Source organism: Bubalus kerabau, chromosome 5 (genome assembly GCF_029407905.1).
Source record: "Bubalus kerabau isolate K-KA32 ecotype Philippines breed swamp buffalo chromosome 5, PCC_UOA_SB_1v2, whole genome shotgun sequence".
NCBI classification, from domain to species: domain Eukaryota; kingdom Metazoa; phylum Chordata; class Mammalia; order Artiodactyla; family Bovidae; genus Bubalus; species Bubalus kerabau.
Window position 1 is genome coordinate 26,610,120 of NC_073628.1, and position 71,831 is coordinate 26,681,950.

At 41.2% G+C, this 71,831-nt stretch overlaps 2 protein-coding genes across 4 annotated transcripts in view; one reads left to right on the plus strand and one right to left on the minus strand.

The window, feature by feature from the left end:
- Positions 1 to 7,558: 7,558 nt before the first annotated feature.
- ZDHHC13 (zinc finger DHHC-type palmitoyltransferase 13) lies at positions 7,559 to 60,258 on the plus strand. Of its 2 annotated transcripts, XM_055581331.1 has the most exons (17): positions 7,559 to 7,710; positions 23,571 to 23,716; positions 25,923 to 26,045; positions 28,258 to 28,335; positions 29,509 to 29,653; positions 31,063 to 31,127; positions 32,471 to 32,633; positions 33,034 to 33,159; positions 36,283 to 36,416; positions 39,533 to 39,633; positions 45,581 to 45,705; positions 46,774 to 46,836; positions 47,544 to 47,637; positions 49,385 to 49,468; positions 53,931 to 54,088; positions 57,275 to 57,372; positions 59,650 to 60,258. In XM_055581331.1, the coding sequence occupies exons 1-17, from the start codon at positions 7,684 to 7,686 to the stop codon at positions 59,786 to 59,788; spliced, it is 1,869 nt and encodes a 622-aa protein (XP_055437306.1). In that variant the 5' UTR covers positions 7,559 to 7,683; the 3' UTR covers positions 59,789 to 60,258. The 2 variants fall into 2 exon arrangements, with proteins under 2 accessions (XP_055437306.1, XP_055437307.1); XM_055581332.1 differs by lacking the exons at positions 36,283 to 36,416; positions 39,533 to 39,633; positions 45,581 to 45,705.
- Positions 60,259 to 69,065: 8,807 nt separating this feature from the next.
- The window catches only part of CSRP3 (cysteine and glycine rich protein 3), a 21,023-nt gene continuing 18,257 nt past the window's right edge, over positions 69,066 to 71,831 (minus strand). For both annotated transcript variants that reach the window (XM_055581334.1, XM_055581333.1), the window contains 2 exons: positions 70,971 to 71,064; positions 69,066 to 69,415 (listed from right to left, as the gene is read on the minus strand). In XM_055581334.1, coding sequence (XP_055437309.1) covers positions 69,339 to 69,415; positions 70,971 to 71,064 — 171 coding nt within the window. In that variant the 3' untranslated portion in view covers positions 69,066 to 69,338. The remainder of the gene's footprint in view (positions 69,416 to 70,970; positions 71,065 to 71,831) is intronic.

Here is a 71,831-nt window from a genome sequence, read left to right on the forward strand (position 1 = left end):
CCCGGGTCACACAGTGTTATTCTCTCTGCCCTCTGACTGATAAGGATAAGAGGCTTATGGAAGCTTCCTGATGGAAGAGACTGACTGTGGGGGAAACTGGGTCTTGTTCTGATGGGTGGGGCCATGCTCAGTAAATCTTTAATCCAATTTTCTGTTGATGATGGGCAGGGCTGTGTTCCTTTCCTGTTGTTTGACTGGAGAGCAAACTATGGTGGAGGTAATGAAGGTAATGACAACCTCCTTCAAAAGGTCCCGTGCACACACTGCCGCACTCAGTTCTCCCGAGCCTGAGGCAGACCAGAGCTGACCCATGCCTCTGCTGGAGCCTCCTGGACACTCACAGGCAAGCCTGGGTCAGTCTCTGTGGGGTCACTGCACCTTTCTCCTGGGTCCTGGTGCCCACAAGGTTTTGTTTGTGCCCTCCAAGTCTGTTTCCCCAGTCCTGTGCAAGTTCTGTAATCAAATCCCACTGGCCTCCAAAGTCAAATTCCCTGGGGGTTCTCTGTCCCTTTGCCAGTTCCCCAGGTTGGGAAATCTGTTGTGGGTCCTAGAACTTTCTTAACAGTGCGAGAATTTGCTTGGTATAATTGTTTTGCAGTTTCTGCGTCATCTGCTCTGCGGCTCTATGGTGGGGTTAATGGCGACCTCCTCCAAGAGGGTTTATGCCACACCCAGGACTGCTGCACCCAGAGCCCCTGCCCCTGCAGCAGGCAACTGCTGACCTGTACCTCCACAGGAGACACTCAAACTCTCAAAGGCAGGTCTAGTTCAGTCTCTGTGAAGTCTCCTGGTGCACACAAGGTTTTGTTTGAGTCCTCTGAGCATCTCTGGCAGGTACGGGGTTTGATTCTAAATCCGATTTTGCCCCTCCTACCATCTTGCTGGGGCTTCTCCTTTGTCCTTGGATGTGGGGTATCTTTTTTTGGTGGGATCCAACATTCTCCTGTCGATGGTTGTTCAGCAGTGAGTTGTAATTTTGGAGTTCTTGCAGAAGAACTTGTCTTGTCTAATTCAATGAACCTATGAGCCATGCTGTGTAGGGTCACCCAAGATGGACGGGTCATGGTGGATAGTTCTGACAAAAGGGTGGTCCACTGGAGAAGGCACTGGAAAACCATTTCAGTATTCTTGCCTTGAGAACCCCATGAACAGTATGAAAAGGCAAAAAGATATGACACTGAAAGCTGAACTCCACAGATTGGTGGGTGCCCAATATGCTACCAGAGAAGAGTGGAGAAATAATACCAGAAAGAATGAAGAGATGGAGCCAAAGTGTAAACAATGCCCAGCTGTGGATGTGACTGGTGATGGAAGTAAAGTCCGATGCTGTAAAGAACAATATTGCATAGGAACCTGGAATGTTAGGTCCACGAATCAAGGTAAATTGGAAGTGGTCATACAGGAGATGGGAAGGGTGAACATCAACATTTTAGGAATCATCGAACTAAAATGGACTGGAATGGATGAATTTAACTCAGATGACCATTATATCTACTACTGTGGGTAAGTATCCTTTAGAAGAAATGAAATAGCCATCATAGTCAACAAAAGAGTCCAAAATGCAGTACTTGGATGCAATCTCAAAAACGACAGAATGATCTCTGTTCATTTCCAAGGCAAACCATTCAATATCACAGTGATTCCAAGTCTATGCCCCAACCAGTAATGCTGAAGAAGCTGAGGTTGAATGGTTCTCTGAAGACCTACAAGACTTTCTAGAACTAACGCCCAAAAAAGATGTCCTTTTCATGGACATGCAAAAGTAGGAAGTCAAGAGATACCTGGAGTAACAGGCAAATTTGGCCTTGGAGTACAAAATGAAGCAGGGTAAAGGCTAACAGAGTTTTGCCAAGAGAATGCACTGGTCATAGTAAACACCCTCTTCCAACAAAACAAGAGACGACTCTACACATGGACATCACCAGATGGTCAATACTTAAATCAGATTGATTATATTCTTTGATTAGATCCCCTGGAGATGAGAAAGGATTACCCACTCCATTATTCTGTCCTGGAGAATTCCATGGACTGTAGAGTCCATGTGGTCACAAAGAGTTGGATACAACTGAGTTAATTTCACAACATATTCTTTGCAGCCAAAGATGGAGAAGGTCTATACAGTCAGCAAAAACAAGACCAGGAGCTGACTGTGGCTCAGATCATGAACTCCTTATTGCCAAATTCAGACTTAAATTGAAGAAAGTAGGGAAAACCACTAGCCCATTCAGGTATGACCTAAATCAAATCCCTTATAATTATACAGTGGAAGTGACAAATAGATTCAAAGGATTAGATCTGATAGAGTGCCTGAAGAACTATGGACAGAGGTTCTGACATTGTACAGGAGGCAGTGATCAAGACCACCCCAAAGAAAAAGAAATACAAAAAGGCAAAATGGTTGTCTGAGGAGGCCTTACAAATAGCTGAGAAAAGAAGAGAAGTTAAAGGCAGAGGAGAAAAGAAAAGATATATCCATTTGAATGCAGAGTTCCAAAGAATAACAAGGAGAGATAAGAAAGCCTTCCTTGGGGATCAATGAAAGAAATAGAGGAACATGATAGAATGGGAAAGACTAGATATCTCTTCAAGAAAATTAGTGCTATCAAGGGAATATTTCATGCAAGGATGGGCACAATAAAGGACATAAATGGTGTGGACCTAACAGAAGCAGAAGATATTAAGAAGAGGTGGCAAGAATACACAGAAGAGCAATACAAAAAATATCTTCAGGACCCAGATAACCAGGATGGTGTGATCACTCACCTAAAGCCAGGCATCCTGGCATGCGAAGTCAAGTGGGCCTTAGGAAGCATCACTACGAACAAAGCTAGTAGAGGTGATGGAATTCCAGTTGAGCTATTTCAAATCCTAAAAGATGATGCTGTGAAAGTACTGCACTCAATATGCCAGCAAATTTGGAAAACTCAACATCATCCGGTCCCATCAATCATGGCAAATCGATGGGGAAACAATGGAAACAGTGACAGACTTTATATTTTGGGGCTCCAAAATCACTGCAGATGGTGACTGCAGCCATGAAATTAAAAGACGCTTGTTCCTTGGAAGAAAATCTATGACCAACCTGGACAGCATAGTAAAAAATCAGAGACATTACTTTGCCAACAAAGGTCTATCTAGTCAAAGCTATGGTTTTTCCAGTAGTCATGTATGGATGTGATAGTTGGACTATAAAGAAAGCTGAGCAATGAAGAATTGATGCTTTTGAACTGTGGTGTTGGAGAAAACTCTTGAGAGTTCCTTGGACTGCAAGGAGATCAAACCAGTCCATCATAAAGGAGATGAGTCCTGAGTATTCACTGGAAGGACTGATGCTGAAGCTGAAACTCCAATACTTTGGCCATCTGATGCGAAGAACTGACTCATTGGAAAAGACCCTGATGCTGGGAAAGACTGAAGGCAGAAAGAGAAGGGGACAACAGAGGATGAGATGATTGGATGGCATCACCGACTCAATGGACATGAGTTTGAGCAAGCTCTGGGAGTTGGTGATGGACAGGCAGGTCTGGCGTGCTGCAGTCCAAGGAGTCACAAAGAGTTGGACACGACTGAGGAACTGAACTGAAAAGAACTTAACTGAACTGAACACAGTGTTATGGGCTGCATTTTGCCCCTCCCCCCAATTCATATATTGGAGTCTTAACTCCTAGTACCTTAGAATGTCACTGAATTTGGAAGTAGGGTCTTTAAAGAGAGAAGTTCAAATGAGGTCATTTTAGGGCCCTAATCCATTATGACTAGTGTCCTTATAAGAAGAGGAGATAGGGTGCAGATAACACGCACAGAGGGAATGCGAAGACAGAGGGAATGTGAAGACACAGGAAGAAGATAGCCATCTGAATCCAAGGAGAGAGGCCTTAGAAGAAACAACCCTACTGACACCATAATCTTGGATTCTGGCCTCTAGAATTGTGAGAAAAATAAATTTCTGCTGTTTAAACCAGCCAGCCTGTGGTACTTTGTTATGGCAGCTCTAAGACAACTAATATACATGGCAAATAATGGCAAAGTTTGGACTAGAAGCCAGGTCTGCTGAGTGTGTGTCTTCAGCCCTTTACATGGCCACCTCCAGCTGGTCCATTTGGTACTCTCTCCACCACCCACTGCTGAGGAGGACGACTACAATGCCAATAGCAGCTAACCCATATACAGTGCCTATTAGGTTCCATGCACTCCTCTAAGTACTCGATGTACAATGGCTCATGTAATTCTCCCAACAGCCCTGTGAAGTAAGTACTATCATTTCCCCATTTTTATATTTTACAGATTAGGAAACGGAAACACAAAGAGATTGAGCAACTTGCCCAAGACCATATGACAACTCAGTGCTGGCACTGGGATTCAGGCCCAAATGGTCTGCTCCAGGAACATGCCCCCTACTACTGGGCTATTCTCCAGTGCTATGTCAACACGCTAAGCCAGAGGCATTTTCAAAGATGAGAGGTAAGGATGGCATTTCAAGGCCTCACTGGGCTTGCTTTCCTTCACCCACCAGCTACGGATATACCCATCCCAATCTGAAGTAGCTCAATAGAGGCATTAAAAAAAAAAAAAAAAAGGGCGGACTTGAAAGTGAAACAACCAAACCACTTCTGCCTAAGCACTTTGCGGTAAGAGACATGGGTTAGAATCCTTTCTCCACCACTTACCAGCTGAATGATTTGGGGTTTATGGAATCAGTCTGAAACATAGTTTCTCCTTCTGGAAACATAGTAAGTGATCAATAAACAGAGCTCTTGTTAAGCGAAATGACAACGCCCAAAGGCTCTCTCCTCTGTGAAACCTTGCCCAATGTCTCATCCTGGGGTGTTCAAATTGATTGCTTGCTCCACTGGCTCTCAAGGGACGTTGCTTGCACTTCTATTTGCCACTTAATTTGTCCTACCTTGTATCATAGAAGTTGATGACACACCTATCCATCCACCCATCCACTCAGTAAAATTGTACCAAGCATTTTTCATGTACCAATGCAGTGCCAGGCACCAGGAGTTCACAGGTGGATACAATAAGGCCCTAGCCTTGAAGACCTTGGGCTTTTGGGGCAACTCAGGACTGCTGCTGCTGCTGCTAAGTTGCTTCAGTCGTGTCCGACTCTGTGCGACCCCATAGACAGCAGCCCACCAGGCTCCTCCGTCCATGGGATTTTCCAGGCAAGAGTACTGGAGTGGAGTGCCATTGCCTTCTCCAAACTCAGGACTGGATGTTCCCAATAGGTAGCAGCACTATAATAATAATAATGATAACAGTCAAGCTTTACAATTATACTGTATTACAGTATTTAACACAGGAAAACCCAGCACGTTGTTTCCTTTCTAGACATTTATTTTATGGTTTAGAACTATTATAGTAGAATAGAGGAGACATCATTCTTTCAATCTTTTTCCAGTTTAACTTCCAAAGGTTTGGTTTGGCAACAGATACATTAAGGAACAATTGCAAAGACTGTATTAAGTCCTGGGCTAGAAGAAGCCCTAGTGTTTTCTGGAGGCCGAGGCAGGAGAGCCCCATTTCCCCAGTGGACTCCCAAGGGCAGAAGCTAAGTCTTCACCTAGCTTCATATCTGTCCTTCAGGCTGGATAGAGGTTAGGTGTCAGCTACTTCAGTGCAGTTCACAAAAGGGCATGGGGAGTGCAGATGGCGGCTCTTCCCAATCCACCTGAGCGATGGAACTCATATATTTTTTTCTTTTGATGAGGAAACAGAGCCCCAGAGGTGAAAGAGACTTGCCCAAGATCACAGGAACAGAGTGGCAAATGTTTTAATAGTTAACATTTATTGGTTCCTTCTTATGTCAAACACTGGCTAAGGGGCTTTACATGCTTAATCTCATTTAACCCTTCTGACAATTCTGTGAAATAAGTACCCCCATTTTATTCATTTCACAGATGTGAAAATTGAGGTAAAGTTAAGAGATGGCTTTCATTCCAATCCCAAAGAAAGGCAATGCCAAAGAATGCTCAAACTACCGCACAATTGCACTCATCTCACACGCTAGTAAAGGAATGCTCAAAATTCTCCAAGCCAGGCTTCAGCAATATGTGAACTGTGAACTTCCTGATGTTCAAGCTGGTTTTAGAAAAGGCAGAGGAACCAGAGATCAAATTGCCAACATCTGCTGGATCATAGAAAAAGCAAGAGAGTTCCAGAAAAACATCTATCTCTGCTTTATTGACTATGCCAAAGCCTTTGACTGTGTGGATCACAATAAACTGTGGAAAATTCTGAAAGAGATGGCAATACCAGACCACCTGACCTGCCTCTTGAGAAATCTGTATGCAGGTCAGGAAGCAACAGTTAGAACTGGACATGGAACAACACACTGGTTCCAAATAGGAAAAGGAGTACGTCAAGGCTGTATATTGTCACCCTGTTTATTTAACTTCTATGCAGAGTACATCATGAGAAACGCTGGACTGGAAGAAACACAAGCTGGAATCAAGATTGCCAGGAGAAATATCAATCACCTCAGATATGCAGATGACACCACCCTTATGGCAGAAAGTGAAGAGGAACTAAAAAGCCTCTTGATGAAAGTGAAAGTGGAGAGTGAAAACGAAGATCATGGCATCCAGTCCCACCACTTCATGGGAAATAGATGGGGAAACAGTGGAAACAGTGTCAGACTTTATTTTTCTGGGCTCCAAAATCACTGCAGATGGTGACTGCAGCCATGAAATTAAAAGACGCTTACTCCTTGGAAGGAAAGTTATGACCAACCTAGATAGCATGTTCAAAAGCAGAGACATTACTTTGCCAACAAAGGTCCGTCTAGTCAAGGCTATGGTTTTTCCTGTGGTCATATATGGATGTGAGAGTTGGACTGTGAAGAAGGCTGAGCGCCGAAGAATTGATGCTTTTGAACTGTGGTGCTGGAGAAGACTCTTGAGAGTCCCTTGGACTGCAAGGAGATCCAACCAGTCCATTCTGAAGGAGATCAGCGCTGGGATTTCTTTGGAAGGAATGATGCTACAGCTGAAACTCCAGTACTTTGGCCAGCTCATGCGAAGAGTTGACTCATTGGAAAAGACTCTGATGCTGGGAGGGATTGGGGGCAGGAGGAGAAGGGGACGACGATGAGATAGCTGGATGGCATCACTGACTCGATGGACGTGAGTCTGAGTGAACTCCGGGAGTTGGTGATGGACAGGGAGGCCTGGCGTGCTGCGATTCATGGGGTCGCAAAGAGTTGGACACGACTGAGCGACTGATCTGATCTGATCTAAGAGACGGTTTCACAAGGCCATCTAGCTATTAAACAGCCAAGTCCCGATTTGCACTCTGCAGATGGTGGCTGACGTTGGAATAACCGCCAGATACTGGACCTACACCAGCGGCAGAATGAGGCATGGGGACAGGTGGACACCTACCTGGGCAAGCAGTGCGCAGCCTTGGCCAGCGGCTCTTAGCACCCTGCGTGGGCGGGGCGTGGGCGGGGCCTCCGACTCGCAGTTCTCCACTAGCCTCCCTGGCGGCGCGAGAGTCCCGCCCCCAGCCGAGAGGAGGCCATGGATTGGCTCTTTCGAGGCCGATTGACGGCGCAGCGCTCGAGCCAGGGACGCGGTGGAGGCGGAGTCACAGGAGGAAGTGGGAGTAGAAACGGCTCGAGGCGGGCTGGCCAGCGGGCCGCCGCCGCCACTTTGTCGAGTCGCTGCCGCCACTGGGGAGATGGAGGGGCCGGGACTGGGCTCGCAGGTGAGTGCGGATGGGCGCAGGCGTCTCAGGGGCCCGGCGGGTGCCCGAGGCGATGAAGAGACGGAGAGCTTGGGTGTGAGGTAGCTCCCAGAGGGGCCTCAGGGAGCGGAGGGGCAGGGTCCAGGGAGGGGGAAACCTGGAAACGCCGAGAATGATGCAGGGAATTCTCTCCGAGGCGACCGGGAAGAAAAGGCGAAGACATAGGGTGAGTGCCATACCGGCTCTCCCGCATTCACCGTAGGGCCGGGACCGCTGTGGGGCCTGGGAGGGGAGGGAAGCCGTTCCTGGGAGAGGTGTCAGCTGACACACCTGAGTTGGACCAGCCCTTCGTGACCTTGGCCTGAAGTCGGTGAGGTTCTATTCATTTCTTTTCCGGCCGAGGCGCCTGGGAACCTGCCTTCGCCCCACCCAGCCCCATTCTAGCTCCCTGTTGCCATATCCTTGCTTACTCCTTGAAAGATCTGAGGCTGTTTGTTTAGGCCAGAGAAAGCGGGGTGGAGGGTGCGCGATGGCTATCTGCAAAATCCCAAAGGACTCTGTGGGGCGGAGGTCGTGCTGGAAGCCAGATGTAGTTTCAGAAAACAGAAGGGGCCAATGGCGAGTGACAGGAGGTACATGTTAGCTCCAGGAGAACTAGATTTTTGTCCTTTTTGTTTATGGTCCTGACTGGCATATTATAGCTGTTTACTTAGTATTTGTTGAATATATGAAAAATACTCAGGTTCAGCCAGGGTCTAGTGAGTTCTTAGCATATATATGCCAAATGCTTTTGTGTGCATTATTTAGTTACAGAGTTGAAGCATCCTTAAGAAGGTAATAGAATCCCCATTTACAGATGAGAAAACTGAAGCTGTCTCCAGCTGGAGTGAGTTGGGTAGTAGATTTTTTTCTGTCCCTAAGTGGGATTCAGGCAGTTTGAGATTGATTGGCTTAGCTGGCCTCTCTAAGAAACGTCTTTGCCATCTTGAGAATGTTCCTCATTTTCCCCTTTTCCCTCCATTCTTTCAGCAAGCTGATGTAAGATTACGTGAGGAACAAAACAGGAGGGAAGTTGTCAAATGTTCTTGCGTTTTGATAGAATAAAAAAGGTTTGCAAGCACACCAGATATTACAAAAGAGTGTGGAACCTTCACGTGGAAACTGTCTCCTTTGTTTGTTTTCTTCCCCCTTAGAGTTTCAAGGAAAAGTTAGTAGGAATAATTATCATATCTTAATTACTACCACTCATTTACAGAAGCCTTTAAGTGCTTAAACTTCATTACCTGGTGCTTCAGGAAAGAGTGCCCTGCTTGAATTCCCTGCCACATGGAGGGAGAGCATGATTCAGAGTTTGGGATTAAATGGGACAAGGTAGAAATCGTTGTTGTTGTTAATAATAATTGCTATTAACTTTTTCAATAATAATGTAAAGATCTTACCTATATATGATGCTCTGCAGCTTGCAAAATACTTCTGTATTCTTAACCCTCACTGTGACTCTGAGGTGGGGAGGGATTGTTGCTACAGTTTTAAAGATTAGAATTGAGGCTCAAAAAGTTGGGAGTTATGGAATTTCCCTGGAGGTCCAGTGGTTAGGACTCAGTGCTTTCACTGCCATGGCTCAGGTTCATTCCCTGGTTGGGGAACTGAGGATCCTGCAAGCTTTGTGGTGAGGCGCGCCCCCCCACCCCCCAAAAAAAGAGGAGTCATTTGTTAAAAGTCAAATAGCTGTTAAGTGACAGCCAAGACCTCATTCGTTCTACCAGGGGTTAACCATTGTTACAGGTGCTGGAGATTAATTGGTGAACAAAACAGACAAGAACATTCCTGCTCTGGTTGAATTTGGTTCCTCTGATTCCAGCTGAAAGGTTTTTATTAGAATTTGCCTTTATTCTCTGGCCCCCAGTTTCCTCTGTGACCTCATTTTTTATTAATACTGCTTTCTTGCTCAATCAACCAAAGCCACACTGGCCCCAAGGCCTTTGTACTTACTATTTGCTCTATCTGGAAAACTCTTTTCTCATGTATTCACATGGCTTACTCCCTCCACTTTTGTAAGGTCTGGACACAAATGTCATGGCAATGTTGGCAGGCCCTCCCCATCATAACCACTATCTGCAACATTCCCTAACCCCCTTCCTTCCTTTATGTTTCTTCTCGGCATTTAATGTCATTAATATACTTTGTAAATAATTGCCCAGTGAATAAACTTGGATACTTAACTCTGTTAATACAGAGTACTTGTTAATGCCATGAGAAATTTTAATGGTTATCTGTCCAATCTCTTTTTCTGTCTTTGTTTTATTTGATAATCGTCAGGATTTTGAGCCTCATGAGAGTTTAAATACGGTTTTCTAGATCTTGGTTTTCTCTCTAGTTAATTAACTTTAATGGTACTTATATACTATTTAGAAAAAGTAATTGGATTCAAGATATCTGTATGTGAGAAATACCTCTTATATCTTAACTGTGTTCCAATCATCTACTACTGCTGCTAAGTCACATCAGTCATGTCCGACTCTGTGACCCCATAGACGGCAGCCCACCAGGCTCACCCATCCCTGGGATTCTCCAGGCAAGAACACTGGAGTGGGTTGCCATTTCCTTCTCTAATGCGTGAAAGTGAAGTCGCTCAGTCGTGTCCGACTCTTAGCGATCCCATGGACTGCAGCCTACTAGGCTCCTCCGTCCATGGGAGTTTCCAGGCAAGAGTACTGGAGTGGGTCGCCAGTGCCTTCTCCGAATCATCTACTACTGTGTAACAAATCATCCCAAATCATAGCAGTCAGGATTTTGGCCAGGGCAAAGCAGGGATGCTTTGTTTCTGTTCCATCATGTCCAGAGCCTCTGCTGGAAAGACTTGTCCCCTGGGATGACTCAGGCTGGTATCATTTGGTGGTACCCTCAGTCACATGTCATGATGATTTTGAGCAAGGACACTTGTCCGTGCCCTGGGCCTCTGGACAGCATGGCGGCTGGGCTCCAAGAGTGAACATTTCAAGAGACAGAAATAGGAAGCTGCCAGTTTCTGAGGCCTGAGCCTGCTGAGTATCACTGACCGAGTGTCACTCCTGTGGTATTTTATTACTGAAGTAGTCAGAGAGCTCAGATTTGAGAGGGAGAAACATAGATTCTTTCCTCTTGATGGAGAAGTATCAAAGAACTTGGGGACTTTGTTATAATAATCACCACAGATGTATTCATAGCTGTCTTATAGAATTTTATATCTTGTTCTGCTTTTTCTGCTCCTTGTGGAGGAGGGTATTCAGCTAGCTACAAGCCTTTTTTTTTTTGGTATCCTTGCCCCTCCTTTTGGAGAAGGCAATGGCAACCCACTCCAGTACTCTTGCCTGGAAAATCTCATGAACGGAGGAGCCTGGTAGGCTGCAGTCCATGGGGTTGCGAAGAGTCAGACACGACTGAGCAACTTTACTTTCACTTTTCACTTTCATGCATTGGAGAAGGAAATGGCAACCCATTCCAGTGTTCTTGCCTGGAGAATCCCAGGGACGGGGGAGCCTGGTGGGCTGCCATCTATGGGGCTGCACAGAGTCAGACACGACTGAAGTGACTTAGCAGTAGCAGCAGCCCCTCCTTTTCTTTTTCTGATTTTGGACTGTGTCTTTTGTGTTCAGGGCCGTATCAAGGTGTTTCTCGAACAGTGACTGACACATTGAGTAGGCATTCAAGAAACACCTGGTGAATGAACGAATGGATTGTAGCAAGAATTTTGTCTTATTCATTCTTTATCCCTAAGTACCTAATACCCTGATTGGTATATAGTAGGTGTTCTTTCGGAGAAGGCGATGGCACCCCACTTCAGTACTCTTGCCTGGAGAATCCCATGGACGGAGGAGCCTGGTGGGCTGCAGTCCATGGGGTTGCGAAGAGTTGGACATGACTGAGCGACTTCACTTTCACTTTTCACTTTCATGCATTGGAGAAGGAAATGGCAACCCACTCCAGTGTTCTTGCCTGGAGAATCCCAGGAATGGGGGAGCCTAGTGGGCTGCCGTCTATGGGGTTGCACAGAATCGGACACGACTGAAGCGACGCAGCAGCAGCAGCAGCAGCAGCAGCAGGTGTTCTTTACATTTCCCTGAGTGAATGATTAATGAAAACTCTTATGACTTTGCTGGTGTCTATTGCTCAGTCTATTCTGTTACCTTAATATTGTAGGTAGCCATATTATCAGTTAGGCTTCCACTGCCACGAAGGGTGTTTGTTTATGCAGTGATGCCTTTACCAGGACACATGTCAAGAGCTCTTCTTAGAACCGTAAACATGGATTTGGAAGTAACTTTATACCTACATTGATCTCCTTTCATTTTACAAATGTAGAAACTGAAGCCCAAAATCAGGTAGATGATTAGCTACCATCATACAGCCAACCTGAAATCTGAGACTTGGACCTTGTTCTCAAGAAGATTTTTCCTTTCAACATGGTAAAAAGGAAACAACTAGAGAAAACTTAAAAAAACATTTTGTAAGCTAACCAGTAAGTAATTTCTAAGAAGGATGTAGGATCTTGACAAACTTTGCTTTAACCTTTGCGTGGGACTCCATGGTTGTTTTCTGTAAACATTTTATGTGACTGTCCCTGAAGTTAACCTCCCCCCAAAGCAGGTCATTTCCTTTCTCACCTGTAGCTCTTACCGCAGAATTTTGAGAGGGAGTGATATCTAGAGCAAAGAACATAGCTTACAGCTGTGTCCTCTAAGCTTTTTTGATCATGCAGTCCTGTCAGTAAAGCAGTTTTGGGCTTGCACCCCTAGAGTAAACCACCCTGCAATGTGAAAAACAGGAATTAAAGTTTTCATTGTTGTAAAATGACCTGTGTTGTGAGGTTAAGGGAATGATGAGAGGCCCATGCACTGCATGCTGGCTGGCAGCTCAGGCCTCCAGCTGCACAGTCCAGATCATCCACATGTTACTGACCACAGTCTGCTGTCCCTTGTTGGCCCCTGACCAATTAACTTATGTATTAACAGGGACGATCCTGGGGCATGTGGTGAACTGGGATGTGAAAAGTTCAGCTCCCTCTGTTTGATGTACCTGGGGCCTGGGAGAAGGAGCCAGTCTCAAAATCCATATTGTTGTGTTATTACTGATTTGACAGTATGTTTCTAAATTGTACTCATAAGTGAATAGCTCAGTATATACTCATGGTAAGGTTTTGAATTAAAAATAACTAAATATAAGTCTGCTTCAGATCAGCCTTTATCATAATTTGAAAATTTTTTTGGAGGGAGGCTGGCCTTTTGTCAGATCAGATTAGACCATCTCTGTTTCACTTCTTGTGGCCAGTGAAGAGCACCTGTTAGGACAAGTGGCAGCTCGGCCATTTTCTTGTTTGCTCGTACTTGTATCAGTACTACTGTTATTATTTCAGTTCATCGTTTCTTTGGAGTAATCAGTGTAAGCCACTTGCTTATTTTGGGAAGGATAGTTTTAAAATTAGTAGTTAAAATTAGGTAATATACCTTGAGAATTACTTAGCCTGATGAATACCGCAGCATGGTGAAGGTCCCATTGTAACCCCTCTGGGTGTGGACTTTTATGCTGCCCCCGAGTTACCTTGGGAGAAGGCAATGGCAACCCACTCCAGTACTCTTGCCTGGAAAATCCCATGGATGGAGGAGCCTGGTAGGCTGCAGGCCAGGAGGGGCTAAGAGTCAGACATGACTGAGTGACTTCACTTTCACTTTTCACTTTCATGCATTGGAGAAGGAAATGGCAACCCACTCCAGTGTTCTTGCCTGGAGAATCCCAGGGACGGGGGAGCCTGGTGGGCTGCCATCTATGGGGTCATACAGGGTCGAACACGACTGAAGTAACTTAGCAAGTTACCTTGTAAACAGACTGTGAGGAGTGACCTGCTTGATATACAGATCGCATGAGTCTTCCAGGACTAAAAACTCATAAAGATTAAAGAAGACAAATTTATAAACTTTTGTGGCTTTCCCTCCCCCCTTTCTAAAAAATACAGAAGTTATTATAATAGCAGCTTCAACATTTTCTTCTGTTACTGAATGGGTTACTGAGTGCTTGGCCTTGGGTGCGCTTACCTCACTTTGGAGACCGTTGGCTTTGAAACCAGGCTTTGAGTTTATGTAATCATCTTTAGCTTTTACTCTGATTTGCATTTAGGCAAAAATGACATGAACACAAAGGAACCTCCTGTTGTTTACTCTTGGTCACCAATTTTTGCCGTTCCATCACATACTGCTTCAGTTATCACTTGAAGTATCTCTTTGTTTCTGACTTAGCTGCCCCATTAGACTTAAGCTCCTAAAGGATATACACTGATGTCTTAAGTTCCTAGCATAATGCCTTGCAAGTCATAAAAACACAGTAATTAATTGCTGAATAAACTTCATAATAAATAAATGCTCTTTATATTGAAATGTGTAATCCTCCTCAACTTTCTGCATGAAAAATGAAACTGATGTCCTTAAAGCCCTGAGGCATAATGAGAAGTAATACATTTTTATCTATATAATATACATTTATTTGTGATGAAAAATCTGTATATAAAGAAAGGCTTAATCTTAATGTATAAATGGAAAAAAGATACATAATCCACTAGAAGAACAGACTATGAAAAGGCAACCCACAAAAGAGAAAATATGAGACAATAAACAATAAACAATTAGGGGCGTGAGAAATGCAGAGCAAGATGCCATGGGTTTTAGCCATCAGATTGGAAAGATTGTAAAAAGATTGATAATAATCAGTTATGGGGAGGTTTTTGGGGAAAAGAACACTTATACTTGCTGCTGGGAATGTGAATTAGGGAAGATAATTGGTCAGTATCTGTTTATGTTTAAAATACATATATAGTTTTTTGACCCAGCAGTCCTGTGTTGGTGAATCAATGTTAGAGAATGTATACGATGTTAATTATAGGGTTGTTTAGAGAGTGAATGCTGAAATCAGCTTGCATGTCTAATGTCTAATTATGCTAGATCTTTACAATGGAATAAGATTCAACTATTGTTTACTGAGTCCAGAGCTGTACATGATACATTGTTAGGTGAGACAGGCAAGTTGATGAATAATTATATAATCAAATCCCATGTTTGAAGATGTTTTGTTAAATATAAGAAAATCATAAAAACCTGTATATGCTCTATGATGTTATATATATTAAAGTATATACAGATAATGAGGAAAGATATATACCAAACTGTTAATAATAGTATCTCTACAATCTACAAGATTGGGAGGGAAAGAATCCAGAATATCGGCTAAAATGTTCATGTCTGTATTGCTGGAGCTTTAAAATGAGTGTGAATTACTTTATGATTTAAAAATATAAGTTTTATATAAAAAGCAGACTGATTTCTCTGTCATCTACATCTGCTGTTTATTGAGACTGTAGAAATTCTGAGTAGAGTTTAACTCTTGCCTTGGTCCTTTGTCTTCTCTCAGTTGGAGGTAGTTACATGTGATATGGTGAAGACAATCCTGGTGTCCTTTTGATGTTTTAATCTCACTACGTATATGTTTATTTTTATCTGTGTGAGTGTGTGCATGTAAAATAAGAGTTTTATGCAGTGAGGTTGAATTTACCAGAGAAGTCACAATTTGTGTATTCAAAAAAACATTTGTGATTCTAGCTCTGGCTAAGAAGGAGCAAAGAACACTCCACCCTGTCTGTCCCCTTGAATGGACTGGATAGAATAGAATGCTCTTTAAGGATTCTCGAAAGAAAATTGTAGCAGGCAGAGCAGGGGGAAAGACTGGAATTCGAAAAACCACTGAACCAGGAGCTAATTTACCTTTTTCCCATCTGAGTCCCCTCCTCTCCATCCCCCACCCTGGGACTTGAACCCTGGCAGTGAGCATCCCTGCAGACAGGAGTGCTCCTGGAGAAGCCCTCTAGTTCAGGTTCAAGGAACAGGAAAGTGGCCTCCTGGCAGTGCAAGCACCTGAAACCCTGAAGGAGGAGAACTTCCTCTCTGAGCAGAGGAGTTGCGGTCCCAAGGCAGTGGTTGTTAGAAGTGACAGCAGAAGCATGATCCGTGAAAGAAAAAAAAAAATCGCTACATTACACTTTATTAAATTGAAAATATTTGCTGTATGAAAGAGACTTAAGAAATTGGAAGGTAAGCTACAGGTGGGGAAAATATATTTACAAATCACATATCTGACAAAGGACTTAGTTATGTCTAGCATGTGTAGTATGGAGAAGGCAATGGCACCCCAGTCCAGTACTCTTGCCTGGAAAATCCTGTGGCTGGAGGAGCCTGGTAGGCTGCAGTCCATGGGGTCACACAGAATCGGACACGACTGAGCGACTTCCTTTTCACTTTTCACTTTCATGCACTGGAGAAGGAAATGACAACCCACTCCAGTGTTCTTGCCTGGAGAATCCCAGGGACGGGGAAGCTGGGTAGGCTGCCGTCTATGGGGTCGCACAGAGTTGGACACGACTGAAGTGACTTAGCAGCAGCAGCAGCAGCAGCAGCAGCATGTGTAGTATAAGGAACTCTCAAAACTTAGCAGTGAGAAAGTAGCCCAATTAAAAAATGAGTAAAAAGACAGTTCACCCAAGAAGATACACAGATAGCGAATAGCACATGAAATGACACGCAGCCCCTATTAGCCATCAGGGATATGCATCTATTACACTGACGAGAGAGAGTCAGTGCCAGAGGATGCAGAGCAAGTAGAACTCTCATAATTTGCTAATGGCAATGCAAAGTGGTCCAGCCACTCCGGAAAATGATTTGGCAACTCCTTATAAATTTAACATCTACTTACCAGATGGTCAAGCAAATTTCACTGTTAGAGAAGCAAAACATATGTTCACACAAAATGTATGTTTATAGCAGCTCCATTTATAATTGCCAGAAGCTGGAAACAACCCAGGTGGGTTGTTTAAATGGATAAACTGTGATACATTCATGTAGTGGAATACTATATAGCAGGAAAGGAACTATTACTAACATACAGTAACTTTGATGAGTCTCAGCATTATGCTGAGTGCCAGAAGCCAGTCTTAGAAGATTATATTCTGCATTATTCCATTGTTTGACAGTCTGGGAAAGAAAAAAATAAATAATGAAGAACATATCCGTGGTTGCCAGGAGCTGAGGTAGTTGAGCTAGAGATGTGGCTTCAAAGGAATATTCCAAGGGAGTCTTTTGAGGTGTTGGAACTGTTCTGGATCCTGATTTTGGTAGTGGTTACAAGACTCCACATGTGTTAAAATCCACAGAACTGTACACCAAAAGGTCAATTTAACTGTAAGATAACTTAGAACAAAAGTACTGATCCCTTATGAGTAACCCTTTGAGGGATTATGAACTTCTTTCAGTAAACCTATCATTTCTTTAATCTTTTTTGGAACTCCTGGAGAATTGATGTAAGCACATTTCAGTATCTTCAATTTTCTATTCTTGATGTGTATTCATCCTTTCAGAGTTGTTTTTAAACAATGAGAAGTTGTTCAGAGACAGGTCTGGTGAATAAGGTGGATAAAGGTCTGGTAACAACTTTATGGTATCTTTACCATAGATGGGATTAGAAAATAACAAGCCAGTTTGGATTTCTAGGAATGATTTGCTAGATATTTGATGTGAACCTCTCCCTTAAATGCAACTAAACATGCTGGATACAGTAGAAAATCTTTTTAAGTATTTTATATTGTATACTACTGCTGCTGCTGCTGCTGCTAAGTCACTTCAGTCGTGTCCGACTCTGTGCAGCCCCATAGACGGCAGCCCACCAGGCTCCCCTGTCCCTGGGATTCTCCAGACAAGAACGCTGGAGTGGGCTGCCATTTCCTTCTCCAATGCATGAAAGTGGAAAGTGAAAGTGAAGTCGCTCAGTTTTGTCCGACTCCTATTGTAAATTTTAAAAAAGATCCCTTTGGGTTTTCTGTGTATATGATCATGTTGTCTGCAAATACAGGTGAATTTGCTTCTTTTCTAATCTGTATGCATTTTTTCTTTCCTTTACTCTTATTCTGTCCAGGACTTCATTACATTGTTGATTACAAGTGGTGATAGTGGGCATTCTTGTTTTGTCTCAGTCTTTACAGTTAAAGCATTCAGTCTTTTACTGTTAAGTGTGTGGTAGCTATAGATTTTTAAAAAATAATTTATTTATTTTTGGCTGTTCTAGGTCTTTGTTGCTGTGTGTGGGCTTTTCTCTAGTTGTGGAGGGCAGGGAACGACTCTGTTGCAGCGCATGGGCTTCTTGTTACGGTGACTTCTCTTGTGCTTAGGCTTCAGTAGTTGGGGTGCATGGGCTCAGGAGTTGTGGTTCCTGGACTCTAGAGCACAGGTTCAATAGCTGTAGTGCATGGGCTTAGCTGCTGGCAGCATGTGGGATCTTCCCAGACCAGGGATCATACCCGTGTCTCCTGCATTGACATGTGGATTCTTTACCATTGAGCTACCAGGGAAGCCCTGTAGATTTCTTATAAATGCTCTTTATCAGGTTGAGGAAGTCCCCTTCTTTCCCTAGTGTCCAAAGAGTGTCGTGCATGGATGTTGAATTCTGTCAAATGCTTTTGTTCTGCTGAATTGAGTATATTTATTTTGTGAAGACGATGGATTGTACTGATTCCTTTTGAAATGTTTAAGCTTGGTTGTAATGTATCTTATCCTTTTTATATTTGAATCACTGAATACAATTTTGCTGACGTTTCATTAGGATCTTTACATGTGTGTTCATGAAGGGTATTAAGTCTGTAGTTTTTGTTACTGTGAATGGCTGTTGGTTTATTTTTGGGATCATGCTGCCTCCTAAAATGAGCTAGGAAGCAATTCCTCTGTATTCTGAAGGAGTTGGTATCATTTCTTCCCTGAATGTTTTCATAGTGTTTGCCGGTTAAAAGTTATGTGGGCCTGGAGTTGTTTTGCTTTTGTTTAATGGGAAGTTTTTGTTTGTTTAATGTTTTTATTTATTTACTTGACCGCGCCAGGTCTTCACTGTGGGGTGTGAACTCCGGTGTGGGATGTGGGGTCTAGTTCCGTGACCAGGGATCAGACCTGGGCCCCCTGCATTGGGAGCACAGAGTCTTAGCCACTGGACTATAAGGAAGTCCCTATTGGGAAGTTTTAAAATGATGAACTCAATTTCCTTAATAGATAGAGTGCTACTCATTTCTTTTTAATTCCATTTTGATAACTTGTGTGTTCCCAGAAAATTTTTTGCATTTCATCTAGGTCATTGAATTTAATGGCATAAACATGATCACAGAAGTCCCTTATTATCCTTTTAGTGTTTCCAGAATCTTGTAATAGTGTCCTCTTTTTTAAACCTGCTGTATGTCATTGACATCTTTATTTTTGATCAGTCTGGAGGTTTATCAATTTTATTGATTTATTATTTCCAGCTGGTTCTTACCAGCTTTTTTTTTTTTTCTTTCTTACCAGCTTTTTAAAGAAAAACTTTACACTCTGTTTTTGTTTTTTGTTTTTAGTAATTTTTATTTATTTTGGTTGCCCTGAGTCTTCATTGCTTTGGTGGGCTTCTGAATTTCAGCAATCAGGGGCTACTCTTCGTTGCGATGCGTGGGCTTCTCATTGCAGTGGCCCCTCTTGTTGTGGAACGCAGGCTCTAGGCACGGGGGCTTTGGTAGTTGTGGCTCGTGGGCTCTAGAGCGTGGGCTCAGTAGTTGTGTCACACGGGCCCAGCTGCTCTATGGCCCATGTAATCTCGCGACCAGGGATGGAACCACGGGCAGATTTCCATCTGCTGCACTACCAGGGAAGGCCCAAGAACAGCTGTTGGTTTCAGTGATTCTGCATTTTTTTTCTTTTTTATATTTCATGGATTTCCCTATCTTCATTGTTTCATTCATTCTATTTTGGGTTTATTTTCCTTCTCTAGGTTCTTAAGGCAAAAGCTTAGGTCATTTATTTTAGTTCCTTCTTTTTTCCCATTTAGTCACTCAGTCGTGTCCAACTCTTTGCAACCCCATGGACTGTAGCACGCCAGGCCTCCCTGTCCATCACCAACTCCCGGAGTTTACTCGAACTCTTGTCCATAGAGTTGGTGATGCCATCCAACCATCTCATTCTCTGTCGTCCCCTTATCCTCCCGCCTTCAATTTTTCCCAGCATCAGGGTCTTTTCCAATGAGTCAGTCCTTCGCTCAGGTGGCCAGAGTATTGAAGTTTCAGCTTCAGCATCAGTCCTTCCAATAAATATTCAGGACTGATTTCCTTTAGGATGGACTGGTTTGATCTCTTTGCCATCCAAAGGACTCTCAAGAGTCTTTTTCCCGTTATAAGCATTTAAAGCTAAAAATTCACTGTATTTACAACTGTGTTGTTTAGTTTCCAAATATTTGAGAATATTCTACATATCCTTTTGTTATTGATTTTTAATCTAATTCCAGCTGTGGCCAGATAACATACTCTGTATGAATTCAACCCATATAAGTTTGTTGAGACTTGTTTTATGGCCCAGTATATTATCTTTCTTGATGAATATTCCATGTGTACTTGGAATACATATCTATTCTGTTGTTGGGTGGGATTTTATGAAAATGTCAGTTAGATCCAATTGGTGGATAGTGTTAAGTCTTCTTGGTGGCGCAGTGGTAAAGAATTTGCCTGCCAGTGCAGAAGACAGGGTAGACGCGAGTTTGGATGGGGAAGATCCTCTGGAGAAGGAAATGGCAACCCACTCCAGTATTCTTACCTGGAGAATCCCGTGGACAGAGGAGCCTGGCGGGCTACAGTCCATGGGGTCGCAAAGAGTCGGACACGACTGAGCGATTGAGCATGCACACATGCATCTGTTTCTGATTTCTCTCTTTTTCTAGTAGGTGAAAGAAGTATTAAAATACTCAACTATAATAATGAATCTTCCTGTTTTTCTTTTTTGCTGTATGGATTTTGAAGTTCCTTTTGGGTACACGTGTATTTAAGGTTGTTGTATCTTCTTATAAATTGCCTTCTTTAATATTTTGAGATGTCCCTCCTTATCTCTGGTAATATTTCTTGTGTTGATGTCTACTTTGTCTTATATTAATATAACCTTTGAATTCCTTATGCTTATTTTTATTTCATGGTATATCTCTTTCTATTCTTTACTTTTAACCTATGTATATTTTTATATTTAATGTGAGTTTCCTGTAGATAACATGCAGTTTTCTTGGTGTTTGCTTTTTTAAAAACCCAGTCTAACAAACTGTGTTTCATTTGGTTTTCTTTAGACCATTAGTATTTAATGTGATTACAAATATAGTTTGGTATAAAGGTATTACCTTATATGTTTTATTCCTTTTCTGTTCTTTGTTCATTTTCCCTCTACTTTTCCTGTAGTTTGAAAAATACTGAGTATGTTTTAAGTATTTTATTTTATTTCTGCTATTGGCTTATTGCAAGACTTTATTTATTTAGAAGTTGCTCTTGGGTTTACTTATCACTGTTTATCTGCAAATACTCTTTTAAGAATCTCCTGTAACAATATACTTCAGTTTTTTGTCATCAAGAAATTAAAAAACGTGACAAAGTCTGTTATGTTGACCCACATAATTATAATATTAACCATGTAGTTCTGTCACTCTGTTTCTTTGTATGGATTCAGATTTCTATCTGGTATTATTTTCCTTTAGCCTGAAGAACATCCTTTATTATTTCTTGTAAGATAGTGTCTGTTCGCAGTTTTCTTAGCTTTGATTTGTTTGAAAAAAAGTGTTTCTTTCATTCCTATTTTTCAAGAATATTTTTGTTAGTGTTTGCAGGTTAAGTTTTTTCTTTTAGATTTTTAAAGCTGTCTTGCTTTTGTCTTCTGGCTGGTACTTACTGATAAGAAGTCTGAGTTCATTCTTATCTTTGTTTTTTTGAACATAATGTGTCTTTTTCCTTGGACCGCTATCTTTATCATTGGTTTCGAGTAGTTTGACTTTTATATCTTGGTGTAATATGAGCTTGGTGCCGCTTGGGTTTGTTGAGCTTGTAGGAGCTGTGGGTTTATAATTTTCACCAAATTTGGAAGATTTTTGGCTATTTTTTAGTCAAATTATTTAAAAGTATTTCCTCTTCCTCTTCTGGGATTTCATTTATACATTGGGATGTAGCCTTAGGGTGTATTTGCCATGACTTCCTGAAGCAGACGTGACCTTCCTGCTGTCAAGAGCCATGACCCTCGACCTATTACAAGTAACAGAATACTTTGGTGTCTTTTGCAGATGGCCTTTGTTTTATGACAGAAATATTTGGTTGGTGTAAATGTTATTGTGGTTTCAGACCATGAATGTTATATCGTTATAACTAGGTTCAAGCATCTTTATTAATAGGAACTATTACAATCAGCACGTTTTTGCCAACGAGAATAAGTGTATGTATGCCTGTAGTGTAAAAATCTGTGCTTTGCAATTCAACAAACTCTTGAAAAGCATTTTCTGTCTCTTGCTGGCTTTGGAAGGATTTTCCCTGCAAAAAGTTGTTGAGATGCTTGAAGAAGTGATAGTCATTTGGAGAAAGGTCAGGTGACAATGAGGCCTTCCCTGGTGGCTCAGATGGTAAAGAACCTGCCTGCAATGCAGGAGACCCGGGTTCCATCCGTGGTTCGGGAAGATCCCCTGGAGAAGAGAGTGGCTACCCACTCTAGTATCTTGCCTAGAGAATTCCATGGACAGAGGAACCTGGTGGGCTAGAGTCCATGGAGTTGCAAAGAGTCAGACACAACTGAGCAACTGACACTTTCACTTCAGGTGAATATGGTGGATGAGGCAAAACTTTTAGCCCACTTTGTTCAACTTTTGAAGTGTTGGTTGTGTGACGTGTGGTCGGGCATTGTCACGGAGAAGAATTGGGCCCTTCGTGTCGACCAGTGCCAGCTGCAGGGATTGCAGCTTTCTGTTCATCTCATCAATTTGCTGAGCATACTTCTCCGATGTAATGGTTTCACTGGGATTCAGAAAGCTGTAGTGGATCAGACTGGCAGCAGACCACCAGACTGACCATGACCTTTTATTTTGGTGCAAGTTTGGCTTTGGGAAGTGCTTTGGAGCTTTTTTTCAGTCCAACCACTGAGCTGATTGTCACCCGGGGTTGTATGGAATCCACTTTTTGTTGCACATCACAATCACAATCAACAAATGGTTTGTTGTTGTTGTGTAGAATACGAGAAGATGACACCTCAAAACGATATTTTTGGTTTGCAGTTAGCTCATGAAGCACCCACTTACTGAGCTTTTTCAGCTTTCCAGTTTGCTTCAAATGCTGAATGACCATAGAGTGGTTGATGTTGGGTTCTTTGGCACCTTCAGTAGCTGTAAGAGGATCAGCTTGATGATGGCTCTCTGCTGGTCGTTGTCAACTTCTGACGGCTGCCACTGCGCTCTTCATCTTCGAGGCTCTCGTCTCCTTTGCAAAACTTCTTGAAGCACCACTGCACATACTGTTCATTAGCAATTTCTGAGCCAAGTGTGCTGTTGATGTTGCGAGTTGTCTCTGCTGCCTTGTGATCCATTTTGAACTTGAATTAAAAAATCACTGGAATTTACTTTTTGTATAACATCATTTCAACAGTCTAAGATAAATATAAACAGTTGGTAATAAGTCATTAGCAAAAATACATAGTGAGAAGTATGCATTAAAGTGATGTATAAGATAACCACATTTATTTAAGAATGTATTCCAGTGTTGAATGGCAGAGTTCAACAGTGTAAAACCGCAATTACTTTTGCACCAACCTAATACATAGTTTGGACTTTTCTAATCTTAAGCATCTAATCCTAGTGAAAAGAATTAAAATGAAAAATTTCTGTAGAATATACCTCTAAGAATGAAAAAAAAAAATCATTTAATTGATGGATATTGTTGATAGTACCAAATGCTTTATGATGTAGTTGAATGTGACATTGATTCTCTTACTGTGCCTTGTCAAATTACTCTTACTCTTCAGTGCAGGAATCACAGCCATGGCCCCTACCCTCCAGGATTTGGTCGACATGGAGTCTGTGCATACGAAAACAAAGAACTTGCCAAGGCGAGAGAAGCTCTTCCTCTTATAGAGGATTCTAGTAACTGTGACATTGTAAAAGCTACTCAGTAAGTCTTCCTAATGCTTTGTTTTATCCTTCGATAGTGTTGAGTTGTAATAACCTATGTGCAGTCCATGGCACTCCCGTGCACACCTTCCTCCCTGCATACTCCAGTGATGGTATGCTTGTCAGACCAGCATCAGAGCAGCTGATACAGTGCAGCTTAGTTTTTCATTAAGGGTCTCTTCCATTAGATTGTGAACTTCTGAGCAAAACCATGTCTTTTTCATCTTTGTAAGCCCAGTGCTTTTGCACAGTTTGTCTTGTATTAGGTGCTCAGTAAATGTTCATTGAGTGAGCAGATGGTTTTAAATGACACTCATGCTAGACTCTGATCTTGAAACACACAATCTTAGGCTTTTAAAATGTACTACAACCTAAATATGAAGATGAGATAGAAGAATATAACTCACACATTTATGAGTATTTTAAACATTTATTGATTACCTTCTGTATAGCTATTGTCTTGGGTACACTAGAAGAAAGTCAGTAAAATAGAAACAGGTTTTCTGACCACTTGAAACTATAGTCGGTTGTTTTGCTTTCACTGAAAATGAAATATGTTTTGAGTTTCTCCTTAAGATTTCCACCTGTGGGTATTTGCATAAAATAATTTCCAACATTATCACCCTCATGGATCTCACTGATTGTTAACATCTACCACATCGCTTGCCATTGAATATGTTTTGAAATATTTTACCTGTCAGATTATGTTAATTAGTAGGCCACTTTATTAGTAATCAAATTTTAGCCTGCCTGTCAGAGCTTCTAATCTGCATGAAAGAAACTGATGTTACTGCACAAACTTGATATATATCATTTCTGTCAAAAGTGAAGATGTTTGGTGATTAGTTAGCCTGTTTGGCTTTAATGTAGACTAATATATTGCTTATATTTGTTAAAGAGTAATTGACAATTATTTGAATATTCTAATTACTAATTTACATTAACCCTAGAGGCCCTGGGAACCACTACTTTCATTTCAGTTCAGTTCAGTCGCTCAGTCGTGTCCAACTCTTTGCAACCCCATGAATCGCAGCACACCAGGCCTCCCTGTCCATCACCAACTCCCGGAGTTCACTCAGACTCACATCCATCGAGTCAGTGATGCCATCCAGATATCTCATCCTCTGTCGTCCCCTTCTCCTCCTGCCCCCAATCCCTCCCAGCATGGTTTAGTAGGACTTAATAGTTTCTATTGAAAAGAAATAGAGCTAATGAATGATTTTGAAAATTATTTTAGCATTAAAAAGAGATATTTCTCTCCTGCTTTTCATTCTGATAGTTAAATAACTCTCTTAAATATCCCTTCAATCTTTCCCTCCTTTTCCATTGTTTCTGAGGCTCGCTTTGCTGATCACCTGTCTCTAATACAAGAGCCTCTAAACTGGTCTCTCAGTCTTCACCTAAAATTAGCTTCCATACTGCACATATGTGATCTTTCTTACAGCCCAAAGCCTGAGTGCTTTCTTCTTTAAAACCTGCGCTGGCTTCCCCTTGAGCCGTAAAGACTAAATTTCAAAGCATGGCAGAGAAGGATCATGCAGGCTTTGCCTGCCTCTCCTAGCCTCATCTCCTGCCATTGCCTTTCTTATGCTTTATGCTTTTGCGGTGCTAAATTGCTTATTATTTCTCCAGGTATCCGTGTAGTTTCATATCTCTGGTTTTCATACATGCTATTCCCTCTGCCTGAAATGTCTTCCCTTTGTAGCTTGTATATCGTGTTCCATCTACTTCAGGAAGGGCTAATCATTCCTTCCTTTTCTGTACCTACACCGTGTCCATGTTTTATTGTTGAATTTACCCCGTTCCAGTTTGCTTTTAGTCTCGCTCCCTTATTGTGAGATCATTGCTTGGGCTTTGTTTGATTCGGGGATACGATTATTGTCCAGAATCAGCACCATGCATTCCTGGTGCGTAGTGGAAGATCCAGTGAAACTTATTGAAAGAGGGAAACTGTGAATGTTAAAAGTTTATTTCGGAAAATCAGGTAAGTCCAAATAGATTCATCTATCTCATCAGCTAGTAGCCAAGTTTACTTCTGTTGTTTGGCTTTACATTCCATCCACTTTGTGAATACCTTTGCTAATTATTATATTTCTGTGTTGACCAAAAGACACACTGCATAAAGACATGGTAAAAGAAAGAAATTGTGATAGCTGAAATTATTTTAATGGTATCAGTTATGCTTTTTATCTTCCATCTTATTGCAGATATGGAATTTTTGAACGATGTAAAGAGTTGGTAGAAGCAGGATATGATGTCAGGCAACCAGACAAAGAAAATGTGTCTCTTCTTCATTGGGCTGCCATTAATAACAGGCTGGATCTTGTAAAGTAAGATGAGATATATGTGTGTTAATTAAGTGTGTGTTTTATAATTCTAAACCTTTCCTTCATTTGTCTTTTCTCTTTTCAAATGCAAGTATGTATGTTGAGCCATCTCTAATCCTTTATTATAAATGAAAGCTTGAACTTTGTACCATGCACAATGGTTATTATAGTATTGAAAAGGACCTCAGAGATCATTTGGACCAGGACTCTCACTGGCCCAAAAAGAAAAATTAAAAATGAAGTCACAGTTCAGGCAAAGAATTTGAACATTTTTAGACATGGAACAACGGGCTGATTCAAAACTGGGAAAGGAGTGCATCAAAGCTGTATATTGTCACTCTGCTTGTTTAACTTATATGCAGAGTACATCATGCAAAAAGCTGGGCTGGATGAAGCACAAGCTGGAGTCAACATTGCTGGTAGAAATATCAATAACCTCAGGTATGCAGATGATACCACCCTTATGGCAGAAAGCGAAGAGGAACTGAAGAGCCTCTTGATGAAGGTGAAAGAGGAGAGTGAAAAAGCTGACTTAAAACTCAACATTCAAAAAACTAAGATCGTAGCATCTGTTTCCATCACTTCCTGGCAAATAGATGGGGAAACGATGGAAACAGTAACAGACTTTTTTTCCTTAGGCTCCAAAATTACTGCGGATGGTGACTGCAACCTTGAAAGTTTTAAAAGACACTTGCTCCTTGGAAGAAAAGCTATGACAAACCTAGACAGCATATTAAAAAGTAGAGACATTACTTTGCTGACAAAGGTCCGTATAGTCCAAGCTGTGTTTTTTGTAGTAGTCACGTATGCATGTGAGAGTTGGATCATAAAGAAGGCTGAGCGCCCAAGAACTGATGCTTTTGAACTGTGGTGCTGGAGAAGACTCTTGAGAGTCCCTTGGAGTGCAAGGAGATCCAACCAGTCCATTTTTAAGGAAATCAACCCTGAATATTCATTGGAAGGCCTGGTGCTGAAGCTGAAACTCCAATACTTTGGCCACCTGATGTGAAGAACTGTCTCAGTGGAAAAGACCCTGATGCTGGGAAAGATTGAAGGCAGGAGGAGAAGGGGACGACAGAGGATGAGATGGTTGGGTGGTATCACTGACTCAATGGACATGAGTTTGAATAAGCTGCAGGAGATGGTGAAGGACAAGGAAACCTGGCATGCTGCAGTCCATGGGGTCACACAGAGTAGGACATGATTGAGTGACTGAACAATAACAACATGTTTTTCACAATAGAACAGATAGTTTCACCAAGTTTAAAAGAATCACTGAAATTGTTATATTATAATAATGCTAGGAGGAATGGATGGGTAGGGGAATAATTTAACAGCAAAATTAAATATGGAATACATTTTAGATTAGGCATGTATTAGATTGTATAAAATTATTCCCCTACATAAAGCACTACTGTGGGTTTTTTATTTTTATATCTTAGCATGTAAAATGTGTATGTATACATGAATGTGTATATGTTTTGTATTATACACATTTAAAATCCTTGTGGTTTAGGAAAGTAAAAATATACTGAAGGTTAGAATAACGAGATATACTCACAGCCATACTCCTTTTCTGTGGAAATAAACTGGTGTATTGTTTAGATAATGTATATGAAGCACACTTTGAAATAATGAGACTAATTCCTGTAAGCCACAGAAGAAAATAAGTCTCTTTACCTTATAGTTTCACTTTATACAATGTATCCCATCAATGCCTCCAAAATAGAGAGTGAAATGCTCAAAATGTCTAACTTTTCTGGAAGAATTTTGAGTTATTTTTTTGCTACCTACTTTTAGCATCATTATTTCCACATAGTAATTCTAACTTTAAGCTGTTAGTTGTGACATAGTTTCACCTTTCTTCTTGCAAGTTAAGTAGAACATCTGTAGTAGAAACCTTTTAAAGATAAACCATTTCAAGAGTTTTGTAGTTAGAATAAGCAGAGAGTAGTTATTATGTGTTTAGTGTACAGTTGTAAAGGAATACTCATGACAGTAGGAGTAATTACTTACATGATGAGAATATTTCACCAGGGATCTGTTTGATGCTGTTATGTGAATCTTTCCGACTTCTGCAGATCTGAGTGTTTTAGAGAGGGGCATTATTATAATTTCTGTTTTCGAATACTTTTATTACTAAGAAAAATGGAGGTTTTCTTAGTATGAATTTTAAATTTTAAACCTTATTTTCACTTATGTCTGCTCTTAACAGGTTTTATATTTCAAAAGGCGCTGTGGTAGATCAGTTGGGTGGCGATTTAAATTCAACTCCTCTTCACTGGGCCATCAGGTAAAGGTTTCTTTAAATACTAAAATTGCTGTTCAGAATCGAAGCTGACATATGTATTTTCTGAACATTAAAGACCAGCACTTTGCAATAGAATTTTCTGTGAAGATGGAAATGTTTGTGCTGTCCAGTAAAGTAGCGCCACTAGCCACATGTGAAATGTAAAGTGTGGCTAATGCCACTAAGGAATTGAGTTTTTAATTTTAGTTAATTTTAGCTAATTTGCATTTAAATAACTATATATGTCTAGTAGTTCATATTGGAATTGCAGTTACAGACCACTTGAAAGACTTGCTTTTGTTTTTACCCCTTCATTAAAAAAAAACATACAGTTTTTTAAAGAGTTTCCATAGATGATGTTTTTGTGTTTAATTGAGGGCCCAAACTAAATCAAAGTAAATATTTTTAATATTTGATCACCTGGACAAATGTGGTAGTTTAGTGAGTGTAAACTCCATCAGTTCTTTTCCCTGGTATGTACTGGCATCTGAAGCTGAAGTTAGTAAGTGTCTATTTGGATACTTAGCAGCTTCTTCATCTTTCATTTTAACTCCATGCTCTCTGATCGGTGGAATTGATAAGAACCTGAAAGTGAAGTGGATAATTGTTCATTTAAGGCAAGGAGTTGAATCTTTTCTCTGGAGTCGAGAATTTTGAAGAATCTGGGGTTAGCTCATCCCCTTAAGCTACAGTGCTTTACATAGAAATGAGCTGTATTCAAAGAGAAATATGTAGTACCTAAGAACAGTATTATCACCTGTGGTCTGGGAATTGTTACCCTTCATTCAGCATACCTGTTTCATGATTATTTTTTGTTTTTAAAATAACAATGGCAAAGTCCAAGTGATTTTTAATTTCCATTTTTATTGTTAGTTATGTAAAATTATTTATACATGGTAGTAGTCTTACACATAAGATTTAAGGTAGATTGGGAGGTTATTATTAATAAGCTTATTACCTGCACTCAAGAAGAACTGTCCAGATAGTTCTGAGTTTCGAATGTCTACATAAAAGATATTTAGAGAAGCTCCAGTGTTTTAAAAATCTGTGCACTGTTAAGAAATACTCTTTATATCTAACCACAGTCCCTCATGTCTTAGAAATATTAGTTTCTCCCTGAATTCTTCTCTTTTGCACTATAGAGTACAGTATAATTTTTGTTCTCTCTTTTTCCAGACAAGGGCATTTACCCATGGTCATATTATTACTGCAGTATGGTGCAGACCCCGCTCTCATTGATGGAGAGGGATTCTGCGGCATCCACCTGGCAGTGTTATTTCAGCACATGCCCATTATAGCATATCTCATCTCTAAAGGACAGGTATGTTTTGAGACGTATTTTGTATTGCAGCTGTTGTAAATCTGAAAGGACTCAGAGGATCGTTAGTAATAGTCCTCATTTTTAAGGTATAAAAATCATTTTTACAGATACCTGAATGTTCAAATACTACCCTCAGTAAGTCTAACTATTGAATACTGCTTTTCCAGCTTCACTGGAGCAAAAAAGATAGGTCATTTAGCTCAGTAACATGTAATAGTTGTTTCTGAAACTTGTAAGCTTATAATAGTTTTTCTTGTAATCCCAGTAATTTGCAGAGTTTTTCAAAAACATGACTTTAAAGCCTGTATTTTTCTTTTGGTTGAAGGTGGAAATGGTAGTCAGATCACCAAGTTAACCCATCATTTGCTTTCATTATTTGAGTCCAAGTGGAGACCACTTTGAATGTATGTTTCTTATTGTTCCCTGAAGTAATCCCATGAAAAATGACTTGCCTTAAGAGACATTCATTTGTGGCACTGGTTAAATTATGGGTTGTTGGCAGTGGGAGTTTCACTGTCAGTTCTGCTTGCCTGGGATATGCTTTCTGCTAACAACTAGTTTAGATATCGGTAGTTTCGTGTAGCAGGCATGGAGACATGTTTGCACAAATGCTGTTGGAATGACAGTATTGTCTTTAAATAAGCACTTTCTGTTAGACTTAGCAATTCAAGTAGAATAATTATAACCTCTTGGTTCTCATTTTGGAAAACTGTATGAAGAGTCATCTTTTCTACTTCACTTTGGGCTTCTTCCTCCAAGGCCTGTAAGAATATTCAGTCACTGACTTTTTTGGGGGGTTGGGGGCCCTTGGTTGAGGTATTATATACCTCAACTCCAGACCAATTTTTTTTTAAGTGGACCATATCTTCTTGGAGCTATGATTTCCTTTTTATTTCCTGTATTCTCAAAAATAGAAAAGAATTTTTCATGTTTTACTCTTTGAAACATAGTAAATCCAAAAATACAATATACTTTGTATTCTTGCTTCAGAAGGTAGAATTCACTCCTACTGAAAGTGTTTAAGTAGAGACTGGATGATTTTGTCCAAGAGGTGATAGTTTGAATTAATATGTCAGTTAAAGTCTAAACTAGAGAACTTCTAAGGTCTCTACTGTCTCATATTTGATGGTGATTATCAACATTTTTCTGTCCCTTAGTCTTCTTCCACTCACAACATACAACACTTAAAATCATATATTCAGATTTTTCCCTTTAAAAATATTTTGTAGCAATCAGTGGATTTTTACCCTATTGATGTGAAACAGAACACTATTTTATTCAAATGATATTTGAACACTTGTAGACACACTGGTGGTGTTGAATGTATTAAAGAGATACTTCTACTAAGAGAGAAAACAGTAACTTACCTGTGTTTACAGTTAGGCTGATCAACTCTTCTTTTTTAACAGAGTGTGAATACGATAGATGTAAACGGGCAGACACCTCTCATGTTATCAGCTAACAAAGTACTTGGGTAAGTAAGTTTAATTGAATTGCCTTATTCTGACTCTTGATTCCAGCAATTTAACTATCTTATTCTATGTGAGGTGACACAACATTCTGAAAAAAGTAAGGTTTTCTGTCTTGTGACTGTGACATGCACTTTTAATGTAGTTGTAGTTAGAAAAGCAGCATTGAAATAAATTTTCTGTTTTCTGATAGCTTTGGGGAAAAGTTTGAAAGCTACTAATAAGAAAAGAATTTCCTTACAGAACACCTGGAGATTCCAGAGCATATACTTATTAACAGAATTTGCATTTCTTAGTTTACGTTTCTCAAGAATGGCTACAGGTTTAAATGCTCCCATAATTTGAAATCTCGATGATAAATATGCATTTCAAAAAACAATGTTTGAGGGTTCTCTGATATTGTTGACTACTCTGAAAATATTAATTGCAATTGATGAAAATTGCACTTATGAAAATAGCACGTTTATTATGTTCATATCAGTGACTTACATATTTAAGTTTTTGTGTGTTTTATCATTACTGCTTGTGATTATTGGTCACCACATTGTCCAACTTCTGTTATTCTTCTGTTCAAATCCATGCTACACTTGGTCCTTTATCAGTTTTGTTTCCAGTATTGTACTTAGTTTCTGAGTCTGCTTTTACTTAGGATGTTGCTCCTAGGAACTGAGTTAGTTCTGATGCTATTTCCTTTTAGTTCTTAGAGTGATAGGACTCAAATTTGAGGTAGAATTTTGTCAAAAAGCATTTTGTCATCTTTGCTAGTAACTTTCAGGTCATGTATAATGTTTAAAAATCTTGAATGAGTAAAATAGATTATTATTTTATTAAAGGAATCTTTTGAGTAGTCATGAAAGAAGTAAAGGTGTTGAAGATGAAGTAAAAAGTATTTAATTGAATTCTGCTTTCAAGTCCATAACTTTCTATGGTGAATAATTTAGGGCATTTTTATACCACTTTATGTAATAAGTGGTTGGAGGGAGAATGTGAAGTTAGCTTTTGGTTTATCTACATAGCATTTAACGTTGGCCAAAGTTAAAAAAAAAGCCAAAACGTTAACCATTAGATCAGCAGCATGAAAATAAAAATTTGAAAAACAAAAGCAATTATTCCATTGTATTGATGTTAAAATTACATTATGTAGCAGACAATACATTTCTCTTGGGGCAGCAACTTGGGCCTCACCAGTATTAGCACCTAGAATAAAAGTCTGCACAGAGAAGTTCTGCAGTTTTCAGAATACTTACTGATTGGTTCATTGATACATTATCAGACAGGTTCATTATTTACATTTACCCTTCAAATCATTCTAATAAATGATCCTTGGTGTTTTATTGTTTTGAGACAGGCCAGAACCAACTGGATTTCTTTTAAAGTTTAATCCTTCTCTCAATATAGTTGATAAAATACATCAAAACACTCCACTCCACTGGGCGGTTGCAGCAGGAAATGTTAATGCTGTTGATAAGCTCTTGGAAGCTGGTTCTAGCCTGGATGTCCGAAATGTTAAGGTATGGCCAGGTGTTTATCTTTCTTAGTTTATTATGTCTTCAGTTACCACAAGATACATAGAAACAATAATAGTTGGCTACCCTTGGAATAAATACATTGAATCTATGATTCTTGTGAGTTTGTAAAACTTGTTTAGCATTGGGACTTCCCTGGTGACTCAGTGGCTAAGATTCCACGCTCCCAATGCAGGGAGCCTGGGTTCAATCCCTGGTCAGGGAACTAGGCCCCACATACCCCAACTAAGAGTTCGCATTCCACAGCTATAAAAGATTCTGCATGTGCAACTAAAGATCACACGTGCCGCAACCAAGACTCAGCCAAATAAATAAATATTAAAAAAAAAAGTTTAGTACCTGTGCTGTATCAAAAATAAAATTGAACTGTTTCTTTCTTTTTTAGGGAGAAACCCCTCTTGACATGGCCCTGCAGAGCAAAAATCGGCTCATTATTCACATGCTAAAAACGGAGGCCAAAACTCGAGCCAACAAAAATTTCAGACTTTGGAGATGGCTGCAGAAATGCGAGGTATTTTCATACAGGGCCTATCCTGTGGGCTCTAAGAACTGTTTTGTCCATTTGTTTTCGTGTTTAAAGGCATCAGGGAAAACCAAGGAGTTGGCCTACTGCTGCGTTGTATCTGCCAATTGTATCTTTCCCATACATCCTGTAACCCAAAGTTGGAAATTTGGCACTTTACTGGCAATTTATTGTTGGTTCTCAGCTAGATGGCTCAACAGCTCCATGTTACCTTTTGAATACCATAGCATACTTCCACGTTTATTTCATGAGTGAATTGAAACACAAATAGTTTAGATTCTTAGAGACACAAAAGGAAAAATCCTTGTTGCAAAGAATTTTATAGGGAATTATTCTTAAAGAACTTGTTCCTATTAAAATTTTTTTCAAAGGGGAAATAATAACATTCAAAACGTTTTCTTAGAATCAGGAGGAGTTAAACTTAAAAAATGACAATGTTGCAAGCTTCAGGCGTATGATGTCACTTCATAAAATTAAAAGCATCCAGAATTTTGAGAGATGAAACCCAACCTTTATTCTTTTTTTTTAACTGGGCAGTTCTTCTGAGTGGTGGTCTTCTAAAGTTAAAAGTGAACAACAACAACAACAAAAAAGTGAATGGAATGATAAAAAAATTAGAATGGTTAGCTTGCTCTTATGTCCAGAAAAATCTAAGTTGTAATAGAGAATGTATTATTAAAATGGATATTGGATTGATTTTACTGTTTAATGTCTTCACATACGATATGGTTGTCTTCAGAACGTATAGAATACGTTCAGATTCTAGATTAACAGGCATGAGATTTCTATGCAGAGGATCCCCATGAATACTACACCAATTTTGCATTTAAGTATGGGAAGGGAGAAAAAAAGAAATAACAGTTACTCCCTAGTCTCCTTTGCCATCTCTTCTGCTCCCTCCCCTGCTTTATTAGTAGAGTGTCCCAGGGTTTTGTCCTTGGACCTCTTTTCTGTCTAGTCATTCCCTTGGTGGTTTCCCTTCCATGGCTTTAAATGCTGTCTATATGTTGACAACACCCAAATGTATCTCTAGTTCAGACCTATCCAGTTACCTACTTGATTTATCCATTCACCATCCAAAAGGCATCATCAGTATAACATCCAAAACTGAGCTCCTGATCTGTCCTCCCCCCTGCTCCCAACTATTACGTCCAGAGCTTCCCCATCTCAGCAGGTGGCAACTTACTCTCCAGTTATCTTTGCCTCTTTGTCATATCGTGTATCCAGTCCATCAGAAAAACATATTGGCTAGTTCTGCCTTCAGTGTATATCCGGCATCTGACCCTTCTCACCACTTTACCATGACACTGGGGTCCAGCAAAATAAATTCCTGCAGCTCTTGACATTTTCCTGCCTCCACTCACCTCTAGCCTCTTCTCAGCAGAGCAGTCAGATGAATCTTACAATGTAAGTCAAATCCTATCATTTATCTGCTCAGAATTCTGTGATGTTTCCCCCTTTCTCCCAGAATAAAAGCCAAAAACCTTAGAACAGACAAACATACTAAGTGAATTTTAGAATACAGAGAAAGCTTCTTCAATTCACTTAGTACGTTTGTCTGTCTTCCCCTGCTAGAATTTAGGCTCCATGAGAGAAAGACTTTAAATTCATTGATGTGTTCCCAAGTGCCTAGAACAGTGCCTAGCATATGATGTACACTGGAATATTTGTTGAACAAGGAAATACTGTGGCTCATCCATGAGTGTTGTATCTGCAATTAAAATTGTGAGATTCACATTTAATTATTATTTCTGTTCTGAGATTATATTGCATGTAGATTCTAAGTTTACCTTTTAAAAAAACAACCCTAGACTTGCTCATTTTGTGTTATCATGCAAATTAGAATTGGAAGAATATTAAAGACTTCCTATCATTTGAAATTGACTTCCCTGGTATCTCAGAGGTTAAAGCGTCTGCCTGCAATGTGGGAGACCTGGGTTCGATCCCTGGGTCGGGAAGATCCCCTGGAGAAGGAAATGGCAATCCACTCCAGTATTCTTGCCTGGAGAATCCCATGGGCGGAAGAGCCTGGTGGGCTACAGTCCACGGTGTCGCAAAGAATCAGACAATCATTTGAAATTAGCCATCCTCAGAATTTGGTTTAGAGGAGTAAAGATTGTAGAAGATAGAGCAGAATATAAAGGTCATACATACTGGAGTTAAGGGACCACATTGCACAGATGTGGCGTCCGGCTTTAATACAGACAGCCACAGTGTTGCTTCCTTCTTTTAACTTTGTGGAATAAACTCATATTATTAGCATCCTGAGGATGTGTTTCAGACTTTGACCTCCATGTGACATATGACACTGAGAATCTACTCTCTTCTTGAAAGTCCCTTCCCTTGCTTGACTGGAACATTTCTTCTGGTCCTCATCCTGCCTTTCTGGTCATACCGGTCACACTTCCTTACTTACCTTTTGGGACTTAGCTTTTTTCCCCTTGAGGGTTTCTGTTGGCCAAGCTTCTGCCCTATTCACCTGCACACAGTCCTCAGGATGCTTTGCATTCCTGTCTTTCCAGTCGGTGTACTGATTAAAGACTAAGTTTTGACCTGTATGGTAGATCTGCTTTTCTGACTGACCCTGGCTATCTCCTAGATGTCTGTAATTCCACATGCCCTAAATAAAAGTCATCTTTCCTGCAGACTTGTTCCTTCTGACCTTCTTTATTAGGGCATGGCACCATGCAGCGCCCAGATTGGAACTCTTGTACTTTCTTTGTTGAGTCTTGGGTATATTGATTTTTGTGTGATCTTTTTGTCTTGCTTTATGCCTCCTGACATATAATACTGTTTGAAAGAAATTATTTTTTTAAATGTCAGCTATCACTAACATTTTTCTAGAAGATCAACATTTCTTGGAGTGGAATACAGCAAAACTAAACATGTTTAAGCAACATTTTATTAATGTAAGATTTAAAAGATTGCTTTCAAGATTTGTAATTTCTTAAAGTTCAGATTTATCTATCAGCAATTTTGAAGAAAAACTGTGTTGTGCTGTTATATTAACTTGCTATATATTTAGGAAATAGTTTTGCTTTTCAACTAACTATTATTAGGTGCTTAGGAGGTAAAATCCATTAAGTTCTAAAATTCTGAATCTCTTAATAGGTCTTCCTGCTGCTGCTACTTTCTGTGATTACCATGTGGGCTGTTGGATACATATTGGACTTCGATTCAGATTCTTGGCTTTTAAAAGGATTTCTTTTAATAATATTGTTTTTTCTGACGTCTTTGTTTCCAAGGTGTGTATTAGTCTTTGCAAAGCTGGTTATTGCATTTCCAATTTGAGTACTCTTTTTTTACTGTTATTAGCTGGAGCCACAGATTTTTATTGAGCTATGAATGTTACTTATCACATAGAATGATCCTTAAGGTGTGAGGGCAGGGCTTTGGTGGTATATGATTTGACTAAAAGCAAATCGGTCAATCCAGTAATTAAATTACATTGACAATTGGTAGAAAATAAATATCCTAGCTCACTTTTTTTTCCTGGGTCACTTTTTGAATTGTTAATGAATAATGGGAAGATTTTTGTAACTATTTTGCATCTTGAAACATTTTTGCCCATTTTTCAGAAATTGTTTTTTTCTATTCTAAATCTAAATTCATTTTAAGCTAGTTTTTAGCTCATAATGTTTTTTAGGTAAGGAACAACAATGTACGTATATACATTTTATATATTTACATTTATATATATGTATATATACATGTATATATATACACACACACACACACACACACACATATATATGTAGTCGCTAGTTAAGAGTCAGATTGCCCGGGTTCAAGTCACGCTTTACCACATGACAGTCTGACCTTGAGCAAGTTGGTTTACCTCTCTGTGCCTCGATTTCTTCATCTCTAAGATGAGGATGATGTTTATGACAATGCCTGCCTTGTGGTTAGTACAAAAATAATGATTAAAACCATGACTGATGCCCAGTACTCAGTAGTCAGTACCCAGCGCTGCTTTTCGTCTCCCTTTCTCAGCAGAGCGGCATGCAGTTTCTACATGAAGAATGGGTCTCATCCTCGGATTACTGCCCCCGCTGTTCTTCGCTGCTCCTCACCCCCACACCCAGTGCTCTCCCGGGCCCTCCCCGCCCTGTCCCAGTTGGTCTGCTCGCGCCCTCTCCTCTGCTGGCTCCTAAGGCCAGGCCTCCTCACTGATCTCCTGACTCCAGCTCTTACCCTACTGTAGTTCGTCCTCACTCAGCAATCAAGGGTGGGCTTTTTAAAAAGCAAACCAGTTTCTGTCTTCTCTCCCTGCATAAAGCCCTCCCGTGGCTTCTCCTTGTCCTCAGAATGACATCCAGACTCCTTGCCTGTGAGGTGCTATGTAGTCACCCCTTCCCCTCTGGCATTATTGCTTACTTTCACTGCCCTCCAGCCTTCTTTCTGTTTCTAGAACATATCAAGCTCATACCTACCTGGGGCCTTGGCTCTTGCTTGTATGTCTGTCTGAAGGGCTCTGCTCTGTACCGCGTTGTTACGTAGCAGGAGACGTCTCATGGACCTCAGCTCCCAGCATCCCCTCCTCAGCCAAGCCGTGTCTGACTGGCTGTGCTGTATCCTCCCCCATGGCACTTAATTACTGTTTCCTGGAATGTAAGGCCCATACAAGTAGGACACTTGTCTCTCCTGTCGAACGTTTTCAGTCACTGAAGGAAAGGAAAATGTAACAATGATGATCTATAAGAGAGGATCTAAAAGAAAGTGCATGTTGCTGTCTTCAGGGTGTGATTATGAGCGTTCCTATGTCCTTTGTCTGCTTACCAGCATTTTGTGGAATAAGCATGAATTGCTTTTGTTATTTAAAAAAAAAAAAAAGCATTAGCGGAATTTTACCACTTAGTCATTCAAGAGCAGGACAGTAGGCTGGAAATGAATTTAAAAGCTCAAATTTCTGAAAAATAGTAAAATGCCTGAAATTGCCTGCTATGCAGAAAATTTCTAAGTTAGAGATATTCATTCATTTTCCACTAATTGGATTGACTTGGTTTTCAAATAAATTGTAAGCCAAATTGCAGTCACTTTTTTTCTTTTTTCCAGAGAGAAAACAAAGGCTGGCACAATATCTACTCACCTAGGATAGGGGCATTTGAGATTTTGTTTTAATAGAAACTCATGTTATAAAATATTTATATGGAAACTTTATGAGTTGAGGGCTTCATATGCTAGGCTTAGCATATGGACACTGTTCAAATGGGAGACAAATGCATATGGCAGCTTTGTCCGTTCTACTTTTATTTCTTCCACTTTTCAGAGTCCCAGTTTCACTGAGTAAGCAGCTATAAACTTCCACTCTTACTGGCTCCACAGGAGGTTGTTTGTTGATCCAGGCTGCTGTGTGATACCTGTCAGGAGTAGACAGGTCGTAGTAGCAAGCTGTTACAAATAAGATAGTTCACTGCACCACTTAATTAGGTCAAACAAAGTTTGCTGCAGACAAGCCATGCTGTGAAGGATATGTGGGCTCCAGTTGGCCTATTCTGGCAGCATACTGGGGGCCTGAGGTTTGGGATCTTTACTTGTTGCCAAGTGTTATTTTATCATAGTTGTACTTAGGATCTTGATAGCTTTTTAAAAACCCTTTAATATGTGTGTTAAATCATTGTTGTTTTATGATATAAATTTTAAAATAGATCTAGGTAAACTATATTCATGCATACATTTACTGTATTGAGTATTTAATGTAAAAGATTTTCTTTTCTTTTGAAACTATAATAATAAACATTTGAGTAAGTTTTATGTGGACTTCCACGTTGCTTGTGATCCAAGCAAGATGGTTGGGGTTTGATGACACGAGCCACCGATAACCTGTATGTACCTTTTTATGTTATGTGTCTGCTTCGCAAGCTGATTGTAGGATAAAAATGCTCAAGGTTGTGTGCCTCCGTGTGTTTCAAAAATACACTGCTAGCTTCACATTTAGCTTGTTAAATGTGAAGATGAGTCTCCAGGGATTTAAATTTTTGCATTTTGAAACTATAACGTGTATTTGAAAATACAACATGCCAAAAATACAAATATGTATTTCAATAGAAATGAAAAAGATTAATTGAAAATATAATGTTATTGGGAGTGAAATAACGTGTAAGTTAGTTACAGGAACTAGAACATTCACTTTTTGAGAGTCCCAGTGTTTCCGTTTTCTCACACGTAAAATGAAGCGATGATGGTGCGTAGCTCTTACAACGTGGAAAGTGGCACATGGCACTTAGTGAAAGCTGTTGTTATTATCTGAGGTCTTCTTTATTTTCACTGTTATTATTATTTAAGGGAATTTAGAACTAAGATGAATATGATTCATACTTACTTTCACTAATACCTTATGTTTATACTTTTTTTCTTTTAGGTTCTTGCTCGGGTACAAGAGCCTTATATACTTACCAACAGTCTTTCTGCTGAGTTCCATTTTTTGGATGTTTATGACTTGGTTCATCTTATTCTTTCCTGATATCCTTCAAGTTTACATTTGAATGCATATCTCATTTAGCTTTTAAAAATGGCTAAAATTTAGATACTAGATGAGATCCAGGGAATGCAAATCAAATTTATATTAATTTAATGGTCCTGATTGACTGTGTTTAATGTTGGAAATCTACTGAATTCTGGACATGATCTCAGGGTACACTATGGAAGCAGCAAGTGTTTAGTATTAATTACACATAGGAAGGAAACAGTTTAACAATATATTAAAACAGTGAATGAATTATGAATTATTTAGATCCATAAAAATTACTGTATTGCCTTGAGGTTCTCTTTAAGGTCAGGTGGTTCTTTTAACTGGTCAGCAGTTATAGTCATTTAATAAATCTGGATACCAAGATTACCTGTATAGGTGGAATACTGAAGGAAATGTGTCCTCCTCAGCAGTGGTCAGCGCAGTGTTATTATCCAAGGCAGTGATTTTCAGTGCACAGTAAAAATAAATTTGCATTGCCACCCAAAATATATGTGAGACAAAAGCACATCCTAATATGTGCTTTACTCTAATATTTTTGTTTTTTATTCTATTTCCTTTTTAAAAAATGCGAGTCATAGGCCACTTAAATCTTTCATGACCTACTAGTGGATGGCAACTCATAGTTTAAAAAAACAACAACTCATCCAAGGGATTGGTTTATCACTTGAGGAGCAGAGCCCAGGCCAAATCCAGTCACCTGAAAGTGAGGATAGGGGTTGCTGCTGCTGCTGCCAAGTCGCTTCAGTCGTGTCCGACTCTGTGCAACCCCATAGATGGCAGCCCACCAGGCTCTCCCATTCCTGGGATTCTCCAGGCAAGAACACTGGAGTGGTTGCCATTTCTTTCTCCAATGCATGAAAGTGAAAAGTGAAAGTGAAGTCGCTCAGTCGGGTCTGACTCCTAGCGACCCCATGGACTGCAGCCTACCAGGCTCCTCTGTCCATGGGATTTGCCAGGCAAGAGTATTGGAGTGGGTTTCCACTTTCATGCATTGGAGAAGGAAATGGCAACTCACTCCAGTGTTCTTACCTGGAGAATCCCGGGACGGGGGAGCCTGATGGCCTGCTGTCTATGGGGTCGCACAGAGTCGGACACGACTGAAGCGATTTAGCAGCAGCAGGAGCAGCCATTGCCTTGGATAGCGGTTGCTGCTGCTGCTGCTGCTAAGTGGCTTCAGTCGTGTACAACTTAGTTAATAGCTGTTTATAGCTCCCATTAGGAAGGAAGCATTTTCCCCAGTTTTCAGAGTTCCCACCTCTTTCCAAGGCTCCTTTCTCTCCCTCAAAGGGCCCTAGGAAGCCACTAAAAGCCTTGCTTTCCTTACAGGCCAGGAAAAGGGATGTGGTGAAAAGACGTGTACCTTTAAGCATATTCCTTTAACTCTGTTATTTCTCTTTCTGGGAGTGATATACTTGAAAAGAAAGAATACTGCTTATAAGAGAGATGCGTTCACTCAGTTTATTTTTTCATTGGAATAAATGTAAAGTGAGAGAGGCATATGAGTTCTGAGTGCATTTATCACCCTTCATTATAGCATGTTTTTACTTTAGTGATGCTCTTTATTTCTGAGCGTTATCTCTAGTACTTTTCAGATTCCTTTAAATAAATGGCATAGTATACCATGGGGGTCATTTTGACTTTTCAAAAGATCTTATTGCATTAACTTTCATCTCAATTATTGATTTGAGGTCAGCTTTTTTTTTTTTTTTAATTTTATTTTATTTTTATACTTTACAAAATTGTATTAGTTTTGCCAAATATCAAAATGAATCCGCCACAGGTATACATGTGTTCCCCATCCTGAACCCTCCTCCCTCCTCCCTCCCCATACCATCCCTCTGGGTCGTCCCAGTGCACTAGCCCCGAGCATCCAGTATCGTGCATCGAACCTGGACTGGCAACTCGTTTCATACATGATATTTTACATGTTTCAATGCCATTCTCCCAAATCTTCCCACCCTCTCCCTCTCCCACAGAGTCCATAAGACTGTTCTATACATCAGTGTCTCTTTTGCTGTCTTGTACACAGGGTTATTGTTACCATCTTTCTAAATTCCATATATATGCGTTAGTATAGTGTATTGGTGTTTTTCTTTCTGGCTTACTTCACTCTGTATAATAGGCTCCAGTTTCATCCACCTCATTAGAACTGATGCAAATGTATTCTTTTTAATGGCTGTGAGGGCAGCTTTTTAAGCACTGGTCTTATGACCACCATTTAATAAAGGCTTGGGTGATATTATGTGATACAAAAATACTTTATCATTTATAGAAGTCCCAAGGCTAGTAAATGTTTTGGTAATTGATGTGGTACTGAAAGGGCTGACTGATATTTTTATTTACCAATTCATACACAGTGGAGTAAACATAGTTTAAAAATTGTGTTTCTTGATGATTTTTTAAAATGTGGGTAACTCATGCTCTTTCATATTTTGCATCAAAAAAGTGTGGTAGTTTTTACATTGAATTATTTCGAGTTTGTAGTGTCAGTATTAACAAAAATGTTACTCCATCATAGTTTGAAAACCTCAATTACAGAGGTATTTAGTTAGTACTCAGCTGAGTTTACTGCTGTTCAGTATTTGTGAAGATGTCATAACATGAGAAGGACTGATTTGATTTCCATAGCTGGACAGAATCTTAAAAGATGTTGGAGTTGGCAGGAAGGTATTTTACTGACATGTACAGCATGAAGCCAGTTATTCTAATAAGCACCCAGGCTGCTGCTGGTGGGTCCAGGTCAGTCAGTAGGTGGCGCCATCAGATCAGTGTTTTCCAAGCTGAATGCTAAATGCTATCTGAACTGCCTTCAGTGTGCACTGAGGTGCTGCCCTGAAAAGACCCATCTTGAAGGTGTAGACTAGTGTTGCCATGTCTGGATTGCATGGGGCCTCCACTCCCACAGCCGCTTTGCCCATCACGGGAAGAGAGCCTGGGAACATTGTGGAAGGAGTGTGGTCTTTGGAATCAGACAGAATGAATTGGAGTTCTGGCTTTTTTTTTTTTTTTCCTTACTAGTTATTATGTGAAGTGAAGTGAAAGTCATTCAGTTGTGTCTGACTCTTTGGGACGCCATAGACTGTAGCGCACCAGGCTCCTCTCTCCGTGGGATTCTCCAGGCCAGAGTACTGGAGTGTGTTGCCATTCCCTTCTCCAGGGGATCTTCCCAACCCAGGGATTGAACCCAGGTCTCCCACACTGCAGGCTGATTCTTTACCTGCTGAGCCACGGTACCATTGGGCAAATAATTTTATTGAATATCAGTTTTCCTATAAATTAGGGATAACAGTACCAAGTTCATCAGGTGGTTGCATGTATTACTCTGTTAGGATGTCTGTAAAATGCTGACCATAGTCCCCATTCTGTAAATAATAACTATTATTTTATTATTATCAATTACTCTTATGAACAAAATCTATGTGGAAGGTTATATGTTGGAATTTTAAGAGCAGCTCTAGGTTAGCTCTTGAGATGAACAGTTTCTTTTAGTGCCTTTTGAGTGTACAGCAAGTGATATGTGGCTTTTATGAGGTAGGTTTGAGAGAAGGAGAGAAGGTCTTACTGCTCAGTTTGGAGGTTAAGATTAAGATTCAGCAAAGAGATGGTGAACCACTGAACATGACGTTTGGGATTCCAGCTATAGCTGAGTTAAGTTTAAGAGGGATAAATATGTGAAATCCTAATACTGAGTTTCAGACAGTCAGCGTGATACAAGTGCACATCGTGATGAGAATGACACAGCTTCAGATCAAATGAAAAAGAGCCGGGAGCTTTGACTAGCAGCCAGGTATCTGTAGTGATGCGGCTTTCAAGGAAACCAGTGTATCGTCTAGTAGTATTAGGATGTGAGTGTCCAGGCAAAAGCCTTCAGCATCTCACGGTCTACTGCACTGGTCAGGACACACCTGAGATGTGTTTGCTCTGTTTCACATTCTGTTCTTTTGAAAAGAGACAGTGGCGAACAGAGGAACACATGCAGGAAAGCGTGTTGTACAAGCAGTGATATTGCTACTTATCCTGGAGGTGTAAGCTCTGCCTTCCAATTTCAAGTGCCTGAAAGTCTGTCATTTGGAAGCCAGTGCATTGTACAGAATGAGCACTTAATAAAAATGTTGGAAGCAGCTCCTGTAGCATCTGCCTATAGGGCAACTGTAGTGTAGATCTACAGTGTAGATATAAAAGAGCTAAAGAACGAAAACCAGTTAATCCAAGTTATAAAATGGCAGATCTCAGATCCATGTTGAGAAATATTTTAGCTACAAAAGGGTCACAGGCTAACTGGGGAGGTTAAATTGTCTACAGATAACTATAATCCAGAGCTGAGTGCCATAGAATTAACATTCTTGGGTTCAGGGAAGGGAGAGAATCCTTTTCCACAGGGAAAGACCTCAAGTGAAAGGAAGGCTATAAGGTCTTGAAGGCAGTTAGGACTTGGACATCCTAAAAGTATGATTTTAGAAGTAGATGGGGAAAGTGGGGAACACTTGAGAGCAGTGAACCATACAAAGCAAGGGCATGGGAACAAAGAATGCTTGGTTTTTATGTGAGGGAATATAGTGAAGGGATCCGTTTATTTGGAAGGAGAGAATCCATCAATTTCTGCAGGATTTGTTTTAAAGATTATTCGGAACAGGAGCCCCAAATTTGTTCCACTCAGTATATGAGATTATCCTGTGATTCAGTTGGAGGTTTTTGAGACTGTGTCATGTATGTTGATCAGGATTTTAGGGGAATGCAATTTCAATTTCACATAGCTTTTTTTTTTTTTTGGATCTTGTCTCTCATAAAGCCAGGCCCATCTGCAGATAAACCAATAAGCTAAACCAATCATTCCTGCCTACTGGAACCAGATGTGTTTGTGCTGGTTTTTTGTGGGTAAGAGCAGTGCTTCTCAAACTATAATGTGCGTGTGCCTCCCCTAAGGATCTTGGTAAACTCCAGAGTCTGCTTCTGCAGGTCTGGGGTGAGGTCTGGAGCTCTGCCCTTCTAGTAAGCTCCCAGGTAAAGCCATTGCTGTGGGTCCACGGACCACACTTTGAATAGCAAGAGTTTAGAGTTTGTTCTGTGGCTACGTTTTTCCACTCTGAAGTTTAGCACCAGGCAGCTTGGCAACACCTCCGAAGGCAGATATAGTTACCGTGTCAATATAATGATTTTAATTGGACAAGGAGAACTGGTTTACTGCTGGCTTATTGGTTCATTATTGCACATTCATTTGTCCTTCCCTGGAGCAAAATTTTCCTTTTTGATACAAAAGGATTTGAACCACTTTAAAAGCACTTCAAAGTGGGTAATGTCTATCTTTGAAACACTTTATCTTAACTTATCCATAATATCTGCCTTTCCAAATAGTATCTAATTTGTAACCACTTAGCAAGGAGAGCAATTTCTTTGTTTCTGAATTAACTCAGCCTAATACAACTACAAGACTTATGTTATTAAACTTCCATTAAGAAATGTTTGCCAGCATTAATCTAATATATAGGGAAATATTTTTAATTAGAATCTCTGAATTCAGTGATTTGTTTCTTTGAATAGTTTTGTTAAAATTTATTAGGTGACCAGAAAATACTATTTTAGATGCGCACAAGAAAGGCACAATTACCCCATTAGATATGAATTTGTTTGGATCTGGAAGGTTTTTCAGTATTTAGGAGGTTCTTCATATACCGCAACTATTCCTCTCAGTCTTTTATATGAGTTTCAGCTGATGAGAAGAGATAATTATTAGCCAACTGTGAGCAAATTCCTATAGGAGTAGACCATAGGGTGGGACCAGGTTTTAGGGTTAGTCCACGTAGTGGTGTGTGTATGTAGGAAGGGCAAGAGTAGAGTGCCGAGTGAAGAGACTCTTAAGCGCCAGTGATGAAATGTGCCTACATCACAATTAGGCTGTTCTTACTGGAAGTCTGATATGTTCCTTAACTTGGCTTTCACATGTAGCAGGCACCCCTTTGTATTTCGTTTTCATTATCAGCATAGTAGCCTTCCTCTATTTTTTCTACAAGACTTGGACAACTGATCCAGGGTTCACTAAGGCTTCAGAAGAAGAAAAGAAAATGGTGAGCTTTCTCTGTAATGTTACTGGTTTGCTTTGTAGAAGGGTGTGGTAAACCATGTCGGTTTTTACTGTGACTGCATCTCCAGTGCCTGGCAGCTAATCAGTCTGTTAGTCGCTTCAGTCATGACAAACTCTTTGTGACCCCATGGACTGTCGCCCGCCAGGCTCCTCTGCCCATGGGATTCTCCAGGCAAGAATACTGGAGTGAACTGCCATTCCCTTCCCCAGGGGATCTTCCCAACCCAGGGATCGAACCCGAGTCTCCTCATTACAGCCGAATTCTTCTGAGACCCAGGGAAGCCTGGCAAATGATAGGTGCAGCGTAAATGTGGAATAATTAAATCAGCAAACAGATTTCTTCACTGTCATTTATTTATATGAACGTTTAAAAAATGTTTTTATTTTCCATTACAGTAATATACCACCAAGACTTTTTCAGATATAATTTCTGTCAGTAGATATGAGTTCCTGCTTCTTTATAATAATACTTAGGTAATGATCATACAGCTTAAATTCCCCTATTAAATATATGGAGAGTATCTAGAATGAGGCCAAGGGGAGTCCTCCTCCTTACTGGCTGAGGAGATGCCCTTTCTTGTCCTCAGACTGAAATTGTCAGGAGTCACGGTGTGTCTCCCATTGCTCATGAATGTTAGAAGTTGGGGAGATTGTTGTTTTCTCTGTTATCTAAAGCCAGTATTCCTGAAAGCCTGCCTTTGGAACTTATAACCATCAATTCTGATGTATAGGTGGTTTTTGTTCCTTTTTTATGAGTGTATAATGTATGTGTTTATTTTTCTCTAGCATATTATAACTGAGAGATCATTGCCATTCATGGAATACAGGGAGGGGGTGCAATTTTTGTGCATTCTAATTTATTGACTGTGGTTGAAAATGCAGCCTTGAAAAGTCACATATATCAGGCACAGAATGATATGGTGGCAGGTCTTCTAAATTGCTTTTCTAGCTATTGCAGTTTGGAGAGAGAACTGTGAGAATGGTATATAACCATGCATCATCCATTCCCCCAGTAAAAAGCAAATGTAAGGTCAAACTTAATGTCTTTCAGAGTATCATCACCCTTGCAGAGACCGGCTGTCTGGACTTCAGAACATTTTGTACATCCTGTCTTGTGAGTGAGTCTTTTCCTCTATAATTCTTTTCCCATAGTAAAAGCAAATTCTTTGTTACAATGCTCATGTAAGCATTGTTCACATCTTCCTGGTATATTTATACACCTTTCTTTTTACCAGGTATAAAATTGGTTTCTTTTAAATTTCGCATTGCTGTCAGAACAATTTTCTGCCTTGAACATATAAGAGAATGATGTTTATAATCTCTTGAAGTTGCCTATAGTTGAATCTCTTTGTGTGTTTGGTTTGCCTTTTCCTGCCATGAAGCATATGTTAGAACTAACTTGGAGTCTCAGGATCATGGTGACCCTAGAAACCACCTAGTGAAACCTTTGATTTAGCAACTGAGGATTCATGGCCTAAAGAGAGGAAGTAACTTTCCCCAAATTACTGACAGAGCCAGAAATGTAACTCGTGTTCGCTTTCTCTTAGTCCGGTACTCACCCTGTTGTGTGGTCCTGCCCCATTTCCCCTTCGTCGGTATCAGTAGGCTCTGGACTCCAAATCCCCTTGTTGATGGCCCAATTAAAGTAGACACCCAGAAGCAAGAGCAACAAGGCCTTCCAGAGCCTGAGTGAAGTGATGATCACTATAGGATTATTTGTGCCAGTGTGTCTTTATAATTTAGAAACAAGATTTTGCTTTTGATTTGTTACCACTTTGGGATTCTGATATCTGCTTTTTGCTCTCTTAATTGTTGCCTTAGATAAGGAAGCCATTAAGGTCACTCCATTGCCACGTGTGCAACTCCTGTGTGGCTCGGTACGATCAACACTGCATGTGGACTGGACGGTGCATAGGTGAGAGTGTCAAGTTTCCATCTGAAGTTTAGCTCTCTTTTCATTAATGCATGTGACTCAGAAAAAGCAGTAAGCATCAAAGGATCTAAGCATCTGTAGCTCTTGCTTGTCAGAGGATCAGCTCTGTGGTCTTAATACTTTCGGAACACTGATTGTTGAGGTTGATAATAATTTTAAAGCACCTTTATAGATAGTATCCTATTTGATCATGAGAGGTTGATATTACTATCTTCATTTTAGAGTTGGGAAAAATACTAAAGGTCAAATTATTTGCTTGAGTTCACTTTAGTAGTATCAGTTTTCCACTCCAGATAGCATGTTCTTTCCATAATTTGTATCTTATCCCTTTTAGTCACTTTTTCTCCTTGCCTTCCAGGCTCAGGTAGGCACCAGAGCCAGAGATGGCAGAGGTCTGGGGTCTGCCTTCCATGGGAGTATTCATTGTCCTGATCTGCAAGCCCTGGGTTTCCTCTGAGCCTTCACAGTAAAAGGCAGGGCTTTATTATGAAGAACTTCAGAGTCTCATGAGTCTTCAAGGGGAGGCTATGCTTGTAGAATCTTGATGAACAAAGGCACCTTTCCGTGGTGCATTTTGATGTTCTCTACTATCAGGAAGATCCCCTGGAGAAGGAAATGGCAACCTACTCCAGTATTCTTACCCGGGAATCCCATGGACAGAGCCTGGTAGGGTACAGTCCATGGGGTCACAAAGAGTCGGACATGACTGAGTGACTTACCACTTCTGTGAGCTTTTGTGTTTACAGAACAGGTGAAGAGATCATTCCTGTGTTCCCAGGCTTTGTGGACCCCATCCCACCTTAGGGATGAGATGAATAGCATTAATGACAGGCAGCTTTGAATGGCAGTGGGAAAACAATAATATAAGCCCACATATTTTTATCACACCGTGTTTGCATAGTATTTTCATTTATATCATCCTCTTTGGTTGCCACAGGCTTGTGAAGTAGACAGAAGAGAGATTTTCCTCATGTTACGAGAACACTGAATCAGAAGTTAAATGACCTACCTGTAGTCACACAACTTGTCATTTGTAAATCAGGGTCTCCTGATTCCAGTGGGTGTTGTTCCTTCTGCTGGGCTGTGAGAAGCTGGGAACATGATGGTGGCTAAGGAGCTTTGTGTCATTAGCGTCAAAATGCTGCCATTTCCAGCATGGGGAGGGGGCAGCACATGCAACAGCAGGGCTTGGATACCTGGCGCCCTCACCCTTCCCTTGCTTCTGTAGACCTTTCTCAGGCATCGCAGGTTGCCCCTCTTCTGCTGTATCCAGTTCCCTCCAAGGTATCTCTTGCCCCTGTTTGTCTTCTGGGTTCTCCTGGTTGAGTCAGTCCTTGATGTCCAGAAGTCATACTTGTATAAACTCATTCCATGGAAGGAAGGAAGAGATGGTATGATTCGCCCCAGCTCCTGCCCACTCATCTCCCTCCAGCACTGTAGAGGCCATCCTAGGGCTGCATAGGATTTACTTAGTAAGCTTTGTTCTCTCCAAAAAAAGTGTCTTCTTTTAGTAAGTATTGAATAAATATTAGTTCAGTTGATGTGGACATTTGAACAGGACATATCAAAGCTGTTTGGTTTGGGTTTAATGGCATTTAAAAGCAAAACAACAGCTTAGTTCTTTTTTACTTTAGTGAAAGCTTTTGACAGAAAATTGTTTAATAAGACCTTGTTCTAGAAAATCATTGTAAGAAAGTGTTAAATATGTTGTTTTTCTTTTTTGATGTAGGTTTTGGCAACCATCACTATTACATATTCTTCTTATTTTTCCTTTCCATCGTGTGTGACTGGTTTATATATGAATCTTTCATCTGTAAGTATACATTTTTCTTATAGCAGATTTACACACCCACACTCGATACACTGTTTCTTGTAAACTCTTTTATATCACATTGTGGCTGGATGACTATAAACCATGCCCTAATAAAAGTGAAATGAACGTCCTTAAAGACTGTCTCAGCATCGGGAAGCTGTAAGAAATGCTAGGAGAGGTTAGTTGTCAGTAGTTTGGAAGAGATTGAACTCTGAAGTGACCTTGATAAGTTTGAGAAGTGGTCAAAAATAGACTCATATAAGTGCAGATTTATCCCTCAGTGAGATGAGTAAAAATCAGTTGCTCAAGTACAAAGCAAGGGGAAGTGATAAGTAAATAAAATAGGGGGGAAAAGTTGGTGGTAGAGAGGTTGAGGGAGTGGGGTGGAGGTGGTCATAGTACTTAAGGCATGGAACTCTGAAAGCTCGTACCATTTGATAAATATCAAGTCAGGACTTAGAACTGAAGGGAAAACAGTGACAGTGATTGAAAGGTTGGAAATAATAACTTGGAAGAAAACAGCAGATCACTTATTCTGCTTCTCTGAGAAAGGAAAACAACTTTTCAGTAGCCGTGCAGAAGGTTGTCAGTGGCTGGTGGGGGTGGGGGGGCTCATGTAGGGAGTGACGTCCAGCTGTTCCGAGGTGATCGAATAAGAACAGCGTTTAAATTGAAGCAAGGAGGATTTTGGTTAGCTCTTAAGAATTGCATGCTTGTGCTTTTCAGACCTAGGAATAGGCTATCTAACTGGAAAAACTTAAGAGAGCTTATAGTTTATTTTGATTTTATTGGTTTAAGAGAAAGTGAAGTCATTCAGTCATGCCTGACTCTTAGCGACCCCATGGACTGCAGCCCACCAGGCTCCTCTGTCCATGGGATTTTCCAGGCAAGAGTACTTGAGTGGGTTGCCATTGCCTAACTGTTTATTATTTATTTATTCTGAAGGTTTTAGGAGCATTTGGTTCTAGAGGCAGAGGCTTTACTGCTGATCTGTTTCCATCCACACTCCCGTTACATTCATGCTCAAGTCTTAGATTTTGCCAGTAGAATACAAGTCTATTGCTTGAGCTAAAATGTGGAATGATTCTAGCAGATGTGGAAAATTTATTCCTACATTTTTTCTTTTCCTCTTTAGCATCCCAAGTCCCACCACTCCTTACTCCCCCAACCCCACTCACCAGCTGGCTTTCTCTAGGTTAAATTTTGTTTAGATTTTGAAAGGTAATTTTTCCCATGCTGTCTGCAGCCTCTCACATCTCCTTCCAGAAACATCCAGTATTACAAGTTGTTTGCTGTTGTTCAGTCACTCAGTCGTGTCAGTTGTTGTGGACCCATGAACTGCAGCACACCAGGCTTCCCTGTCCTTTACTGTCTCCCGGAGTTTGCTCAAATTCATGTCTGTTGAGTCAGTGATGTTATCTAACGATCTGATCCTCGGCAACCCCCTTATCCTTTTGCCTTCAGTCTTTCCCAGCATCAGGGTCTTTTCCAGTGAGTCAGTTCTTCACATCATGTGGCCAGAGTATTGGAGCTTCCTCTTCAGCATCAGTCCTTCTAGTGAATATTCAGGGTTGATTTCCTTTAGGATGGACTGGTTTGATCTCCTTGCAGTCCAAAGGACTCTCAAGAGTCCCTTTTGTTTTGTTTAGAGATTGTTAATTGATGTTCATGAAATGGTCTGGTTTTAGCCCTGCCATAGGCATGGAGAGGGCCTCCAGTTACCTTGACAGCCCTGTTTCTACCAGACACCTTTGGTGTCTCTGATCACTAGGGAATGCTTTTGGAGCTTAGCGTAACCGTCACCATCGCAAATGGAGCTGAGTCAGAAGGTTGTGATCCCTGATCTCAGTTCTTGTCAAAGACCATCAGTAATCCTGAGCACTGAAATTTTAAAACTGCTTAGATTATTATGTCCTGTGGTATAATAAATTAAAGATTTTTTTTTAAAAAATGCTTCTTTCTGTTGAAAGAGCTGCCCTTTTAAAGGCCTGAAAATAAAGCATATTCCTGGAAAACCTTTTGAAGCTGGGCCCCTGGACCAGCTTGTCCCTTGGACTTGATCCTCAGGGAGAGGAGCCAGATTTTACTCCACTCTTGTCTCTCCGCACTCTCTCTTGTCACTAAAAATAGTCACCCTTGTGCGGTGGCTGTGTCCAGCATAAGACTGTATTGATAAGGACAGAAGTAATTTTCCATCACATTCATTCTTTCCAAGCTGCTTTCTTATTACATGCATTTGGTTCTTCCCTCCTCTTTGTCTTTATTCTCTGGCTCCAAAGCAATTTTTGTATTACGTTTTTTGTTTCTTAGAAACAGTCCCACCTTACATTCACTAACAACTGTGTAGACTAGCTGAACATGTTTTGTTACTTTAATTTATTGTTTTGCTATTTTGTGACGGTCACAATATTTCTTTACACTGAACAAGAGCATCATGTTCATTTATCATTACTTCACAGAAGTCAAAAGGGAATTTTCACTCTGTTTTTCTAACAAGGCCTCATTGTCATCCCACCTTCTTTATTATAAACACTAATGCTAGAACACTGCTGTGTACCCTCCTCCTCGTGGGATCCAGTTCTAGCTACTCTGGCTTTGAGCAGCCTCTGCATTTCCCCTTTTGTGAGGTCTGTTTTCAGGGTGGACAGAGTGTCAACATCCTATGAGCTACAGGGACAAAGATTTTTAGATCATTGTTAGAACACCATAACTGTCAAAGCTATTTAAAGATGAAAATGATTGATCTGGAGCACAAGTTCCCTGTTATTACCCAGTGGCCACCTGAAAAAAATGTATTATTAGTATACATTAAAGTGTTGTATTTCATAACATAATGTATGTGGCCATTGGCAGCCATATCTTCGATAAACATGAAATCAGTCCCGTGAAAATTCCTGTTCGAAGTCATGCAGTGTTATCAAAAAAATTCCCAGAAGGGAACAGTAGACATTCAGAAGCAGAAAGAAAGTAGATATTCTTTCCCCTCAGCAGCTGTTTCCTAAGCCTGCTGTTGGAAATTATATATATATATTTTGTCTATCAGGTGTGTATGTGGAATGCATCTTTGTTTGCTGTCCTAATGAGCAGCTTTAAAGAGAGTGTAATTTGCCTTAAAGTTTTTTTTTTACCTTGATTGTTGCTCTGTGAAGATTGCCCTTAGAATGCTTCTGGCATATATTCATGAAAGATTGTTGGAAATCAAATGGGACTCCGAAAAAAAAAAAAAAGATTTTCAGGACTAAAATGGTCAGACAGTTGATAGTGAAGCCATGGACTCATTTCCTTTCTGTCCCAGGAGCTCTTAAGTGCTGCTTTGGGAAAATGTCTGAACTACTTATCGAATTGTCAGAGGCATTTATAAAACCTCAAGGTGCACATCTATACAATTCTTATTTCCTTGTCCTTTATGAATGCTCATGATGCCTGTTAGATGTCACTGATTTTTACCTTGGGCTTCCCTGGTGGCTCAGGTGGTAAAGAATTCGCCTGCAATGTGGGAGACCTGGGTTCGATCCCAGGGTTGGGAAGATCCCCTGGAGAAGGGAACGTCTACCCACTCCAGTGTTCTTGCCTGGAGAATTCCATGGACAGAGGAGCCTAGCAGGCTACGGTCCATGGGGTTGCAGAGTCGGACATGACTGAGTGACTTTCATTTTTACTACCTGGAAGCTCTGTTCCTTTTTTTCTGCCTATTCCTGCCTGTGTTCTCCCTACTGATGTTCTTGGCTTCCTGGGTTAGTGGGTCAGTATCATGAAGACCTCACTTTTGACTGACACATGAATAGATATTCCTGCAGAGAAACTGAGCTGTGACCATATGAATCTTGTTCTTTTTTTTCTTAGGGGTGTCTAACTCATGAGTCCTCTCACCTGGCTTTTCTCCCTCTGCGGGATTAATTGTGGTCCCATTGCACAAGTGCAGTCGGTAACTGCCTGCTATAGGCTGTGTTGCAGTGACAGCCAAGTGCTTATAGGATTTCTTGTGTCCTCAACAATGGCCTCTTGAGCTGAGCCCTTAATAAGAATTTATGTTCAATTCTGTAATACACCCTTGTCTTGGCTGTAACATGGATAAGATAGAGAATTTTCTCAGACAAATATTTATTGAATATATAATCATTCTCAGTTATCAAGTCCTTGAATAACTAACTTCTGGCCGGTCTATTTTATGCAGAATATGCTGATTTTAGTGATGGTTTTATAAAGGTTTTGGGTTTTATTCCTTCACTGCCAACTACCAACGCAGTATTGTCATAGCCTTAACAATACCATTTTTTAAAAAATCTTTGTTGAGGTGACATTTATTTGGAAGATAAAGTCTTTAAGTTGAGTTCTGATCTGTGCTATTATGTGTTACTTTCTCTTCTCCCTAAATAGAACGCAGCGATTTTTATCTTCTTGAAGAATGACCACTAGCTTGTTACCTTTTTAAATAACGGATCCCTCTTTTGTGAATTCACAGATTGGTCAAATCATTGTACCACAACATTCAAAGAAGATGGACTGTGGACCTACCTCAATCAGGCTGTGACCTGTTCCCCTTGGGTCATGTATATCTTTGTGTTAGCAAGTTTTCATTTCTCATGGTCAGCGTTTTTATTAATAAATCAGCTTTTTCAGGTATTTATTTATTTTCTTATAGTGCATGTCCACCAATGCTTACTGAGGTAGAGGACTTACATTTCAAGCCAGAAGACTTAGATTTAGTGCTACCTCTGTCGCTTACCCTGTGGGTCTGGGCATGTCATTTGACCCCTGAATTGCAGTTTCCTGTAAAATGGCGGTAGGGGCGGGGGTAGTAATTGCTGTCAACTCTAACAGATGGTGTAAAGGTTAGAGTAATAAAGTGTTAGTATAGGCGTAAGAGTTATCTAAGCTGACCTCTTTAACAGATAGAGGTCAGGGAGGTGAATTGAACTGCTCAAGATCACCCACTGAATGGCAAAAATCAGAACTGGTAAGTTAGGTCTTCTGACAATTCCATTCAAGGGCTTTTTCCGTCATATAATTAAACTATATGGTGTGTAAAAGCACGGTATAAACTGTAAAGCATTGGGCAGACGTGAGATGGTTATGTTCCCTCCCTTTTCCTAGCCCTGTTTGTTATCCTTATTATTATGTGGTACTTAAGGGCATGGAAGTGGAGAAGAAATGAAAGATGCATCGCTAACCAATGGATGTGGTAATTACCCTTGCAGAGAAGGTCATGACCATTAGAAAGGTCACGCTCCAGGGCAGTAGCCACCACCTTCCGCTTTCTGTGAAGCTTCTGTTCCTTCCCTGCTGCGTGCCTGCCTTTAAGAGCATAACCTAATTCCCATTGTTGCTATGGCCTCCTTCATGGAATGGACAGCCATGATCAGGCTGAGCCAATTACTGCCAGACCTCAGATAATTAGAGCATTACTCAACAAAAGCAAAATGTATTCCATTTTTATGAAGAAGTAACCAATTCTGCAATAATAATAAAAAGTAAAGGAAGGAAAAGGGGGAAAATGCTGAAGAAAGGAATTAAGCTGATAATACTGACTGAATTGAGGTTTCTGAATATTCGTCCTAATCTCCTATCTGACATCTACAGCCTCGGGCAGTAAGAATGGATATTAGCAGGACTTCCCTGTTGGTCCAGTGGTTAGGACTCCTTGCTTCCACTACACAGGGTGTGGGTTTGATCCCTGGTATGGGAACTAAGATCCCACATGCCATGTGATGTGGCCAAAAAATAATTTTAAAAAAGAATGAATATTAGCATCAATGATTATTAATATTGTAATAATCATTTATAATGTGTGTATGCTCAGTCGTGTCCAACTCTTTGTGGCCCCATGGGCTGTAGCCTACCAGGTTCCTCTGTCCATGAAATTTTCTAGGCAAGAATACTTGAGTGGGTTGTCATTTCCTACTCCAGGGGCTCTTCCTGACCCAGGGATCAAACCCTTGTCTCTTGTGCAGGTGGATTCTTTACCACTCGCATCACCTGGAAAGCCATAATCATTTATAAGTTTGTTCTAAGAGTCCAGGAAAGGAGAAAGAAAATTAGAACTGATGTCTCAAATCCTAGGTTCTGCCTCTAACTCCACCTCTGACTAAGTAAATGTATTAGTCACTCAGTCGTGTCCGACTCTTTGCAACCCCATGGACTGCAGCCTGCCAGGCTCCTCTGTCCATGGGATTCTCAGGCAAGAGTAGTGGAGTGGGTTGCCATGCCTTTCTCCAGGGGCTCTTCCCAACCCAGAGATTGAACCTGGGTCTCCTGCATTACAGGCAGATTCTTTAACATCTGAGCCACCAGGGAAGCCCAGCCATAAGCAAGGCACTCAACATCTCTTAGGCTTAGCTTTCTCATCCGTAAAATGGACACACGAATTTGGCATAGTCTCCATCTCAATGTTGGGGAGCCCGCTGCCGGAAAGGTGCTTTGGAATACGTAAAGCATATATAAATAATATATGTATAAAATATATATATATATATAAGATATTATTAATGCAAATGATTATATATGTTTTACGTATTCCAAAGCACTTTTGCATCAGTGGCCTCACAAACATTTGAGATGGAGACTGTGCCAAAGTCGTGTGTCCATTTTACGGATGAGAAAGCTAAGCCTAAGAGATGCTGAGTGCCTTGCTTATGGCCATAGGGCTCAGTTAGAGGCAGAACCTAAGATCTGAGACATCAGTTCTAAATTTTTCTTTCTTCTTTCTGGACTCTTTAAAGAAGTACAAGTATTTGAGGATATAATATCTTTGCTTTTTAAAAGAAAGTTTGTTTATACTCTCTAAGGCAGGAAAGTGGGCTCAAAGTTTTGGATAATTTTCAAATATGAGAATTCAGAGTAAAGTTGTTTTCTTAATAAACAAAATAGTCCAATTATTTGAAGTCTTTCATTTCCTAAGTGCTCTGATGAGTCATGGTTTTGACTGTAGCAAGTCAAACGAGAGTGTAGACTGCTGACAGGGACCATGGACTTGCCCATGCTGACATGTAGGGACAGTGTCAGTGCTTGGACGTTCTCATGCTGACCGAGGTGTCCATCCCAGTTCTGTCATTTTCTAAGCTGTGTGGCCTTGGACCAGTTGCTTCACCTCTTTCAACCTCTGCACTAGATCATTTTAAACATACTATCGCAAGTCCTTAGACAAGCTGAAGAGGGTGCTGTGATAATCTGTGTTTTACAGATAAGGAACTTGATGTTTGAGTTGTTTGAGAATTGGATGAGATATCTCAGTGAATAATATTGGTTTCAATGATTCTAGAATTTTTTAAGTTTCTTTAATTCTTACCCTTTCCCAAATTTAGGGCTGTCTTTATAAAGGACAGTTTTCAAATGTCCTTCACTTCAGATTAACTTTATTTGACCCTTTTCAAAGAGATACTAAGAAGCATATAGAGGTTGAGATAATTGTATTAATATTGACATTATGTTGCTTGATTCATCTGAAATTTGAATGCTGAATGTGTTGAGGATCTAAACACTGCCATAAGCCATGGCCTGAATTGCTAAAGCAATCTTTTCATGATTATCAGTCAATGCCCTCTGCTTTCTTGAAGGTTAATAAAAAGCAGACAATCCAAAAAAAAAAAAAAAAAAAGCCCAGCTACTAGATTTATATAGGAGAGTCTGGTTTTGAGCTATAAAGTCCTTTCCCTTACCACGATCCATGGTTAGAAGGCTTGGTGATATTGTCTTTGGCGAAGAGCTGATTGTTTATCAGTGTCCCGTGATGCTCTGCCAAGAGTGATGAGCCTCAGTGTGGTGGTGTGGTTTCTCTTTTTTTGCATACCTTCCAATACTCTTTTTCAGATTGCTTTTCTGGGCCTGACCTCCTATGAGAGAACCAGCCTGCTGAAGCAGAGCAAGCACATGAAACAGACATTGTCCCTCAGGAGGACCCCCTACAAGTAAGTGAGACCTATTCCTCCTGCTGGGCCTATGGAAGGTGCTGGCCTCACCGTCACCACCCGTGGCCCTGCTGCCATCCTCCCGACTGGCTTCCTGATGGAGTTGAACCTCTTCTTTCTTGGAAGCCTCAGTAACAGCAGATGAGTGGTAAGGTCATGAGCCCCAAGGTGGTAAGAATTTGGGATTTAGTCTACTGGACCGAACACAAACAGTAAGTGACTTTGAAGTTTTGCCAAGCCGGGGGATCTTTTCAGTCAAGCCACATGGTCACAAGGTTGCATATTGCTGGCATGAAGTCAGTGTGAGATAACTGAGCACGTGGCTGAGAAAGCCAGCCACAGGGCTCTCTGCAGAAAGCGTTAGATTGTGAGCTTTGCCAGGATTTTCAACCTGACTTTGTATCACCAGTAATTCTTTTAGCCCTATGGTTTAATGAGCCCACCTGTGTCAAAGAAAAGCTACTTTTTCAGGTTTGGGATATGTTCTCCTCAGAGCACCAGCTGTATAAAACCCGTCCTCTGTCAAAAATAAGTGTGTCTGTAGGAAGACCATCCTCTTATGATGTGAACGATCAGGCTTTGAAGCTTATCTCCCTGTCACATATATCGGGATCTGGAGGCTGGGAGCACTGCAGAGGTGACCCAGGGCCCTCCAGGGATTTGAACGCTTACTGCATATCTCATGAGCAGTCTATTTTAAAGCACACTCATGGTACAAGATGAAACTGTTAGGCTGTTAGACAGGGAAATCAGAGCCTGTAATATGACTGTGATGTGTGTTTAGAGAAGAGAAATTGACTTAATTGGGAAGAGGGGACCAAAGTGATAGAGAATAGAGAGTGGTGTTAAGCTTGTGTTGATTGCTTGAAACTGGCAGTGGTGGTAATAAGTCCCTTTCTCAGGGATGTAACCAGAGGAATAAATATTTAGTCCACTGAAGTATGGACCTCTTTGTGATAGAGGTGGAATTTTAAGCTGAGCCTTGAAAGACATGGGGTTGGGGAGAAGTAAGGAAGGGCATTCTAAGCCCTGGAGAAGAGTCTGAATAAAGGGCCAGAGGTGAGCAAGCTGGGGCATGACGAGTAACGGCAGCATCCCTGGAGGAACTAAAGGTGAAGCCTTGGAGCCACTTTGAATCTGGCTTCCAAATGCTGCTCAACCCAAAGGTTTGTCTTATTTGTCCTCCCTAAGTTACTTTTACTCATAGCCAGCTCTTGAGCTGGGCCCTGTCAATCTCCAGCATGCCTTCCCGCTACTACCTGGTCAGTTCCACGTGGGCAGCCCTCTGCCTGGGAAGCTGCCTTCTGAGCAGCCTTGGAACTCCTGATGGCTCTCACCAACCAGCAGCAGCACACACTCATCCTCACTCACAGATGTGTTCTCGTGTAAGATGGGGCACATGCATAAAAATGAATATTCATGGTAACTGGAACAGATAGTAGCATTCAGGAATTTAATGGAGGAAAATAAAGATGGTAAAGATATATGCAGTCAGGATGGCTCCAAAGATGAAGTGGACCTTGCCCTGGGCCTTGAGAACTGGTAGGACTTAAGAGGATGAGGGTGTTACGTGATATAAGATTAGTGAAATGTGGGTTCCAGGGTAGTAGAATGGCCCATGCAGTTGTGATCATGGGGCAAGTAAAGCCAGGGTAGCTATCACAAAAGGTATGTTTGGAGCGTTGAAACCCGAGGAGTCTTGGGGCTTTTATTGTGTAAGGCTGTGAGTACAAAGATGAGGAATTTGGATTTGAGCCTCTGGGCAGAGGAATGTCTTTAAAGGGTTTTGATTGGGAGGTGAGGAGCTGTGATGTATCATGTTTTTGGAGGCCCAGTCTCCAGTATGTAAGATGAATTAGAAGGAATTGAGAAAGAAGCATCATTTAGAGAGTTTCTTAGAGGAATCTCATCTTATTGGTTGTGCGTGTGCGTGTGTGTTTCTGGCCTGTCTGGCCTTCGAGATAGTCCAGGCCTGAATTAGAACAGTGGGAATGAAAAAACAAAAACTTAATAGTGGTGGTGATCCTTCCAGTAAGTGAGGATCCAAAATGAACTTAAGTTGCCAGGAATCTCAAAATAGGGATTCACGTTCAGAAATGGAGCCAAGCTTCGGTTTTAAGGGTCCCAGATTCAAGGAACGGTCTGATTCACCTCTGGATTTCTGTGGGATCTTAGAAGGATTGTATTGTAAATTCTCAGTGCACATTTAGGGTTTGAGTGAATGTTTATCACGTGCTAACAGGAAATGTAAGTCGTGCTCTGTTCCTTTCTTGGCAGCCTTGGGTTCACACAGAACCTCGCAGATTTCTTCCAGTGCGGCTGCTTTGGCTTGGTCAAGCCGTGTGCAGTAGACTGGACTTCCCAGTACACCATGGTCTTTCACCCGGCTAAAGAGAAAGTTCTTCGCTCAGTATGAAGAAAAGCAGCCCGTAACTGTCACTTTGATTTGTTTGTACTTACATCGATGCTCTGTGGTCTGCAAGTGAAATGAAGATTTAGAGTTCACCTAAGCGCAAAGAAAAGCACAGGTGGCTTTTAAAGCCATCTGGTAAAAACAGAAGTTCTCAAGAAAGCATTTACACTTTTTCAGGTTTAGTAAGACGGACTGTTCCTGAACAATCTTAGCCAACGTCTAAAAAGAACTTTTATATTTTTCATGAGAAAATGCAAGTTCCTTTTTTTTTTGGCAATAATATTCACCAATTATGGAGAAAGTGTGGTATTTTCACATACTTTATTGGCTGTTTCAAAGTAGTGCTATTCTTTAAACTTGTAATTTTTGATAAATTATTTGTCTTTGTTTTATCTATAAATATGTAAAAAAAAGTATTTAAATGGATGTACCTGTTTTGCTTTCACATGTAATAAAACAATTTTTTTGTAGCTGAGATTTAGTTTCTGAAACTTAACACTTCTTGAATCTTAAGTTAAGAAAAGGTGTATTTAGGACTGAAGAAACATTCCCAGTTCCAGGAATGAGGTAAGATCATTGTTAATACAAATAAGCAAGTTTTTATTTCTTTTCCTGTTTTACTTAGAAAATTGAACATAGGAAGTATTAAAGACTAATTAGAATTTTTAGTTAGTATCTTCAAAATATTAAATGGATATGATGGTAAATGCTAATTTCCCCCTTCTGGAGGAAATGCTAGTTCAACTTTAACTCTTGGTATTATTTATATGCACACACACACACACACATATATATACACACACACACAGATATATACACATCCCTGGACATGGCGCCTACCTGCTGAAAACCCTGCCTTTGCTTCCCATTGCCCTGGGGCAAAAGCTAAAATTCCCATCATGCCCTGCTGGCCCTGGCCTGTTGCTGTTTAGTCGCTAAGTCATGTCCAACCGCTTCTGTGGGATTTCCCAGGCAAGAATACTGGAGTGGGCTGCCATTTCCTTCTCAAGATAGCTTTGCATGATAGAGCCTTATTTTGTTTACCATCTTACTTTGGACCACACTTTGTCCTCTAACCACATAGACCTTTCAGTTCCTCAGTGATTTGTTCTCATTTTTTCTACAGAGCCTTTGAGATAAGGAAAGTAAAGCCTAAAGATGTTTGCATGCTCTGCAAGGTCACATGGATACTAAGTGGGCTACCCACTCTAGAGTGCCAGCCTCCTAGAATACTGCCTGACACATATGTATTCAGTAAATATTTGAGTAAACTTGTTAAATGTGTGGTTTTAAAGCAAGAAATGATGTGACCAGAATTGTGCCTGAAAGCTGATTCTCATTTGAGAGGCAGAATTACTTTTTCAGGCTATATCTTCTCTCCATTCCTTTCCTATCAACTCCTGCCAAGTAAATATTCTCAAATTGTGATCCATAGACCATTTAGATCAGAACCACAGGGATAGGGCAGGGACCTGGAGCTCACTTGTTTATAATTCAGATTCCCAGAGCCACTGTATTCTAGCATATCTAATTGATATGTAACATGGAAAGCACATTTCATTCATTTTAAAATGACCCCACAAATATTTATGGAGCACCATGTTAGGTATTGTAGGCCAGAAAACATTTAGTTGGGCGTACTAACCTTGGCATTTACAGTCTAGAGGGGAAGCTAAGATAAATGTAGAGGATAATTCTACATTTAGAAGAATGTACATTTAGAATGTACATTCTACATTTAGAATGTAGAAGGAAAAATGTAAGATAATGTAGAAACCACTAAACACCATAAGAGGGATCCAAATAAAATATTATTAGAGTTTAGAGGTTGGGGAGAGCCTCAGTGGTTATGATCAGGGAAGTGTTTATGGATGACAGGGCATTAGAAAGTATCACAGTCTTCTGTGATACTGAATTTGAAAGTAGATAGTTGGAATTGAAAGGCATTCTCATGGAGAGAACTTTGAGTAAAGACAACAGAAAACTCTGTAGTCAGAACAATGACACCATGGGCCCATAGAGTATTGGAAGTGGGGAGCTTGGTTAATAAGTTGCAAAGGTGGATGGGAGCTATTAGTAGATCACCAGGGGTCTTGAATGGTAATTTAAGGAGCTATAAGATTAAAGTGAGCAATAAGGAGCTATTTCTTTATACATATGTATGTATATATATGTGTGTGTGTATATATGTGTGTATGTGTATATATTTCTCTGCACAGGTCTTAGTTGTGACATGTGAGATGTTTAGTTGCAGCATCGGGGATCCAGTTCCCTGTCTAGGTATTGAACACAGGCCCCCTGCATTGGGAGCTTCGAGTTTTAGACACGACCACTAGGGAAGTCCCAAGGAGCTATTTCTTTACTCTCATGTCAGTAGAAGTTCTTGAACACCTTGTCAGTATCTCCAGGTTCTCTCTCCCATCCTCCTCATAACCCATCTGCAGTCAGGCTTTGACCTCCAGCACTTCATGGAAGCTGCTCTTGTCAAGTACTCCGTGTTGTTAATTCAGCATTAGCTCCAAGTCCATCTTACAGAACCTTCAGCAGCATCTGACAGTTGCTCACCCAGCCTCCAGAAGCGAGCACTCCTGAGTTTGCTCCTCATCTCACTGGTTGCTCTTGAGAGCCTGACATCTTGCTGTTTTTCCGCCCCTACCATTTTGTGCTGGAATGTCCCAGAGGCTAGTCCTTGATCTCCTTGCTCCTTATCTAAACTCACTTCCTCTTGATAATCTCATCTGATTTTGTGGTGACATACACCGCAGGTTATTAACTCCAGTTCAGATTTCCTTCTCAAACTCCAGACTGTGTACCTGACGTATCCACTTCAACATCTAATAGTATACATATTAAAATTTACTTGTCCAAATTGAAACTGAACTTCTGATTTCTATCCTAGCTCTACCCGCACAACATAGATTTTTAAAAATAGATAAAAATAAAACATAGAATACATTTTAAAATAAGTGAATAAAAAGTAAACAACCTTATTCCCTACCCTCAGTGTTCTTTGCATCCATTGATCAGAAATTTAATCCTTTCCATTACTGAGGCCAAAACTTCACAGTTTTTCTTGATCACTTTTTCCCATAATACTGCATATTCATTTCTTCGAGAAATCCTACTAGTTCCACCTTCAGAATATATCCAGAAGTGACTCGTGGCCACCGTTGTTGCTGTGGCCCCGAGTTACATCACTTCTTGCCTGCATGACTACAGCCCTCTTATTTGGTCTCCTTGCTTCCACCCTCACCCAGTTACAAGCCTTGGAGTAAGCCCTGTACAAGGCAGATTGAATCACGGCACTCCTGGGCTCAGGAGTCCTCCAGTGGCTCAGCATGTCACCAGGGGAAGAGGCGAAGCCCTGACTGGCCTGCAGGGTCGGGCTGGCCACTTGCCCTGCTTCCCCCTTGATCATCCCACACACCCTGCACACTTCTGCCTCAGGCCTTTCCCTGCCAGTTCTCTCTGCCGAGACTGCTGTAACCCCAGAAATCCACAGTGCCTTTCCTCCCAGCTTTCTTTGAAATGTCCACTTCTCAATGAGGCCTGCCTTCATCCACATTTTGAAAGTTGTAACATCCTTTTCTTGCCCTTTTCCTCCTCTTTGCCCCACACTACATTTTCCCCCATAACACTTCCCGCCTTCTAACATACTGTGTTCTTTATTCATTGTGTCTACTGCATACTGCCTCCCTCTCCACCCCATTAGAATTTAAGGTCCATGAGGGCTCTATGTTCTGTTCACTGATGTATCCTAAGCACCTAGAATACTGTCTAGCACGTAGTATACATTCAATAAGTATTTGAATGAATCTGTTGAGTGGAATTGAAGGGATTTTGAGCAGAACATGATGTGATCTGAGGTGTTTGAAGTCTGATTCTCAGTTTGGGGGCAGGTGGACTTTGTCAGGTTATATCCTCTCTGCTTCACTCACCAATCCCTGCCAAGTTCGTGTTCCACAGGCTTCTAGGGGCTGGGGTGGGAAGAAAGGGTGGTGTCCAGGGATATTGTGTTCAAAATTCCGATTTCTCATCTCAGACCTTTTAAGTCAGTCTCTGAGATCTAAGAGAGCCCTGGAATCTGAATTTTTGTCAGGTTCCCCAGGTGATTCTCACATAGACCTGCTACAGTTTGAGAATCATTTGCTTAAGGAATCTTACTCCCATTATTCTATTTTGGCATCTCCCTCAGGTATATGTGGGTGTGAAAGTTACAAAAAGCTTGGGCATCTGTTTTATACTGGGCACCCTGGGTTTGCATCCTGAGTATGTCAGTTGTAAGTTACTTTCTCCTCTTTTCCCTTGCATGCATTGGAGAAGGAAATGGCAACCCACTCCAGTGTTCTTGCCTGGAGAATCCCAGGGATGGGGGAGCCTGGTGGGCTGCCATCTATGGGGTCGCGCAGAGTCGGACACGACTGAAGTGACTTAGCAGCAGCAGTTCCTAGTGCCTCAGTTTCCTTGTTTGTATTCTGATTAGTTATAGTGCAGTGCATATCTCCAAGTGTTATTATGAACACCTCCAAGTGTTACGATGAGGATTAGCGGAGTTAACCATATAAAGTGCTTAGAATTGTAATTGACACATAGTAAGGGCTCAATCAATGCTGGCTATTCAGAAATCCTTGTAAGGAGAGAAGCTATTGGTAGGGAAATGTGCCCAGTCTACCTCTCTCCTCTACATTGTGCGTCCACGTTGCTGCTGCTGCTGCTGCTAAGTCGCTTCAGTTGTGTCCGACTCTGTGCAACCCTACAGACGGCAGCCCACCAGGCTCCCCCGTCCCTGAGATTCTCCAGGCAAGAACAATGGAGTGGGTTGCCATTTCCTTCTCCACGTTAGGACTCTGAAAATGATCATCTCTTTGCCAGTCGACTTTGTGTTAAGTTCTGCCAGTAGGCTGGAAGGAGGAGGGGAGAAGGGACTGACTCCATCCTGCTCACCAGCTGTTCCCCTCAGTGTTGTTCAGACAATGGCCCTTCACCCCCAGGATGACAGCTGGAGTCAGTGTCTAACTTTAGCTCCATGGTGCCCCTTGGAAGCGACAACCGTCTGCAGACCGAGCACTCTCCTCAGAGATCTGACTCCACGCCCCCGGGAGAGCTGTTCCTGAGGCATGTAGATGAGGGTACCACCATCTCTTCTCTTTGTTTCCGAGCCCCAGGGATAGTGGAGCTGTGTCCTGTATCTCTGTGTTAAGTCAGTGTGTGCCTTGTTAATTTTTCAAAAGTTTAAGCACTCGTTTAGCCAATTTCTGCTATTATTTTCTCTCTTTTTGAAAAAAATAGTGTGATTTGTTTTTCTGACTGGACCCTGGCAGATAAAAATTGTTAGAGATAAACTTTTAATTGTGGTCTAGGTAACAAATAATGAAGGAGCAGGAGAGATCCAGCCAGCTCCATTACTGATTAAATGTGGGCAGAAGAGGGGGACCCAAAGATGGCTTTGCAGTGTTGAATCCAGTGAATGAGGGGAGGGGGGGGTGCAATTTTGAGAAGTAAGGAAAACAGTGGAAAGACTGGGGCATGAGTTTGGTAGTTGGGTCTGTTTGAGGTACTTGCAGACTGTCCACTGGAAGAAGTTAAGACAGCTGGAAAGAGGCCAGGGCATGCCTGTGAGTCACCTGCACAGATGGGTGAGATTGTCACAGGAGAGGGGTGGAGAAATGAGATGAAAGTAAAAAGGGAGTTGCCCTCCCAAAATGGGAAGGTCAGTTCTAAAAATGGACCAAAGATGAAAACCAATGAAAACAAAAAGAAAAGAGAGAGGAGAAGGACAGGAACATGACCTTAGGGAATATGGATGTAGGGAGCTGGAGAAGGGGATGGGCTGAGAGGAGGTTGGGTAGGAGGGTAATCAGGAGGCAGTCATAGCATTCAAGGAGGGGAACCTTCAAAGAGAGAGCAGTGGTCAGGAGCTAAGGCGAGGCTGAGAAGAACCACTGAGGCAAGACCAGAGAGTTTGTGATCAGTGCTGAGGGGGTATTGGAAACCAAATACCAAGATGCTAAGGAATAAATGAGTCTTAGTCTTAACAGTTTGGCTCTGAACGAGAGGAGAAGGCTGTAGGTGAATAGCAAGGCTTTGTTTTTGTTTGGTTTTAACACCAACGCAAGCCCGATCATGTGACTCTTATTCTATCTTCCCATAGCTTCATTTCTTTTCCCAAATGCCTGTGTACATTGGAGATGACACATCTGATTCATTTTCACAAATATTAGGCAAAATCCTCATGATGCTCCCTGTGACTTAAATGGATGAGATGGACGCTGACAGTGAATGCCTTGGATGCAGCACATCCAGTATTTCAGGTACGTTTTAGTCAAGGGGGTTAACAAAGTAATAAACGTCCCCCAAATCTCAGCGGCCTAACACTAATGAGGTTTATGTCTCCCTCTTGTCACAGTCCATTTAGAATTAGCAGGTGTTCTATGCTGGGACCCAAGCTGCTTCCCAGCTAATGGCTCTACCATTTCCTAGGGCCTCAGTGTCCACCAGACTTTCTGTATCCACAGATGTGGGAAGAGAGTGGAGACTTTCCTGGGGGTCTTGGGGGCTGGGCCTCCATTGGCCAACTCTGTCATGTGCCCTAGTTGCTGACTGGGAGCCTGGGAAATTCAGTAGAACCACGTGCCCAGGAAGCAGAGGAGAAACACAAACCCTGCCAAACCATAATAAAGTTCTTGCTTTTTTTTTTTTTTCATTTCTAAGGTCCTTTGCTCCCATGTATAATATCTTCTAAATTTTAGCAGAATTTGCTTTTAGTTCAGCCTACAATCTCTCACACATCACTCACGCCACACGTTTATTAAATGCCTGCTATTTTTTAAGCACAGTGAATGCAAGTGTGTCACATTCTAACAAGGAGGCAGATCGAAGTTTAAAAATTCAATGCAGTGAGACAAGTGCTATGTTCATTACATACCGGCTGTGGGAACACAGAGGTGGATTAATTGGCATTTGATCTGTGCCTTGATTTCTAGGAGTTCACCAGGCTAAGGAGTTGGGAGTGGGTTCCATGTTCTTGGCATTCCAGGCAGGAAGAATAACATTTGCAGAAGCATGATGGGGTGGGGGAATTGGTGTATTCAGAAAGCTTTGCATCTTTGAGTATAGCTGGGCTCACGTGGAGGAGATGGTCTGAAGCTAAGTCGAATGAGTTAAGTCCGAGGCAGTTCGTGTCCTTTATATGACACGCTGTTACAAACAGAACTGTGCTCCCCACCCTGCCCCCCAAATTCTGTGTTCAGGTCCTAACCCCCAGTATCTCAGAATGCAATGTATTTGCAGATGGGGTCTTTACAGAAATAAGTTTAAATGAGATCATTCAGGTGGTCCCTAATTCAAAATGACTTGTGTCCTTATACGAAGAGGTAGTTATGATAATTACAAAACAGACACTTGCAAAGGGAAGGCCGTGTGAAGACACAGGGAGAAGACAGCCATCTACAAGCCAGGGAGAGAGACTTCAGAAGACAGCAACTCTGCCGACACCTTAATCTCAGACATTATTGTTTGATTGACAGTGATGGGAACTCGGGAAAAAAGTTTACAAATCAAAAATACACTGTCCTGGGCGTCCTTCCCAGAGAATTTGGAATGTACAATATTTCTATCCTCAGGCTATTTGAACGGAACTCAGTGGCTGAATCACCCCAGCAAGAATCTCTGGGTGAGTGAAGCGTACTTGTGTATTACTTGTTTGAAAGTGTAATGGGACGCAACCCCTGCTGGCTGTTTTTCTTTCTTTTTCCTGAACCATTCTATTTATGCCAATCAAACAAAGTGGTTAAATGTATTTGCATTTTGAATGTCAGAAAATAGATAAATAGGTAAATAATGAAGTCAGTATTATGAAAAGCTGGCTTAAAACTCAATATTCAAAAAACTAAGATCATGGCACCCAGTCCCATCACTTCATAGATGGGGAAACAATGGAAATAGTGAGAGACTTTATTTTTTTGGACTCCAAAATCACTGCAGATGGTGACTTCAGCCATGAAATTAAAAGACGCTTGCTCCTTGGAAGAAAAGTTATGACCAGCCTAGACAGCATAATAAAAAAGCAGAGACATTACTTTGCCAACAAAGGTCCATCTAATTAAAGCTATGGTTTTCCCAGTAGTCATGTATGGATGTGAGAGTTGGTCCATAAAGAAAGCTGAGCACTGAAGAATTGATGCTTTTGAATCACGGTGTTGGAAAAGACTCTTGAGAATCCCTTGGACTGCAAGGAGATCCAGCCAGTCCATCCTAAAGGAAATCAGTCCTGAATATTTATTACAAGGACTGATGCTGAAGCTGAAACTCCAATACTTTGACCACCTGATGTGAAGAACTGACTCATTTGAAAAGACCCTGATGCTGGGAAAGATTGAAGGCAGGAGAAGAAGGGGATGACAGAGGATGAGATGGTTGGATGGCATCACTGACTCGATGGACGTGACTTTGAGCAAGCTCTGGGAGTTGGTGATGGACAGGGAAGCCTGGCATGCTGCAGTCCATGGGGTCGCAAAGAGTCAGACACGACTGAGCGACTGAACTGAACTGAATGAAGTCAGTGCAGGGCCTTCCATGACAGCAAGTATGCAGCCCTGAACAAAGGCTCATTTTAAAAACATCTCCTTGGGTCTTGGAGCACAGAAAGCCCCACAATTTAGTCTCATGTTCCATAATTTTTGTCAATAGATTTTCATTTGCTGCAAAGAATTGAGAATTTCATGGTAGTGGTAGAAATGCTGTGATTGTTAAAAGAGAAGGTGAGAAAATACACCTGCTTGAGCCGCCAAGGTCTTGCTGAGGAGGCAGAGGCAGACTTTTAAATGGCTGCATTTCATTTGTGAGGCTGGCAGTTCGACAGGAGAAGTTTTAAGAAAATTGCTAAACATTAGGGAATTGCTCTGGAATGAAAGAAAATCATGCTTATGTTGTGTTTGCCACAGAAGCAGACTCCACATTTTGTTGCCATGTCTGAGTCTTCATGAAATGCATAATATTGCAAAGCCCATGGTAAGGAGAAAAGGATGAGGTCTTCAGCAGTTTGATTCGTTTGATATTCCTTTTAGAATTCACTGCCACATTGTCTGTATCCTTGGGGACCCCCTACTTACTTCTCCATTCGTGCTAACTAGAAAGAAGCTTAGCTGACAGATTCTAGAAGACTGCTTCCCTCTGCCTGTTGCCTCCTCCTCCTCCTCACTCCTCAGCTGACACCAACATCCTCTGCATAACTTGTTAAAAAACTTTTTTTTTTTTTTGGAAAATGTCCCCTTATTTGAAAGAAAAGATCCAGAGACATACAAGGTGTCAATTTTTATTTCTGGCCTCTCCCACCCCCAGGTATCATAAATAATAAAGCATTTTGTTTTGGACTTGACTGTTAATAATTTTCTTCCGAAGAGCTCTTCTAACTTCGGGTGAAGACTGTGATCGCTTCTGAGGAGAGATACTGTTCAGCCAGCAATGAGAGGAGATTGGGCAGGGGTTTCCATCTGGGCAGGATTACTTGGGAAATGCTTTAGGCCGGTGAGAGACCTGAGACACGGTGCACGTTTCAATCTTTCTTTTCCACTTGGTGTGTAAGGCCCCCAAACCCAATACCTGTAGGGCCGAAGTTTTTGGCATAGCACACTGCGGACAAGAGAGAAGGGGACGGGGGAGGATGGGCCGGTCAGCACCATTATTTCAGTTCCCTGCATCTGAGCACAGTTATTTTACCTGAGTCAAGCGTCCTTTTTTTTTTTTCCCCCCAGGCATCCTTTTGATAAATGTGTTTATAAGTTACCTTTTAAACAAATTGAATTGTATTTTATATCTGCTTATAAAACTGTTTATGCGCCTTTGCACTCTCCTAAGTGTGTTCAGAGACGTTTTCTCTTGAGTCTCCATAATCTGGCTGCCAGTTGCTTGCTCAGCCCCGTCGTTTCCCGCCTCCTGCCTCCCTCCCTGCACTCCAGGTACACACTGCCTACAATGAGCCACAATGTCCCAGCCTCGGTGCCTCTGCACTCACTGTTCCCTGTTCTGGGACTCCCCCTTCCCAAAGCCAGAGGAAGCTTCTCTCTTCTAAGAAAGCTTTCCTGGATCACTTTCTCCCTTGGTGCCCTGCACTGTGTGGCGCAGCACTTGGGAATGCAGTTATTCATACTTCTCTGCAGGTTGATCTCCCTACCAGCTGCCGCAGCATTTTAGAGGTTTCTGGCCCGTGAATGCTGAGGACCCTCTGTATGCTCTACTACCGGGAGCAGGCAGTCCCTGTCAGATGCTGCATCAGCTTCCACCCGGTCTCATGCTGGGAGAAGCCGGGCCACCTGCAGTCTTGGTTAGCAATGTCCTCCCTCTCCCCACTCCCCAACTCTAACACACACATTTGGAGATCCTGAGACCCCATCATTGAGTGAAAAGGGTGAGGGGACCCTGCGGAGAAGCAGAATAGGGCTAGGAGAGGCTCTGAGGACAGTGCCATGGCCCTAAAGCATCCCCCTTCTTCTCGGCGTCAGGAAGGAGTTAAGCCTCTCTTCCTCTCTGCAAGACAGAGGGATGGTGGAGGCAGTTTGGGGCAGACCTGTGAGGACCAGAAGGCAAACCAGCTTGTCAGTTCTGTGTGATCACTAAGTGACGTGCAACTTCAGAACCGGACATGTCAGGAAGGAAGGAGGTAGGGAGGAGACAGGTGTGTCTTGATGAATTCAGCAGAGGCCAAACAGAGTTCATCCTCCCCAACCTCCCATCACCCCTATCTGCCAGTCATGTGGACAGAGCATTCAGGTTTTGGGAAGGGAATGTGATGATTTTGTCCAGACCTGAGGCCCCTTCCAAGGCCAGTCAGGACACTGCTGCCTCCTTGGCCTACCTCCCACCAGGTGCCCAGCTGCCCTCAATTTCCCTGAGCATCTATGAAGTATCAGGTCCCCCCACGTGCTGCTATGGAGGTGGGCCAGAGGTGGGTCAAGCAGAAGGTTACTTTCCCTTCAGTGGCTGGCTTTGCCCTGTATCCTGGGAGCCCAAACCTGGATCAGGATGAGAAGCTACGCCTCTAGGCAGGCACAGGCCTCTCAGCAGGGACACAGCTTTCCCTCCTAAGGACCCTCCCTGAGAAAACAAGGCCTCTCAGCAGGGACACAGCTTTCCCTCCTAAGGACCCTCCCTGAGAAAACATCTCAGGAGAGTCTCTGGAACCACTCACCTTTGCAGTAAAGTTCCCCATCTTTGTCAGTGACGTTTGTGGACTCTAGACTCTTCCCACAGATGGCGCAGCGAAAACAGGTCTTGTGCCAAGGCTGTGGGGCACAGGAGAGCAGGACAGTTGGATATTTAATAGGGCAGGCAGAGCATTTGCTTCCTTGTTAAGTCCCCTGACCAGCAGCATATAAAGGAGTGCCCTTGTCTTAATCATTGACCCACCTAATTGGTGGTCAGAATCATTTTTCCAGGGGTTTGAGGAAAATGAGATACTATGGCTTGGCCAGCGATTCTTAGGACTCCTGAAGCTGGCTTTATCAAAGTGACTTCCATATATATCCCTTCATAACATACTAAATAGAAGGGGGATTCCTCTTTCTAGAAGATCAAAAAATAAACTGGAGAGAGGGGAACTTGGACTTGAGGCAGTGGGTAACATACTGAATATAAAATGAAAAAAGAAGGGCGAAGAAATGGGCCATCATCTAGGGAATTCAGCCTCATTTTTAACTCTCTGTACCTCCTCTTTTTTTATTGGAGCAAGTTGATTTACAGTGTTGGTTTCAGGTATGCAGCAAAGTGATAACGTGTGTGTGTGTGTGTTTTCAGATTCTTTTCCATTGTAAGTTATGAGATACGGAATATAGTTCCTTTGTTGTTTATACAGGTAGGTCCTTGTTATTTAACTATTTTATATATAGTAGTGCCTGTCTGTTAACCACAAACTCCTAATTTATCCCTCCCCACCCTTCCCCTTTGGTTACCAGAGGTTTGTTTTCTGTGTCTGTGAGTCTATTTCTGTTTTGTAAGTAAGTTCGTCTGTAACATTTTTTTAGATTCCGCATGTAAGTGATATCCTCTGATA

Coding starts and splice junctions, on each gene's coding strand:
- ZDHHC13 (XM_055581331.1), top strand. CDS start 7,684: ATGGAGGGGCCGGGACTGGGCTCGCAG. Junction 32,634..33,033: donor TGGATGTCCGAAATGTTAAG/GTATGGCCAGGT, acceptor TTTCTTTTTTAG/GGAGAAACCCCTCTTGACAT. Junction 46,837..47,543: donor CATTTTGTACATCCTGTCTT/GTGAGTGAGTCT, acceptor TTGTTGCCTTAG/ATAAGGAAGCCATTAAGGTC.